The sequence below is a fragment of the Miscanthus floridulus genome, chromosome 5 (assembly GCF_019320115.1).
Source record: "Miscanthus floridulus cultivar M001 chromosome 5, ASM1932011v1, whole genome shotgun sequence".
NCBI lineage: Eukaryota > Viridiplantae > Streptophyta > Magnoliopsida > Poales > Poaceae > Miscanthus > Miscanthus floridulus.
The window spans coordinates 103465358-103532140 of NC_089584.1; the positions used below are offsets into that span (position 1 = coordinate 103465358).

At 43.3% G+C, this 66783-nt stretch overlaps 4 protein-coding genes and 2 pseudogenes across 4 annotated transcripts; 2 read left to right on the forward strand and 4 right to left on the reverse strand.

Annotated features, from left to right (window-relative positions):
• Positions 1-29150: 29150 nt before the first annotated feature.
• On the reverse strand, positions 29151-60317 carry LOC136450366 (uncharacterized). Its single transcript, XM_066450767.1, has 4 exons — positions 60233-60317; positions 59754-60140; positions 58931-59268; positions 29151-29721 (listed from the first exon to the last, which is right to left on the reverse strand). Exons 1-4 carry the CDS (start codon positions 60315-60317, stop codon positions 29506-29508), a joined length of 1026 nt encoding a protein of 341 aa, XP_066306864.1. The 3' UTR covers positions 29151-29505.
• LOC136451195 (uncharacterized) lies at positions 31354-33885 on the reverse strand (annotated as a pseudogene).
• Positions 38752-41994, forward strand: LOC136452839 (uncharacterized). Its single transcript, XM_066453426.1, has 6 exons — positions 38752-38953; positions 40332-40367; positions 40473-40605; positions 40792-40950; positions 41038-41435; positions 41708-41994. The coding sequence occupies exons 3-6, from the start codon at positions 40567-40569 to the stop codon at positions 41715-41717; spliced, it is 606 nt and encodes a 201-aa protein (XP_066309523.1). The 5' UTR covers positions 38752-38953; positions 40332-40367; positions 40473-40566; the 3' UTR covers positions 41718-41994.
• On the reverse strand, positions 42042-44266 carry LOC136452838 (uncharacterized). Its single transcript, XM_066453425.1, has 5 exons — positions 43888-44266; positions 43336-43497; positions 42695-42738; positions 42571-42602; positions 42042-42201 (listed from the first exon to the last, which is right to left on the reverse strand). The coding sequence occupies exons 1-5, from the start codon at positions 44240-44242 to the stop codon at positions 42042-42044; spliced, it is 753 nt and encodes a 250-aa protein (XP_066309522.1). The 5' UTR covers positions 44243-44266.
• On the forward strand, positions 50085-52284 carry LOC136452840 (uncharacterized; annotated as a pseudogene).
• Positions 52329-55833, reverse strand: LOC136451196 (uncharacterized). Its single transcript, XM_066451938.1, has 7 exons — positions 55731-55833; positions 55373-55601; positions 53959-53994; positions 53721-53853; positions 53376-53534; positions 52891-53288; positions 52329-52618 (listed from the first exon to the last, which is right to left on the reverse strand). Exons 1-7 carry the CDS (start codon positions 55831-55833, stop codon positions 52609-52611), a joined length of 1068 nt encoding a protein of 355 aa, XP_066308035.1. The 3' UTR covers positions 52329-52608.
• Positions 60318-66783: the final 6466 nt, after the last annotated feature.

The window sequence follows — 66783 nt, forward strand, 5'->3', positions numbered from 1 at the left end:
GGTGGTCGGCGGTGGTCCCTTGGTCACGCTTATTTCTCCGACACGTGCACGGGCTCCGCGCTCGACATTATGGACTATGGGTTAACTAAGGCCACGGGGGTCAGCAGCGAACCAACTGCTTGGACGCTACTTATACTACGTATAATTGCGTAATGGTTAAAACTACGGTAGATTTTTTTTCGACGAAACACAAGCAGACTGCATGCACATGCACCTTATGACACATATTACACACATAAATGTTTTTTGCGCTTTCGCGCGTTCTAACTACACTATACATAAATTGCAGACGATAATCTCCGAGCAGATCACCGAGCTTCGCCATCGCCGATTATCTCGCCAAATAGGTCTATATCACCGGCTAGCATCTTCGCTGCGTCCTCCACCTCATCTTCCAGCTGCTGGGTCTCTGTCTTGCTCAGCCCTTCGACAAACCCACCACCTATCGATTGGAGATTGATAGTTGGGTAGTGGGATCAAACCACCATAGTTTGGAATTTAGATAGTGGTACTCTTGAGGAAGTTCATGATGTTGAATTTGATGAAACCAAGGGCTCACAAGTAGAGAATTAGAACTTGGAAGATGTTAGAGGCATTCAACTTTCAAATGCCATGAAGAACATGGATATTGGTGAATTCAGGCCTAGGCAAGTGAATGAAGATGAAGATGATCAAGTCAAGTGCTCTCCAACTCAAGTGTGCAAGATGATACAAATCAAGCTAATACAAGTGGCTCTCATGACAATGAACAAGATCAAGTGGCTAGTACATCATCTCAACCCAATGATCAAGCAAGTGCAAGCAATCAAGTTCCAATCCTCCAACCAACCAATGTTGCAAGGGATCATCCATTGGACACTATCATTGGTGATATTTCTAGAGGTGTACAAACAAGATCAAGATTGGCTTTATTTTGTGAGCACTTCTCATTTGTGTCATCTATTGAAGCAAAGAAGATAGATGAAGCATTGAAGGATATTGATTGGGTGAATGCTATGCATGAAGAATTGAATAACTTCACAACAAATCAAGTATGGGAATTGGTAGAGAGACCAAAGGGACACAATGTGATTGGAACCAAATGGATCTTTAGAAACAAGCAAGATCAAGATGGGATAGTAGTAAGGAACAAAGCAAGATTGGTAGCACAAGGCTATACACAAGTTGAAGGTCTTGACTTTGGAGAAACATATGCCCCAGTTGCTAGATTGGAAGCAATTAGAATCTTGCTAGCCTATGCTTATGCCCACAACATCATGCTCTATCAAATGGATGTTAAGAGTGCATTTCTCAATGGGTACATAAATGAAGAAGTATATGTTGAGCAACCTCCCGGTTTTGAAGATGACAAGAAGCCCGACCATGTGTACAAGTTGAAGAAGGCATTATATGGCTTGAAGCAAGCACCTAGAGCATGGTATGAGAGATTGAGGGACTTCCTACTCTCTAAAGGGTTCACAATGGGAAAGGTTGGCACCACTCTTTTCATCAAGAAGATTGGGAAAGACTTGTTTGTGTTGCAAATCTATGTTGATGACATCATATTTGGATCAACCAATCAAGATTTTTGTGATGAGTTTGGAAAGATGATGGCTAATGAGTTTGAAATGTCTATGATTAGAGAGTTGAGTTACTTCCTTGGTCTTCAAATCAAGCAATTGAAGAATGGTACATTTGTGAGTCAAGGCAAGTACATCAAGGACATGGTCAAAAAGTTTGGCATGAGTGATAGCAAATCCATTAGCACACCAATGGGAACAAATGACAACTTAGATAGTGATGCAAGTGGTAATATGGTGGATCAAAAATTGTATCGATCTATGATTGGAAGCCTACTCTATGTGACTACATCAAGGTCAGATGTCATGTTTAGTGTATGCATGTGTGCAAGATTTCAAGTCTCACTAAGAGAAAGTCATTTGAAGGCTACAAATAGAATATTGAGGTACTTGAAGCATACACCAAATGTTGGTTTGTGGTATCCCAAAGGAGCAAAGTTTGAGCTAGTTGGTTACTCTGACTCGGATTATGCGGGATGCAAGATTGAAAGGAAAAGCACCTTGGGCACATGTCAATTGTTGGGAAGATCACTTGTTTCATGGTCATCAAAGAAGCAAAATAGTGTTGCATTATCAACCGCCGAAGCCAAATACATATCCGCTAGTAGTTGTTGTGCACAAATACTTTGGATGAAAGCCACTTTGAGTGACTTTGGAATCAAGTTCAAGAAAGTGCCATTGCTATGTGACAATGAGAGTGTAATTAAGTTGACCAACAATCCGGTTCAACATGCAAGAACAAAGCCCATTGATGTCTGCCACCATTTCATAAGAGATCACCAACAAAAAGGGGACATTAGCATTAAGAGTGTGGGCACCGAAGATCAACTTGCCGATATATTCACCAAGCCATTGGATGAGAAGAGGTTTTGTAAGCTAAGGAATGAGTTGAACATATTGGATTTCTCAAATATGTGTTGATGCACCCCCCCCCCCACTTATATGACATGCCTCTCCTTCGAGCAATCCAAGGTAAAAGTTGATTGGCATGGCATACATCCTTGCTAAAGACATGTTTAGTGCATCTAGTCATTCCTCAATTTTATTAGGCTCATGAAAATCAAATGAATTTGATGATTGTCTGGTACCACTATTGCTTCTATGCTTGACTTGATCTAGTGGTAGCATATGACATGTTTGTGGGCTTGTAAACCTAGTGTTTAATCTAGAAAATGAACCATAAGTGTTTAACTCAACATGGTACAAGATAACCCTTATTTGGAGGTGTGAAGAAGCTTGTCCTTGGATCAAACCAAGTTAAATATCTTTGGTAAATGATCTAGTTTGAACCAAATTTGGAAATATGATCCTCACCCCATTGATTGACATTGATAATCTCGACCCTACAAGTGGTATTATCTACATTTTAAGCCTTTGTGGACATTGATGACAAAGGGGGAGAAAATAGTATACAAAGATAGTGAAGGGAGAGATAAAATAGTGTACAAAGATAGTGAAAAGACAAATGTGGAGAGTTTCACATAAAGGGAGAAATATGACAAAGAAAGGGGATCAATTAAAATTTTGAGCACACAAGTAGGGGGAGCAAGCTCATGAACTTGTATGGTGCATTTGAATGTGCATTTCATATGTTTGCCTGCATGGCACAAGTTTTAAATTTAAATATCCATGCTTGTGTGGTGTATGCTAATTGTAAGATTGAATGATAAATTGAAAATCTAGCATGTATAGGTTAGTTAGTGATTCCAAGCTTTTCAAGTGATATTGTTTCAAGTGGTATTGAGCTAACCATGGTGCTTCCAAGTATTTCCAAGTGGTATCTAGCTAGCCATGGTGCTAAGGATGGTATAATAGTTCACTCCGATTGGTATCACGCTTCAAAGGTCCATCTTTTATACCTTAGCATCATTTGGTAGACATTGACTCCTACATTTCCTATCTAATCATATGTGCAAGCTACAATCCAAACTCTTAGCACATATGTAGGGGGAGCAATTGCTACCATATGGAGTTCATGAAACTTGTCCATATCCTTTTACACATGGTAAATATGCTTGGGCAAGCAACATGGATTAAATTGAATTTTAATTCATATCTTTGTATAAGGGTTGTCATCAATTACCAAAAAGGGGGAGATTGAAAGCTCTAGTTTGGTTTTGGTGAATTGATGAAACCATAAGTGCTAACCTAGTTTATCAAGTGATCATGAGATAGGTAGCACACTCCAAGTCGAGAAGCAAATGAAGATCATAACATAATGATGGTGATGCCATGGTGATGATCAAGTGCTTCGACTTGAAAAGAAGAAAGAGAAAAACAAAAAGCTCAAGGCAAAGGTATAAATTGTAGAAGCTATTTTGTTTTGGTGATCAAGACACTTAGAGAGTGTGATCACATTTAGGTTTGATAGTCGTACTATTAAGAGGGGTGAAACTTGTATCAGAATATGGTTATCAAAGTGTCACTAGATGCTCTAACTCATTGCATATGCATTTAGGATCTAGTGAAATGCTAACACCCTTGAAAATGTTTGTGAAAATATTCTAACACATGTGCACAAGGTGATACACTTGGTGGTTGGCACATTTGAGCAAGGGTGAAGAAGTTAGAGGTGAAAAGGAGTTAGTCTCGCTGGTCACTAAGTGACTGGACATTGGTCTCAGAAGGACCAGCGCGTCCGGTCAAGTGTGGTAGCGTAGACGCCAGCGTCGGTCACTGACCAGACGCTGGAGGCTATGTCCAGTCATGTTGTCGGGCAGCACAATGATCTGACACCGAGCGTCCGGATGCTGGCTATGTCCAGTCAAGGGCGATCAGACGTGTCTGGTCAAAGAAATACGTTTCTAGAACCTTACTGCAAACGACCAGATGCTAGAGGCTCAGCGTCTGGTCAATTTTGCCATAGCATCTGGTCACTTCATAGCCGTTGAGATTGGATGAACGCGGTTGAACGCTGGTGGCACATGGCCATCATCGGGCGACCGGACGCTGAGGTCAGCGTTCGGTCAACATGACCGGAGCATCCGGTCACCGCGAGTTGTGCCCAGTGAAGGGGTACAATGGCTCTATTTCGTGGGGGCTTCTATTTAAGCCCCATGGCCGGTTCAAGCTTACTCTCTTGGCCATTTGCATTGATATAGCAACCTTGTGAGCTTAGCCAAAGCCCTCCCACTCATCTCTATCATTGATTCACCATCTTTGTGAGATTGGTAGTGAATCCAAGTGCATTGCTTGAGTGTTTGTATCTAGAGGCACTTGGTGTTCATGTTTTGCTGTGGGTTTCGCTTGTTACTCTTGGTGGTTGCCGCTACCTAGACAGCTTGGGCAGTGAGGATCGTCAAGCGGAGGGTGGTGATTGTCTCCAGCTCCGATCGTGGTGATTGTGAGGGATTCTTGACCTTTCCCCAGTGGAGAGCCAAAAGGTACTCTAGTGGATTGGTCGTGGCTTATGTGATCCTCATCTTGTGTTGGTTGTGCGGCACCCTATTGAGGGTTTGGCATGTGATGCCAATTAGCGCGTGAACCTCCAAGTGAGTAAATCGCCACAACGAGGACTACCTTGCCGGCAAGCAAGTGAACCTCGGTAAAAAATCATTGTGTTCATCATTTGATTCTGAGGTGATTGGTCTCCATTGTTATTCACTCTTGTGATTGATTGGCTCCTTCCTCGACATGGCGGTATAGCTATCTTGCTCACTCTCTTTACATTACCGCAAACTAGTTGTCAAGCTCTTTAATGTAGCTAGTTGTGAGAGCTTGTTAGTTTGGTTGGTGTGGCTCTTTAGTTAGTTTTTGAGAGCACACTAACTTAGTATAGTGTCATAGCTATTGTGTGGATAGATACTATTTAAACTAGAATTGTGGTAGGTGGCTTGCATTTTGGTAGACTAACGCAACACTCGCTTCATCGTATAATTGTCTAACATATTTGTTAAGTGTTGTTATAGAATTTTTATTAGGCTATTCACCCCCCCTCTAGTCATTAGGACCTTTCACATGGGGACTCACCCACAAACTCAACTATTACATTTTCTACTGCTACTCCAAAATACTACTGCAGCCACTCGACGACATCGCCGGAATGCCGCCGGACATAACCAACTCCACTGGGGCCCTACCCGGTTATGCTCCCTCGACTTCGGCGAGCGCAATGGGTACCTCAAGGGCATAGCACCCATAGATGCTCAGTAGAAGAACATGGAGCTCCTGACTTTCTCATGTAGTCGAGGCAGCTCCTAGTCAGGGATGCTGCAACCAAGGTTTGGCCGCCATGGCTGGAAGAGATCTCATCAAACTTTATGAACTGGCCAACCTAAGCAGCTATAGGCGTGGAACCCTCCACCGGCATGATCCTAAGCAACTTCCCCTCCGACAAAGCTCGCCCGGTGAAGATCCACCGGAAAAAATCCACACATGGCTCCATCCCAAAGAAGGCCTTGCAGATAAATCCAGCACTGCCCTGGTCAGCCTTCAGCTCAACATCACACTCCGGATTCATGAAAGAATCTGTAAGTCCCCCCTCGCTCACCCCCTCTCTCACTTAGGAACCGCCATGGCATATAGGCACTCTCGGTGAGAAAGAAGGAGGAGGAGAGGCAATAGTAGGATAACAGGCAAAAGACTATGACAGAGAGCCCTCTGCCTCCCCCTATTTAAGGAAGAAACATGACAACCAGAGAGGGACAAAAGATCAGGGCAAAAAACTCTCCCCCTTCCCTCATTCAATGCGGATGGGAAACGGTGGGACACACCCTGATCGATGGGACACACGCTGGCCGACGGAACGACGTCGGGTCAGACGAAACACCGCCTGGTGAGACAAAACATGGCCTGGGTATGGCCCACCACTATCGCACTACCAGGCGCGAAAACCAAAGTGTCACCATGCGTAGGCAGCTCTCCACATCCCCAGGTGAGACTTGGAAAAACACAAAGTGGGATCTCCGCCGGGAGAGACCATCGGGCTTCCTAAGTCAATCGAATAGCTTAGAAAGAAACACCGAAACATAGGTAGGAGGCAAAGGGATGCCCCATGTAGGCCATGCCGACTCCATCACAAACGACGAGCATGGGTCCTGGTCGGACATTTCCAACTGAAGCTCTCCGAACCCCGTTACTCAAATCATCAAGGTAAACACTACCAAACCCCCTCTATTTCTTTATAATTATTTCATACATCCATATGCACATTCATTCCATACGCCCATGCCTCCTAGATGATTCGGGCCCTAAACCACCCGAGGGCCCAGGAACTAAGCATCGCACGTGTACCGAAATACACCACAATGCTTCGTGTTGCGTCACGAAGCGGCAGTTGCCTCATTCGATATTAGCAACAAACAGAGCCAGGGGAGAAAAACGCAGATGAGCCCCATGCGGCCCTCGCCCGATCTGGCAAACTGGGTCATCTCAACCTTCTCGTTCGATACTAAATCTCTCGCCAAACCCACAGAATCTCCATCGAGGGGAGGTCGTTAGGCCACCCGGGTTGATCTCCAGAATGACCTAGGCATCTGTCGGGTTGTAGGTAAAGGAGTAGTGAAATGTCACAAGAGGGCTATGCTGACCCCATCACGAACGATGGACCTAGATTCTACTCAATCACACCCGTTAGCGAACTCACCGAGCGTGTCGCCCGAGCCCGAGCGATTGGGACAAGCGACAAAACTCAGCCCCTCCGGTTGTGAGGAACCGAGGATGGGGTAACGCACACAGCTCACACCGACCCCTACTAAGGCCCAACAAGGCTCGGGGGCTCAAGACACAAAAGCCTGGGACTGCAACCCTGATCTCGCCCCTTCCGACTGTGCTCCAAAACACCTGGGTCTACGACCCCGATCTCACCCCATCTGGCTACGCTCTGACTGTGCTTCGAAACACCTAGATCTAGGACCCCGATCTCGCCCCATCTGGCTACGCTACGACTATGCTCCAAACTACCTAGGTCTATGACCTTGATCTCGCCCCATCCGGCTACGCTCTGACTACGCTCCGAAACACCTGGGTCTACGACCCCGATCTCGCCCCATCCGGCTACGCTACAACTATGCTCCAAACTACCTGGGTCTACGACCCTGATCTCGCCCCATCCAGCTACGCTTCGACTACACACCAAGCTCCTGGGACCACAACCTAAACTCGCCTCATCAGAATCCATGAGCTCCAGCTCACCCGAATCCTAAACTAACTACCTCGGCTGCCCGAGCTGCGCCGAGGTCAGGATCCATGACTCCGACTCGCCCAGTCCCACGGCGCGCACCGACACTAGGACCCACGGGCTCCATCTCATCCGATCCCTAAAAAACTAAATGTCTTGATCCATAGCGCACACCGACGCCAGGGTCCATTCACAACTCCGACTCACCCTGTCCCGTGGCGCGCACCGACGCCACGATCCACAAGCTCCATCTCCCCCGATCTCTAAAAAACCAAAAACCATGGCTGCGCAATGACACCTTGGTTAAAACGACTCCATCTCGACTGAGAAACATGCACACACGCCCGCAAATAAAATAGCCCCCCCCAGACGGTTCCACCCGAACCGCCCGGGGGCTCGGGGGCTACACCCATGGGTGCGCTCACGCGCACCCGCCGACAAGATAAAAACCTTCCCCACTAGCAACACGAGAAAACCCCCCGGACGGTTCTACCCGAACTACCCGGGGGCTCGGGGGCTACACCCACGGGTGCGCTCACGCGCACGCGCCGTCAAAGGCAAAAATCCCCCTAACGATTCTGCCTGAATCGCCCAGGGGCTCAGAGGCTCCTGTTGGGTTCATAAACCCGGGGTCCCTCGAGGAATGGCTTCCTAAACAAAGGCTCGGCCCAAAGCTAACAAACACAACTCATGGGCCTACCCAAGTATCGGGACGATAGGCCAGAAGGGCGATCCAATCACTGACCAGAAGGCCTAGCCGAGGAGGAAAGGCGCCAGCTCTCTGACTCTGGCCCACCTCTCCGACCGGAGCGCTCACTTCGGTCTCCAGCCCGCCTTCGGATGCCTCTCTAATCAGAAGGCCTGGCAAAACACTACCTCCGACTCCGACCCCATGTCTCCGACAAGGGACGCAAAGACCCTACTTGCTGCCCTTCTCCGACTGACGCAACCAGAGTCGACCAGGACCAACCGACCGGGGACGCCCGCTCGGTAGGTACCAGTAGACATGCGGAGAAAGGCAGGGCAAGGCTCACAAGTCAAACCACGGCACTAGGGACCATACCCTGTATGGAACAGCACTCCGTAGCTGCCCTGACACAAATAGTATTGTAGGCACCGACATTTCTATCTACAGTGTTGTGGGCTCCTACAAACTCCCATACGGTAAGGCCCCCACATGCCTCTAGGCATCGACAGTGTTGTGGGCACCAGGATTTACCGTACCAAATGCACATGGTGAAACTCCTCACATACCTCCGGTGTGGCAGAACCTCCTAAGGAATCAGGCCCACATGCACCTACCATTGTCTTAACAGACCTCGGATAGCGTACACGAGTTCCCAACAACTCAACAGGTCTGTCGGGTGTCCTCGGGAAACCTGAATCATCCGCATTTCTCTTTTCAAACAGGATCCCAATCACAGTCATTGCAGATTACAACAGTTTATTCAAATATATATCAGAGTAAAAGATAGCGGAAGTCTTAAGATAACATTATTACAAACCAGTTGTTTTCAAAGTTACAATACCATAAGTGTCATACAACCATAGTAGCGAGATAATATTACATTAACTTTATTTATCAAACAAACTAGTGCCTTGTCCAAAGGCCATTCATCACTCCTCATCGTCATTGACTTCAAACACAGACATGCAGCAGGGACCAAAACAAGCCTGCGCATGCGACTCACCTGCAACAAGGGTTAACAAACCCTGAGTACAAAAGTACTCAACAAGACTAACCCGATGTAACGGGGTGTAAGACTTTAGAAATGCAGGGGTTTGGGACAAGGTAAGGATGTAGCAAGATTCAAAAGTTCTTTGCCAAAAGCTTACTATTCTTCATTCTATTTTCGAGTTTTACCACTAAGTACCTTTTGTTCATTATTTCAAACTAAATGTACATTTTTCATATTCTATTCCTTCTCATTCCATTCTTATTCTCATATTTTAGTAATTCACCAGTACTACATTGCTTCTGTAATGAATCGAGTCTCCATATCCGTGGAGCACCGGCAATTCGAATTGATTCAAGTCCCAGCTAGGGATTCCTTATCACACGACATATGTAGAACTTAATCTTGCATATATCAACCTTGCTATCGGATCTTCCTATACTAAGCCGTCTCCACGCCACCCGAGAGTACAGCACACCTCAAATCCGGCCACATTCCAGCCACGAGGGTACACGCTACTCCCGCCATCTCTCCACTCCCAGTGCGCGGGCATTCGTCTTAGTATCGGATTAGCCGAAGTAGGCTTACCGAAGTATGTGACCAGTACTACAAAGTGTCTCGTTCAGAAGATCCACAATGAGTGGCCTTTAAGCGACATAGTCGGCAACATTACCCAACATTCAAGATAAGTTATCCGACTAGTCTCTAGTTCATTCTACATTCTTTCTTTCTTTGGCCAGTATGCCATCTTTGATTGTATCGAAACTTTTACTTTGAAAGCCTACCATAAAGCATACTAAGCATTCTACGCCCACTGTTCGCCTAAACGGCCGTTTAGCCCGTTTACACACCGTTTAAACGCTACACGGTGGTACACCGTTTCCGTTTAATCGGTTGTTTTGACCGTTTAAACGGCCGTTTTTCCCGTTTAAACACCCATTTTGCCCGAATAATAGGCTAAACGGTAGGTGACCGACCGTTTACCGTTTAGCGTTTAGGATAACACTGTCTACGCCTTTGTAAATGAAAACATCTTCAAGGATGGTAAACAATTATCAAGGTAGATAATGCATCAAGTAGGTAACATTTGAATTAAACAACTTAATGCAATAAGTAACATAGGTGATAAACTTTTCAAATTAAACAAGGTAAAGGCTTAATGCATAAACTGGGGCTTGCCTTCGTTGACGATCTCAGATTCCAATTCAGTACCACAATTATCGAATCCCGTGACAACCGGGGATTCTTCCAGAACTTGCTCAACTAGAATCGTTTCGTTCTCGGGTTCTACACGAAATGATAACATATGCTTTAACATGATGATAATGTAAACATGATGCTTTCACGGCACATGAAATGTAAAAACAACACCCGCAAACGATTTTATTTCGCGGTATAGTTGCAAGCCAACAAAACCAACCTGTAACCCTATCATTAAGAATCACACATGTGACTTGACATAATGGATCTTGGAACCCTACTGGTCACAAAACATGACCAAAACAAGATCCAACACTAATCAACACTTAGGGTTTCGACGAGTTAACGTATCAATGACTTTTGTTATCACATGAAATGTCATTAAGATTTACTAATTACAGATTAGATATTAGTTCAAATACTAATTAAGATACTAAGGATCATTATAATTTAATGACCCAAGGTCAACAAACAATTCTAAAGTCAAACAATCTTAATTGATTAAACATTGATTAAATGAATAATTAATTAAATAAGTAAGTCTACATTAGTCATAAAATAAACTTTGTCCAATTAAGCTCAAATTTTTATGTAAGCTTCCTCATGATAAATTAGTGTACCAAAATAAATTTCATAATTTTTGGAGTTATATAGTGACCTACAAAAATCATGGAAATTGCATTTTTCAATTAAAGGACCAAATATTTGAACATTAAAACTATATTCAAATTCTATGTTTCAAATTTTTAAATCATACTAGAACATGTACAAAAGCTACCCACAAATTTTCAGAATTTTTGGATGTGTAAATAAATTCCTACAAAATTGCCAAATTGCTACACTATTCAAAATCAGAAAACAAAAATCAGTACTGTCCTTCTTCCTTAGCTTCACTGACAGCCTGGGCCCGCTGTCAGCGACACAACGAAACCGCACGGTGGCGCGGCCAGTTCTGGCCAGCAAAACGCGCCGGTGGTGACTCTCCGACGATACGGACTGCTCCTACATGATCTACACAAAGTCGCGCATCTTTCCCAAGCCTCAGAACAAAAAAGGGTACACCGGATGGAACTCGACGCCGGCCATGGCGGCTCGGACCCAACGGTGATCGTTGTAACTAAGGCTATGGCGCAGTAGAGTCAAAGGAAGAATGAGCAACACGCTCAGGAGCTCACCGGGATTACGATGATGGGCTTGGTGCAGTCGGAGATAGTCTGGAGTAGCCTGGCCACAGTGAGGTAGTCGCGGCGGAGCTTCGGCCGGCTCCGAAGAAGATGCCTTCGCGCGGTGGTGCCGATCGGCTAGAAGTGAGGCGAGTAGGTCAGGAATGAGCGGCAGGGCAAGGCGGAGCTGCCGGCCAACGCAATTGGCTTGAGGTGGTCCGACGAGGATGAATTGGGCGATCGCAGCAAGGTCACCGGCGGCGAACAGTCGACGGGAAAACTCTGATTGACGACGATGTACTCCTATTTATAGCAAGCTTGAGGGCGTACGGTGATGACAGCACACGGGCGAACTCGCCACGGAGGTTTGGGCGTGTCACTGCGCATGAAAGCGGTGAAAACCGATCGGCGGTGAACTCCGCGTGGCGCCGGCGGCAAGCAGTGAGGTGGAGGTGAAATTTTGAAATAATTACAGAACTGCCACTGCATTCATATCTCAAATTACTCAGAAATTTTCTAAAGAAGTTGAAAATCTCCAAAAATGAAAGTTGCTCAACTTTTCAATTACTACAACTTTGGTTTTAAAAACATTTTCAAATTTTGCCTCCATTTTGAATTTCACATTTGGGGTACATTTAAAGATTTGAATCATTTCAAAATTACTCCAAATTTTGTATGTAAACTTGAAAAACTTTGAATACCAAAGTTGATCCTTATAAATTAATCTCCAACTTTGCTTTTTGCCTCAACCCCAAATTCCTCATGGATTTTGAATTAGTAAAAAGGGGCAAAAAGGACTTTTATAATTTGAATATGAATTCAAATTTGATTTGTCTTCCTTTTACTTAGATTTTGATTTTTGACCAGCAACATGGCCCATTAGGATTATTTGAGTCAAAGGACATATGACCTCACATGATCACATGAAATTTAACCCTTGTGGTCATGATCTGTATTTAGGGTTTTTAAAACGCATCACATGAAATAACAACATTATGAGATAAACCTCATTTAGTGAATGCATTCAAAACTTTATACTATATGAATGCTTTGCAATGCACATGATGACATGTCAAATTTTTGTATTAGGTCAAAACACCTGAGGTGTTACAACCCTTCCCCCTTAAAGAAATCTCATCCCGAGATTTAAAACTTAAGGCTAAGTAATGGAAAAGGAAATGTGTCAAGCTAACACATTAGAACTTTATTCAAAAGGCGAGCGAGGGGGTTTTCCATTCTGCTGACAAACAAGACAAGTTACAATATAGACAAGGTATTGCAACTAGATGGAAGCGAAGAAGTTAGGAAAATTCTCTTCTAAGTAATCCTCGGACTCCCAAGTAGCTTCATCTTCAGTGTGTTGATTCCATTGTACTTTGTAGAACTTGATCGTACGTCTCCGAGTGACTCGATCTTTCTGATCTAAGACTCTAATGGGGTACTCGGCATAAGTCAAATCAGGTTCTAGTTCTACATCACCAAAGTCGATCTCTTGGTCAGGTACTTGAAGACACTTCTTTAACTGAGATACATGAAAGATATCATGCACCGCTGACATGTGATCAGGTAGCTTGACGCGATAGGCGACTGGTCCACATCGTTGTTGGATCTGAAAAGGACTGACATAACAGGGCGCCAACTTTCCCCGAATCCCAAAACGATGAACTCCTTTCATCGGTGATACCTTGAGGTAGACATAATCTCCCACTTTGAATTCTAGCGGTCGTCTCCTCATATCAGCATAGCTTTTCTGTCTGGATTGAGCTACCTTCATATTGGCTTGTATGAGTTTAACTTTCTCTTCAGCTTCCTTGACCACATCCGGTCCAAAGAACCAATGTTCTCCAGCTTCTGACCAATTTAAAGGGGTTTGGCACCTACGGCCATACAGTGCTTCGAAGGGTGCCATTTTAATGCTCTCTTGATGGCTATTGTTATATGAGAATTCAGCTAAGGGAAGGCATTCATCCCATTTAGCACCAAAAGAAAGAACACATGCTCTTAACATATCTTCAAGAATTTGATTTACCCTTTCAGTCTGTCCGTCTGTTTGCGTATGATAAGCAGAACTACGGATAAGTTTAGTTCCTAACGACTCATGTAGACTTTTCCAAAACTTGGATATGAACAATGACCCTCTATCAGAGACAATGGTCTTGGGTGCCCCATGCAGACTGAAAATTCTATCAAGATGAAGCTTTGCATACTGCTCCGCTCGATATTTATCTCTGACTGGCAAGAAATGAGCTATTTTGGTTAGTCGATCAACAATAACCCATATTGAATTGTATCCTGCAGATGTCCTAGGCAACCCTACTATGAAGTCCATACAGATATCTTCCCACTTCCAAGATGGGACTAGCAAGGAATGTAATGGACCTGCAGTCTTCATATGAACCGCCTTGACTCTCTGACAAATATCGCACTTGGCTACATATTGAGCTATTTCTATTTTCATTTTGGTCCACCAATATCTCTTTCTCAGATCATGATACATTTTGTTGCTACCCGGATGAATGGAGTATCTTGTAGAATGAGCTTCATCAAGAATCTGCTTTCGTAGCTCTAGATTTTTGGGTACTACCAACCTATCCTTGAACCATACGACATCTGACTCATCAATCTTGAAACATGTTGGTTTTCCAGATTTGACTTTATCCTTAATATGGACTATGCCCTTACTTTTCTGTTGAGCAGCAATGATCTGATCTTTGATAGTGGACTCAACTACAATATTGGACAGGGAACCTTGTTCTATGATTTGTAAATCCAGATGCTCCATCTCTTGACACAATGTTCGCTGCATAGGTTCTACAATTAGGCAATGACAATGACTCTTGCGACTCAGGGCATCGGCAACCACATTAGCCTTGCCCGGATGATAATGCACTTCTAAGTCATAATCTTTAATAAGTTCTAACCATCTCCTTTGCCTTATATTCAGCTCTGACTGAGTGAAGATGTATTTCAGACTCTTGTGATCCGTATAGATATGACATATATTGCCCAATAAATAATGTTGCCAAATCTTGAGTGAATGGACAACAGCAGCTAATTCAAGATCATGGGTGGGGTAATGTTCTTCATGCTTCTTGAGTTGTCTGGAAGCATATGCTATGACTCTGCCTTCTTGCATAAGAACACAGCCAATACCTATTTCGGATGCATCACAATAGATATCAAATGGCCTTTCGATATCAGGTTGTGCTAATACTGGTGCAGTTGTCAACAACTTCTTCAATGTCTGAAAGGCCTCTTCACATTCTATTGACCATACAAACTTTGTTTGATTTTTCAACAGTCCAGTAATTGGCTTCGCAATTCTGGAGAAGTCAGGGATAAACCGACGGTAATACCCTGCCAACCCTAGGAAACTACGAACTTGATGAATAGTTGTAGGTGCTTTCCAATTAAGGACTTCTTCTACCTTACTCGGATCCACAGCTATACCTTCAGTAGATAGCACATGACCCAGAAATTGTACTTCCTCCAACCAAAATGCACATTTGCTGAATTTGGCATATAGTTGGTGATCTCTTAATCTTTGTAGAATAATACGGAGATGTTCCGCATGTTCCTCTTTGCTCTTAGAGTAGATAAGAATGTCATCAATAAACACCACGACAAACTTATCCAACTCAGGCATGAAAACTGAGTTCATCAGGTACATGAAATGAGCCGGGGCATTGGTCAGCCCAAAAGACATGACTAAATACTCATATAGTCCATATCGGGTAGTAAACGCTGTCTTTGGCACATCTTCATGTCTGATCTTAATCTGGTGGTAGCCTGATCTTAAGTCTATCTTTGAGAATACTTTAGCTCCTGCAAGTTGATCAAAAAGCAAATCAATTCGGGGTAAGGGGTATTTGTTCTTGATGGTGACTTCATTTAATGGCCTATAGTCAACACATAACCTTAAGGTTTGGTCCTTCTTTTTCACGAAAATGGCAGGACATCCCCAAGGTGATGAACTGGGTTGGATGAAACCCTTGTCTAACAACTCTTGTAGTTGCATTTTTAATTCTGCTAATTCTTTTGGTGGCATCCTATATGCTCTTCTAGACACTGGTGCTGTCCCTGGTTTCAGATCAATTCTGAACTCTACGTCTCGATCTGGTGGTAGACTAGGCAAGTCATCGGGAAAGACATCCGTAAACTCACATACCACTGAAATTTCCTCGGCTCCTTCAACAATAGTTGCACAAACTGACCCCACTGTACTCTCAGGAAAAGGAAGTTGGATGAGAAGTTAGGTTTTGCTATCTGGTGCATTTACCCTTATTGTTCTACGCAGGACATCAATGATAGCCCCGTGTTGAGTTAGCCAGTTCATACCAAGGATCACATCTATATCTTGATCTTTTAAAATCAGCATATTGGTAGGGAACTCATAACCTCCCAAATCAATAGGTACATGCTGAACTACCTCCCTTGTACAGATTCGTCCCCCAAGCGACTGTATATGATAGGGTTCTTTTGTTTCCCCAATAGCTATCCCATGCTTCACAACAAATGTACGATTGATGAATGTATGGGATGCACCAGAATCAAATAAGGTAATTGCAGGATGCTTAGCAATGGGAAACATACCCATCATAACTGGTTCTCCTTCTGGAATAGATTCCACTTGCGTATAGAATACCCTTCCAGTTTTCTTCTCAGCCGGACCCTTTTGATGGTTCTGAGCATTGCCCTTGTACTGATTTTGAGCTTGATTAACAGGGGCTTTGGTTGCATCAGGATTGTTCTTCCTAGGATACGGACATTCTCGGGAAAAATGCCCGAGTTTACCACAATTATAGCATGGAAAATTGTGATTCTGGGAAGTAACATTGCGGTTTGCATTATTGGCATTGTTCTGCTGCTGTGGTGCCTGATGTGTATAAGGTGTATTAGTTGCAGGGCGAATGAAGATTTGCTGCCTGCTTTGGCCTTGTTGTGGGCAAAATGGCGTACGGCCATGATTCTGAGGATGGTATACTATCTTCTGACGCTTGCCACTTGATGATCCGGAAGCAAATATTTTCTTCTTCTTCGCCTCCTTGTGTCGGCGGTAATTTTCTTCCGAAGCGATAGCAATGTTGATTGTTTCATGGTAAGTTGCATTACCACAGGCTGCCATCATTGTCTGAAGTTTAGTGTTCAAGCCTCGAAGAAAATGATTCTTTTTCTTCCTGTCTGTATTGACATACTCAATAGCATACTGAGACAGGTGGTTGAAACGCCCAACATAATGCATCACCGGGTGCTCCCCTTGCTTAAGAGCCAAGAACTCTTCCAGCTTTATGGTCATCACACCGTCTGGAATATAATGTGCCCTGAAGGCATCCTTGAACTCCCTCCAGTTGATTTGGTGACCAACGGGTTGTACTGCTACCAAATTTGCCCACCAAGCACCAGCAGCTCCTTAGAGTTGCTATGCTGCAAACCTTGGTTTTTGAACCTCAGTACAGTGGATCAGCTCGAACTTTTGCTCTATTGTCCTAAGCCAATCATCAGCTTCTAAAGGTTCATCTGCCTTTGAGAACACAGGCGGACGTGTGTCAGTAAAATCCACATAGGTTGACTCGTCGTTTCCATTATTACGACGACCACGATTAGGGTATGGTGCCTGCTGGTTCTGCGCCAACTCCCTTAACAGCCTGGCATTCTCTGCCGTTGCGTTGACGAGTGCAGCTATGGCATCTGCCATAGTCGAGGGCATTGGTGGAGGATTTGGACACTCATCATCATCATGCGAGCCACTAGCACCAGTTCGGGTGATAGGACGAGGCATCTGTTAGAGAAACACATTTACTTACATTATTCTTTATTGAAAGCTTTTAAAAGGTTGCATGCTACAAAGGGTTCTTATTTAAATTACATGTCTTGTATCCCACAAGACAACCCTGGTTCTCTAGGAAAGCAGTAAAGGAACTACTACTCCAAGTTTTCAGTCTTCGGCATCCGTGCCCGTATCAGACGAAACCTCATCTTCATCTGAGAAGTACACTAACTCCTCAGGGTCCTCCTCTTCTTCTTCATTCTCGACTTCTCCTAGAGCTACAATCATTTCTTCATCGGTAACTTCACCATCCCCATGAGGAGGATGAAGTTGAGCATACAGCATATGGACATTTTCATGAAGGATGGCATTGTCCATCTCCAGGTCCTCTATGTAGAACTCCAACTCATTAACGCGTTCATTGGCCGCATCTTCTCGTGTCCAGGCTTCATTCCGCAGCTCCATGGTCATGGTGATACCCCTTTGCATTTCTGCCAGCTCTTCTTGGTCTTTGGCATGAGCTCGACGAAGAGTGTTGAGCTCCTTGTTAAGGTTCTCAACGTTGGCGGGGTTGCTTGAAGATCCTTCCTCTTCTGGGTTCTTGGAACTTCCTTCACCAAGCTCGTGATTTCTTGGTGCCAATTGGTGACGAGGGACTCCATGAGGTCCAGTGGACTTGCGTGTGGTTTTCTTGGTCTTTGCCATAGCCTGTAGAATTTAGGGTAGGACTATAAGAATAGCTTGAGGATAACGGAGGTTAGCAAGAATGGGATTGACATTACTTACCCAACCACTATTAAGGGGAATTATAATGCAAGGTGCTCAAGCATGATGCATGAATCGATCTTACGAATCTAAGTACCAAAAGATTAATATAATCATAAGTACTAGATTTTTAATACATAGGACAAACCTAATCATATTATCCGCCACACACTTTTCAAATAAGTCAGGATTGAGCCTAGATCAAAGATAAGAAGAAAGAAATTGAACTTTCAAAATATCATGTTTACTTTCCTTGATCCAAATCATTTTGAAGGTTTTCCAAAATAACCTACAATGATCTTAGATGGGAACTGCTCTGATACCAGCTGTGGCAGAACCTCCTAAGGAATCGGGCCCACATGCACCTACTGTTGTCTTAACAGACCTCGGATAGCGTACACGAGTTCCCAACAACTCAACAGGTCTGTCGGGTGTCCTCAGGAAACCCGAATCATCCATGTTTCTCTTTTCAAACAGGATCCCAATCACAGTCATTGTAGATTACAACAGTTTATTCAAATATATATCAGAGTAAAAGATAGCGGAAGTCTTAAGATAACATTATTACAAACCAGTTGTTTTCAAAGTTACAATACCATAAGTGTCATACAACCATAGTAGCGAGATAATATTACATTAACTTTATTTATCAAACAAACTAGTGCCTTGTCCAAAGGCCATTCATCACTCCTCATCGTCATTGACTTCAAACACAGACATGCAGCAGGGACCAAAACAAGCCTGCGCATGCGACTCACCTGCAACAAGGGTTAACAAACCCTGAGTACAAAAGTACTCAACAAGACTAACCCGACATAACGGGGTGTAAGACTTTAGAAATGCAGGGGTTTGGGACAAGGTAAGGATGTAGCAAGATTCAAAAGTTCTTTGCCAAAAGCTTACTATTCTTCATTCTATTTTCGAGTTTTACCACTAAGTACCTTTTGTTCATTATTTCAAACTAAATGTACATTTTTCATATTCTATTCCTTCTCATTCCATTCTTATTCTCATATTTTAGTAATTTACCAGTACTACATTGCTTCTGTAATGAATCGAGTCTCCATATCCGCGGAGCACCGGCAATTCGAATTGATTCAAGTCCCAGCTGGGGATTCCTTATCACACGACATATGTAGAACTTAATCTTGCATATATCAACCTTGCTATCGGATCTTCCTATACTAAGCCGTCTCCACGCCACCCGAGAGTACAGCACACCTCAAATCCGGCCACATTCCAGCCACGAGGGTACACGCTACTCCCGCCATCTCTCCACTCCCAGTGCGCGGGCATTCGTCTTAGTATCGGATTAGCCGAAGTAGGCTTACCGAAGTATGTGACCAGTACTACAAAGTGTCTCGTTCAGAAGATCCACAATGAGTGGCCTTTAAGCGACATAGCCGGCAACATTACCCAACATTCAAGATAAGTTATCCGACTAGTCTCTAGTTCATTCTACATTCTTTCTTTCTTTGGCCAGTATGCCATCTTTGATTGTATTGAAACTTTTACTTTGAAAGCCTACCATAAAGCATACTAAGCATTCTACGCCTTTGTAAATGAAAACATCTTCAAGGATGGTAAACAATTATCAAGGTAGATAATGCATCAAGTAGGTAACATTTGAATTAAACAACTTAATGCAATAAGTAACATAGATGATAAACTTTTCAAATTAAACAAGGTAAAGGCTTAATGCATAAACCGGGGCTTGCCTTCGTTGACGATCTCAGATTCCGGTTCAGTACCACAATTATCGAATCCCGTGACAACCGGGGATTCTTCTAGAACTTGCTCAACTAGAATCGTTTCGTTCTCGGGTTCTACATGAAATGATAACATATGCTTTAACATGATGATAATGTAAACATGATGCTTTCACGGCACATGAAATGTAAAAACAACACCCGCAAACGATTTTATTTCGCGGTACAGTTGCAAGCCAACAAAACCAACCTGTAACCCTATCATTAAGAATCACACATGTGACTTGACATAATGGATCTTGGAACCCTACTGGTCACAAAACATGACCAAAACAAGATCCAACACTAATCAACACTTAGGGTTTCGACGAGTTAACGTATCAATGACTTTTGTTATCACATGAAATGTCATTAAGATTTACTAATTACAGATTAGATATTAGTTCAAATACTAATTAAGATACTAAGGATCATTATAATTTAATGACCCAAGGTCAACAAACAATTCTAAAGTCAAACAATCTTAATTGATTAAACATTGATTAAATGAATAATTAATTAAATAAGTAAGTCTACATTAGTCATAAAATAAACTTTGTCCAATTAAGCTCAAATTTTTATGTAAGCTTCCTCATGATAAATTAGTGTACCAAAATAAATTTCATAATTTTTGGAGTTATATAGTGACCTACAAAAATCATGGAAATTGCATTTTTCAATTAAAGGACCAAATATTTGAACATTAAAACTATATTCAAATTCTATGTTTCAAATTTTTAAATCATACTAGAACATGTACAGAAGCTACCCACAAATTTTCAGAATTTTTGGATGTGTAAATAAATTCCTACAAAATTGCCAAATTGCTACACTATTCAAAATCAGAAAACAAAAATCAGTACTGTCCTTCTTCCTTAGCTTCACTGACAGCCTGGGCCCGCTGTCAGTGACACAACGAAACCGCACGGTGACGCGGCCAGTTCTGGCCAACAAAACGCACCGGTGGTGACTCTCCGACGATACGGACTGCTCCTACATGATCTACACAAAGTCGCGCATCTTTCCCAAGCCTCAGAACAGAAAAGGGTACACCGGATGGAACTCGACGCCGGCCATGGCGGCTCGGACCCGACGGTGATCGTTGTAACTAAGGCTACGGCGCAGTAGAGTCAAAGGAAGAATGAGCAACACGCTCAGGAGCTCACCGGGATTATGATGATGGGCTTGGTGCAGTCGGAGATAGTCTGGAGTAGCCTAGCCACAGTGAGGCAGTCGCGGCGGAGCTTCGGCTGGCTCCGAAGAAGATGCCTTCGTGCGGTGGTGCCGATCGGCTAGAAGCGAGGCGAGCAGGTCAGGAATGAGCGGCAGGGCAAGGCGGAGCTGCCGGCCAACGCAATTGGCTTGAGGTGGTCCGACGAGGATGAATTGGGCGATCGCAGCAAGGTCACCGGCGGCGAACAGTCGACGGGAAAACTCCGATTGACGCCGATGTACTCCTATTTATAGCAAGCTTGAGGGCGTACGGTGATGACAGCACACGGGCGAACTCGCCACGGAGGTTTGGGCGTGTCACTGCGCGTGAAAGCGGTGAAAACCGATCGGCGGTGAACTCCGCGTGGCGCCGGCGGCAAGCAGTGAGGTGGAGGTGAAATTTTGAAATAATTACAGAACTGCCACTGCATTCATATCTCAAATTACTCAGAAATTTTCTAAAGAAGTTGAAAATCTCCAAAAATGAAAGTTGCTCAACTTTTCAAGTACTACAACTTTGGTTTTAAAAACATTTTCAAATTCTGCCTCCATTTTGAATTTCACATTTGGGGTACATTTAAAGATTTGAATCATTTCAAAATTACTCCAAATTTTGTATGTAAACTTGAAAAACTTTGAATACCAAAGTTGATCCTTATAAATTAATCTCCAACTTTGCTTTTTGCCTCAACCCCAAATTCCTCATGGATTTTGAATTAGTAAAAAGGGGCAAAAAGGACTTTTATAATTTGAATATGAATTCAAATTTGATTTGTCTTCCTTTTACTTAGATTTTGATTTTTGACCAGCAACATGGCCCATTAGGATTATTTGAGTCAAAGGACATATGACCTCACATGATCACATGAAATTTAACCCTTGTGGTCATGATCTGTATTTAGGGTTTTTAAAACGCATCACATGAAATAACAACATTATGAGATAAACCTCATTTAGTGAATGCATTCAAAACTTTATACTATATGAATGCTTTGCAATGCACATGATGACATGTCAAATTTTTGTATTAGGTCAAAACACCTGAGGTGTTACATCCGGGCACCGACAGCATGGGCAGGCACCGACGTCTACCATACCCGAACAAGACGACAGAACCTCTCACGTGCAACCGACATCCTATAGTGTTATGGGCACCTACCATCATCCTGTACCCGATGGCATGGACAATAAGGCTTAGAAGCATTCGTACTCTCTCCCTCTTATTCCCTAGTTCACAACCATAGAACCGCCAGGTTCAGACCTCAAGCACACACTTGAACACCTAGCTCATAGCGGAGTTTCTGTGGCTCTCGGCCCTTCTGACTGGACCTCTCGAACACCCCATCTTCCTCCTTCTCATTTGTAACCCCACTGCAGACTTCGAGCACCTAGGCTTAGGAATAAAGTCATCGACCGACTTAAACTGGACATAGAGCATGTTGCCTGAACCAGTATAAACCCTGTGTCATTGAGTTAGTCATTTTCTGCACCAACACTGCCGCTCCTAGAACCACCTCATCTCGAACGTCGAGTACCGAAAGGAGCTTCCCTAGATTGTTGTCGTATTCTTCTATCGCAGCCAAAAAGGCAAACGCCACTTCGCCAGCGTCACCGGTGAACATCTCTCCTTGTCCTTCTTGCCCTTACCCATTCACGATGTTGTCGTCTCAGATTGCTGCAGTGGCCTTATCCTTTGCTGGTGTTTTGGGTGTCGCTATGTTGTCTGCAATCTGGTGACTAACAAATGGTTGCTACTGCCAGATAACCTCTGTTCTTGTGGTGAGGCTCGCTTGGGGTTCGATCCGATAGTCTCCTCGCACTTCCATGTGTTTGAATATGGGAAGATGAGGGAGGGTGAGTCTATAGGTGTGAGCATCTACTTATCTAAGAGTGCAACTTGGATCTTTAAAGAATCTAAATGGGGCGACGGTATTATAGTATCCACATATGTGAGAAGTGTGTTTCTTAATGGTTTTATGCATTGGCTCGAGTTCTCCTAGATCGTTGCTGTTGATATGGATGAAAAGACATGGATGAAAATATAGAAGCCACATGGTGATGCAATCTCCATCCATGAAGCCTAGGGTCGTTGTGTTTATGTACTGCTGATATTTACACTATGACTCAACTTTTAATCTGGATCCTTGAAGACTATGGTAGTAATAGACTAACATTGAAGCATACGGTGACCACGCTGGAGATATTTGGATAGAACAATATTGAATTTGGTTACGAGGTTTGTGATGTGGAATACAGATTGATTGCAGTTCACCTTGAATGGAATTTGATTTTCCTGGTTGGGGAGGACGGAACACTGCTTGCATATGACATGAACCACAAAAAAGTTCATGTCCTCTCTATACGGGTCATCCGTTGTCCTAGACCTACCTAGAGTCTATGTATCAATGGACCTCACTATCTTCCTTACGTTCCCTTATTCATGGAGTCATTAGCAGAGTAGTAAAGGTGCATTTGTTGTATTTTGTTTGTTCAGGTAGGTAGTTGTTTTGATTCTATATATAGGCCAATTTGGGCTTGGTCTAAAGGAATGGTGTGTTCAATATCATTAATTCTGCTGCTTTGTGCAGGTTGAGTCTGAGTGCTTTTGAACAATTTTCCTGCATTGGCTAAGGGAGGAAGAAGAAGGGTTCCATGGTGCATTGACTGCCAATCCGAAGGATACACTAATTATATTCATTTTTCCTAGCAAGCAGGAGTGGCTACATCGTTTCATTATGTAAGTCTGTACAGATCAGTATCTTTAGTTTGCAATCTATGTACCGCTTGTGTTAGAAAATCAGTTGAGAAACATATTATGGTAAGCGATAATTGTTATTGTAAGAACATGGTTTATGGATGTAATGATTATATCTGTATGTTTTGTGTTCAGTAAGCTATTTTATTGTTTTGTTATCACCACTGTCGTTGGTGGTGCAAACGTCCAATACCGTCGCTATACGTATTATGTGGCAGGGATCAAAAGTGTATCACCACCGAATCATTTAGTAAACCAACACTGACTAAACGATCATCAAAGGCGGATCGTGGTGCAAGGCGGCGGTGACCATGACCTTTGTACTGACGGTTCATATGCTGAAGCGACGGTGATGTTCACCTCTACAGACGTCTCGGCCTTCGAAGCGACAGCGAATGTGCATAGTAGATAGTCGGGTCGAAGTATAAGGCGATGATGTTGTGACCACTACACAGGTGGTTGATGTGCCCACACGACGATGATGATAGCCTCCACACAGGCGGATTATTTACCAATGCGGCGGTGTTAGTGCATACCCACACAGGCGGGTCGTGCTTCAATGCGACGGAAGTAAGGATCTTAGCACGGACGGATCATAATCCAATGCGGCGGTGTTAGTGTACACTGCAGACGATCTCAGATAGCGACAGTGAGGGCTATGATATCACTGCCGACAGCTTACTGCCAAGACCAAAATTGGACTGCGATGGGGGTTACGACGTGGCTGTGAAAGGTGCGAGTGTAGTAGTGCAAGTATAAAAAGGCATATGACCACTTTAGACTGGGGGACCACTTGAGCCCTTGCGAAGTGTCTCCCGATCAACATGGATCCCGCCCTTCGACCTGGTCTTGTCCCTTCGATGAAGCGCCTTCTCTTCGCCTACTTTCATCGCCGAAGCCCTTCGCCTCCTGGCGAAGTCCCATGACATGCAAAAACAATAATGATTGATGTCGAGCAAGACTCGAGGACAGTGTTATGCAAAGGTTGGGGGACCGGGCGAAAAGGGTTGTGCCCAACATACTGCAACACATGCCGCTTTAGAGTCGTGACAACGTGCCAGCTCCTCATGTGAGCATATCGCTAAATCGTCATGGTAATAACAAAAACCCTTCTTTCATAACTGTAAAAAGATCAAATAATAAAGTCTGACTCGAATTTGTCCTATATTGCTAAATATAAGTCAATGATCTACGAACGAATATATTCGATGCATATCTAACTTCATCCACCCACACCAAATCCCACTATTCCAGCCTCCTCCTGAGGTCCTGCTCTAACGTGGAATCCCTGGGCAATTGTTCGCTTGAACTTATCAGCCCGACTTATCAGTCATGGTACAGTATTTTTCTCTCACAACAAATCAATATCAATCGGCTTATCAGCCAGTTGTCTGGCTGATGGTTTCTGTGGCTGATAAGCCGGATAATGCTAATTTGTTGAGAGAGAAAAACATTGTATCTACGACTGGTAAGTCGACTTATGCTGATTCGTACTACTTTCGTCTTATTTAGCAAATATTGTCCAATCGTGGACCAACTAGGCTCAAAAGATTTATCTCGTGATTTTTCAACTAAACTGTGTAATTAGTTATTTTTTTACCTACATTTAATACTCCATGCAAGCGGTTAAAAATTGATGTGCTACAGAGAAAATGAAAAAACTTAGGAATTTGGATGACATCTAAACAAGGCCCTCAGTGCCTATCCGCAAAGCAGGATTGCAGGGAGCCAGGGACCATGCAGATTGCAGAGACAATGACTACTGACGACGGGAAAAATTGTGCCGAGGACTCGATGTTTCCCGGGACGGGAGATGCCGCGTTGCAAAACAAGGACACCTCGTTGACTCCAAGGTATGGCAACCACTTTGGCGGACCAAACCGTAAGTCCCATTTGTGTTCGGACATTGGATCGTACTCCGTCGAAACAATGGATCTCAAAAAATCCGTTTCGTTCGACTTTTTTTTTTTTTTTTCCAGTTGGGACAGTATTTTTCTCTTACAACAATTCAACCAGAATAGTGTTTTGATTTGTTTTTTCAGCCAAATTCAACCAAGCGAACGGGGCCTCTGATGCTATGCTATGCTATGTGTTAATTCGGGATCACTGTTCATGAGTTACCAGGATGAAACTCAGTAAAAAACTGCTGCAAACGGGATGGGTCGGATTTGAAACTTCTCCAAAGAAAGGAGATGGTCACTCAAACGCACCGACACCTGGTAACAATTTACTACAGTAGTAATTTCAGGATAGCAATAATGTAGTACTCGTACAAGGCCCCACAATCACAAGGTGACGAGCCAAGTTGCTGAGACTTTTCTCAGATCAGAATGCAGACAAATTCATAATTTAATGCCAATTGGGGGGCACTGCCCGCTGCCCGGGCTGCCCGCCCGAAACCCTAGCGACCAATCCAGAGAGCAAACCATTACCACAAGGAGAAGATTGGGGGCGCAGGGCAACCTCCCTATAAAATGCAGCACAAGCTCAGAGTTTCATCCATGCCTTCAGGGCGCCGTTCTTTGTATAGCTATAGGACTATAGGAGTAGGGTTTCACTCTGTTCTCTTGTTCTTTTGCAGTGTGTCGGAGTGAGGTTGTGCTTTCTTTTGCAGTGAGCTTGCTTGTTTTCTCAATGGTTTCTTCATGTGATGTTTTGAGCTTCATTTCTTCTCCTTGGGACTGTTTTTTTTTTTTTTGAAACATTTGGGTGTCTACCCTGGTGCAAAAACTTCCAATCCGGCTGCGACGAATCTCGTCTGGGCAGCCCGGCCACCTTTTGCACATAAGGATGGGCTACGTGTGTTGAACATTAGTGGCGAAGCGCCCGATTCACTCTGCTTTGAGGGTTGGAGTTCATCTGCCTCCAATCCTCTCAGTGAAGCGGGCGCACATCATTTTTTTTTTTTTTTTGGTTTTCTTCACCTAGCCCCCTTGTTCCCTGTGCTCTGTGACTTCGAAAGGTCCCCTGCGATGGGGTTCTGTTTTCATGTTCGGACAGAAAGGTCGTCGTCTTTAGGGACTTCAGATCTGCGAGTTTATGATGGTTTATGTGACGTAGTCTATAACTGAAAGGGTGTTCAAGGACGAAAGGATGCCCGTGCGAAATACATCATGAACAGAGTTGAAATGAAATATACTCTAATTGAAACATACGCCTTTTAAAAGAAGTAAACTGATACAGTGAATGTGAACTACTAGAAGCTGCACGCTTGAAAACGTTCCAGTTTCATTCTTTAAGAAAAAGAAACATGCTCTCTTTCTAAGAGATGATCACATAAAGCACAAAATTTTACTCTCCAATAGCAATAGTTAAGCATGTCTGAAGCTGGCATCTTGATAGAGACTGGGATGGAAATGGCTCGTAATCTTGCGGGCTTGTTTGATTAACCCCTTCTGCAAAGGGATTGGTGGATTAAAATAGGGAAAATTGGTCTCATAGCATTGAAAGATCACCGTATCCGAAAAATACCATCAAAACTTTGCCGCTCCGTAAAATACCACTGAAACAGCGCAACGTCACCTGGATATAGCATTCTGTCACGTTTGGAACAAACGCCGTCGTCTCCGTCAAGCTCCTCACTTCGGGCGCTGCTGACGAGCACTCCAGCGCCGACGCCGCGCTCGCGGCTCACCGAAGCCACCTCCGCCGGAGCTGCGCCGCACCAGCTCGCGATTCCGCCCGCAGCAGCCAGACGCCGGAGCTTGCCGCCATGGGCACCAGGGCCTGCCATGCCCGCGGCTGCCACCCTGCTTATACGTAGCACAGTGCCATGCATGCGCGTATGTATACGTTCAAGCTAACAAGTGCACCTCGACGTGCAGGCAAAGGAGCTAGCAAGCTAACAAGTATGTATACGTTCAATCAAAGAAGCTAGCAACCATTTGCACCGGCTTATACGTAGCACAGTGCCATGCATGCGCGTAAATGCGCCTCGACGTGTAAATGGAAAATAGCTAGCAGGTGCCAGTCATGATAAGTATGAAACTGGCTGTAGGACGCGTGCGTACGCCGGTCCATGGTTTGTATATTTCTGCAAAGGCGTACATCAACAGGATGGTGTAGCCTGGCCGCCTGGCGCGACTCGATCGGTACGTGATCTGGCCGGAATATCCTAAAACCCTCGGTATATACGGCTAGCATGTACGGGATTTCCAGGCGACGTATGTCTATCGGCTGCAAATCGTTGAGTCAGATATATGTGCGTATATATCTTGTTCCTTCAAATTATTCAATAGCACTCCATCTTGCTAGGCCCGCATGTCATGCGCTGCATAGGAGAGATGCTAGTTGATCCCGGTGTTTGGATGGAATACAATCGCCATGTACACGTCCACGCAGCCAGCAAATATCTCAACTGGCCTTCTTGAAACTTGATCACGAAGGATAATTATCACGTGGAGATAAGTACGCAAGCTGCCAGCGCCGGATATCTCGCTCTGCTAACGAACTCCGGCGGCGCGTGCGTGTGGCCCAACAGGCCAGCTGCTACCCTAATTGCCTGCCTATATAAAGGAGCCTCAGGACCCCTGGGAGAGGCTAATCGCACTTTCCACCCACAAAGCAACTAGCGCCGCCGGGCTCTCCTGCCGCAAGCGCGTATTCGCAACCCGCCAACACCGACGTCCGGCCGCGAGGGAGCCCATCGGCGATCAGGCGTCTTCATCCAGAAGGCCGCCCGTTCGTGGAAACTGGCAGGCCCTGGTGCCCATGGCGGCAAGCTCCGGCGTCTGGCTGCTGCGGGCGGAATCGCGAGCTGGTGCGGCGCAGCTCCGGCGGAGCTGGCTTCGGTGAGCCGCGAGCGTGGCTCCGGCAGCGTACGGCGTCGGCGCTGGAGTGCTCGTCAGCAGCGTCCGAGGCAAGGACACAGGCGCCGGGCTTTAGCTCCGAGTTCCCTGGTACGAGGCCATACGCCGCCGCCGGCTACACTGTCCTCATCCTCATCAGCTACTATTTCCAAACGTAGGCGACGGCGTTGGTTCCAAATGTGACAGAATGCTATATCCAAGTGACGTTGCGTTGTTTCAGTGGTATTTTACGGAGCGGCAAGGTTTTAATGGTATTTTTCGGATACGGTGATCTTTCAATGCTATGAGACCAATTTTCCCATTAAAATATGTTTTCCGGACGGACAGAGAAGTTTGAATCATCTATCCAGTTCCACGTATCCGCATCAGCAGGGTCTGACCAATTGGCAATGATATACAGGATTGCCATCAACTTGTGAATTGTATTGTGTTCTGCAAGGGCCTTGTGGAGCATTAAATTTAACTAAATCTCGCGTACCATCTTGCAAAACTGATCCACTTGCAAACTGATCCACAAGAGCAGCACGGAAACACCTATGCCTCAGACCTTTTATTTGCTGTTTATTTGATTCCAGTGTCAATTTCTCTCCAATTACTCAGCCGAAGATCGCATCAAGAAGCCCTAAAGAAATGCTAAACCTTGCAAACATGTGAACTGGTTCCGTGTAACTAATTACCAATTTACAATGGGAAGCTATTCCCATGTTCCAAAGTTCTACCAAAACTTCTAGGAATCAGGGATCAGGAATGTCTGAAGAGGGAAGAAACCTCATCAGAAAGCTTGAGAGAGACCAAACACAAATAACGCCAAGAATTTGAAGAACAGTCAGCAATGCTCCTAATGAGTTCATGATAGCCAGAGTTTGATTTGTTGTCTCTGTTCCTCTGACAGAAAATGTGAGTGCCGTCACTAGCTGAGCTGCCCTGTTCAATTGGTGAAGCCTGTATACCTGGAAGGACGGGGAATCACAAGATGAGAACTAAATGAAGCATTTAGTTGGACTGGAGAGCATCATGTAACATTAAAGTGCTTATCCATTCATATAAAACATAAATATGCAATTGCTTGATTGGTTGAAAATTGAAATGAACAAGAGCAGAGTCGGGAAAGCAGCAGTAGTTCTCAAGAACCAAGAAATAATGACTGCAAGCAACCTGGCCCTAGCTTTCTGGTGTACATTATTGAACCATCCTTGGAAAAATTGGATGCACCTATTCCTTAGATGGATATGTCAATCTCCAGTTCTCTTTTGTGTCATTAAATCCTCTATCAGGATATAAACTTTTACATCAACAAAACAATATAATGGCTGATCATCAAATTGCTTCCCATAAGCACCATTTTTTAACCTTTGTGGTCCTAGCATATCCAAAGGACAAACAAGAGAACATCATTTGGCTCTACTCCCTCCATCCCTAAATAAGTGTCCCTATGATATTCGTGCCGGTCAAACTTTCTTAAATTTGACTAGGTTTGTAGAAAATATTAACAATATTTGTATCTCCAAATAAGTTTATTATGAAAATAGATTCAACGACCTATCTAACGATACTAATTATGTACTACAAATATTAATATTTTCTTGTATATATCTGGTCAAAGTTGAAATAGTTTGACTTCTCGGAAAGCGAGAACGACACTTATTTAGGGACAGAGGGAGTACTTTATACAAATAAAAATACCAGAAACTTATTTACTAGACTACTTCACTGGATTATTTTCTTCCACATTTCCAAGACTTGGTTGTTGCCATAGATTCTTCAAAATGCTTCTACCAGAGTCCAGAATTACTTGATGCACTGATAGCCAATCCCAAGTCTCAGATCCCAAATATCAGGTATGATTGATCAGATCACAAACTAAAGAGATGGAATAAAAGTATAAAACTATAAAAGGTTTTCAAACATATGAACTTGAGTATAACTGGAAAGCACAATTAGGCCTTGTTTGGGAGGACTCCTCCCGAGGAGCCGGGGCCGTTTTGAAGGAGCCACAATCTGTGGCTCCTCCAAAATGGCTCCGGCTCTTCCTTTTCCAACAAAAAATGGCTACAAACAGCTCCTACTACTAAACCGTTACCCTAGACCTTAATAACGCTAATAGTTCATGATGCAATCATACCAATGCGAATTTAAGAAAAAAATTACCTTGAAGATAATAGGAATCACCGGCCAAGAAGGTTATTTCCGATGCCGTGTATACTGTTCAAATGCAAACTGTACAACGAATCTATGCAGCACGGATATGGATACGTGTATCGGTATCGAAGAGATACGGATACGCGGATACGCCATTTTTTGAGAAAACCCGATACGTGGATACGTTTTATTATTTTTTATAAAAAATAATAAAGTACATTAAAATTATTGACAGACGATCGGTATGTATGGATGCTCTCTGGAGACTACTCCAATCATTTCACAGCTTCTGGTTGCTACTTCTAACTGTGCTGGCGGTTGGAGGGGCATTTTTGGCATGTAAACGTAAACGTTTAGCACGTCCTCACTAGGGCCATGTTTAGATTGCAAAAAATTGCAACTCGATGAATAGTAGCGTTTTCATCTTATTTGGTAAATATTGTCCAATCGTGGATCAACTAAGCTCAAAAGATTCATCTCGTGATTTCCAACTAAACTGTGTAATTAGTTATTTTTTTTACCTACATTTAATGCTCCATATAAGCGGCTAAAAATTGATGTAATGGAGAGAGAGTGAAAAAACTTGGAATTTGGAGGTGATCTAAACAATGCCTAGATGTGCTTAGCTGGGCCCAAGATTAGATTTTTTAATCTTCTTTCTCTCCCCAACATTCTTCACCACACGGTGCCCCTTCACTCAGCCGTCTGCGTGACTGCGCTCCTGCTGGCCTGCTCCTCGCAGCTCCTCCACCGGTGCCATGCCTTCCTCCTCCCGTGCCGGTGACCAAGGTCCCTCTCGACGCAGGCGGCCGAGCGACCATGGCTGCGCCCCACTCCACCCCACGCGCGTGGCCAGCAGGCAGCCCGCCCGACACGAATGCAGCACGCGGATCTCGTCGGCGCGGAGCTCGCCTAGCGCAGGGTGCGGCGCGGCGCGTGGCCAGCGGACAGCACTCCCGGCGCGAATGCAGCACGGACCTCGCCGGCGTTGGTGCGGCGCGGGGTGCGGCGCAGCGCGTGGCCGGCGAGCAGCCCACCCAGTGCGTGTGGGATAGGCCATAGCATATCGCAGGTCAGTGGTGGGTGGGTGGCCGTATCGCCAAACGCCCAAATGGCTTGGATACGTATCAGTCCACGTATCGGGATTTTGTTTTATTTAATTTTTTACCGATACTTCACGGATACGTATCTGCCGCGTATCCACTGCGTATCCGTATCGGATACGTATCCGGTACGGGATACGTGGCCAACCTCACGTATCCGTGTCGAGTCCAGCCAAATAAGGGGCAAGAGTCGCTAATGCTGCTGGTCCAGTCCAGGGCCATACCATGCCCATTGTTAAAAGAGGTATTATCAAGCTCAGAACCATTGTTGTTACTGAGGAAATACGGAAGAATCTGGATTTTGACCAAATGTAACTCTTTGGTGCCACTTGCTGCAAAGGTCTCCAGACTTTATCAATCAAGAAGACAAAAATTGCAACTCCCCCATAAAACAAAGCCTCGGTAAAGAATAGTATAAGAAAATCTGCAAATAAGAAAAACAAAATCCATCAAGTATTGCATTTTCTTGACAGTGGATCGGGATATTGCTGATTTTTAGAAAAGAAATGAATTATAAAAAATGAATTATGTGAAAGATTGACAGGATAGGTCATTGTGGCAACATACTGTAACACTGGAGGGTAATATTCTAAGTTTACTACTGGAAGTCTGCAATTTGTGAAAAAATGATTGAGAAGCTATAATCATTATGAAACATCCCTAATCTACAAAGGAAACACCAGTCATGAATTAGGTGAAAGATGACAGGATAGGTCATTGAGGCAACATACTGTAACAGGGGGTGGGGGGGTAAGGTAATTATCTAAGTTTAGTACTGGAAGCCTGCAATTTATGGGTAAAAAACTGTAAATCTATAATCATTACTAAACATCCATAATTTAGAAAGGAAACACCAGTCCTGAAACTATCAAAGAAAGCATACCTGTCAACAAGGAATCTTCAAACACGGCTGAGAGTACTTTGCGCAAGTAAAGAGATGGAAGAACCAAGAAAGACACGAGGATAGTAGGGCCAATAAACCAAACTAATCGAGATGCTTCCTTGCCAGGATGTGGCACGCTCTCCACAGTTGTCTTTTGGAAGCTGCTTCCATGAAAAGAGATGAATCCTGGTTTACCGGCACCTCTGCCAGCGAAGTAGGAGTTTTCAGATGCAGGGGAAACTTTAGTACCACTTTCTGTCTCTTGCAAAACCGGCATGTCTGAGGTAAGTGAAACGACTGGCTCCTGCTTGTCGGTAGCAGTGAAGCAAATAGTCCTCTCAATATGAAATGGTCGCCGATGGTGCTTAGAACTTGACCTGCTAGCGCGTAGTAAAACATCAGCACAGTGTTCTACTCTAATTTGACAAAGTTCTTCTGGAAAAGCAGATGGAGAATGTAAAGTACTTACCTTTTAGTGTACCTAAATGCTGCATCGTTCTTCCATTGACTCTACTCTCTGAACTGGAAATGGCCTCGCAAACTGAGATATATAAGCCATGCCAGTGCACTAGTCAATATAACAAAATCAAACAATTTTAAGCATCTCTACGAGCTAATATCGTCCAGACGTGCAGAACTACACTGAGTATATGGAGTATAGATAGGCACTTGTGACTGGGGGCATGTAAAGGAAATTCTGAGCCTAGGCCAGCCAAGTTAAGTCCTTGAGGCGAATTTGGGTGCCTATTCTTCTATGATTAGAAAGACGCCGAGTTACTGCCGAGCTTCTTAAGGCAAATGTTATCTCTCTCTGAACTTTCATGACAAACCCAGGCACATGGCCACCACACCAAGATATGGGGGGGGGGGGGGGGGGGGGGGGGGGGGGGGGGGGGGGGTGAATTACCTTGAAACAGGAGTGATAGAAGGAGCCGAAGCGACAGCGAGGAGGGGCGGAGCCGGAGGGCGGGGCTTGCCACGGCGGCCATCGGCTTCCGCCTCCCGCTGTGTTATCCGCAGTAGTGGCCGACTGGGGCGCAGCAGAGGTTGGGCGGACGGTGGGACGGGCACCGGCGCACCGCAGCCGCAGAGGCGCAGACCACACAGCTGGGGGGCCTGGTCCGTTTGGTGTGATGGGGGGCGGCGGAACTCGGGTCGCCTAGGCCTAGCCTGCCGCACAAGAACACCAGTGCCGCAGCCTCGGTCTGTGGGCCCGCGCTGTCATGGGGTATTTGAACTGGAGGCCGTCACTGGGCTGAGAAAGAGCCTTTAGTGGGCTGTGAGCTGAGTAGGCCCGTTACAGTAGAATTTCCTGTTTGTCGGTTGTGGCTATTAGGGTTTTTTTTTTTGAAAAGGAGAGAGCTCTATTGATTACTCATGAAACAAATTACATTCTTTCGCAATCTCAGGGGGCGCCTAAAATCATGTTATCGTTTGTATACATCGGTCGCCTAAAATCAGTGTCGCTCACAATCAGAGAGCTCTATATGCTTCAGCTGTTGGAAGCTTAATGAGTGCTTATAAGTAAGAACTTACCCTGACATAGTTTATGTATCCGGGATGTTTTGGCAGAAGTCCAGTCCAGATATAGATCACTGGAATGGAGTTGAGAATGTTTTGCAATTGTGCAAAGATTTATAGGCCTCATGGTGAGTAAGAAAGAATAAGTACTCTCAAATAGTTGTTGGTACAAATGTTAAATTTTGGCGAGATATTTAGTGAAACCCACATAGTAGCTAACACTCGTAGTTGGAGTTTTATTATAGAAAAGCTACAAAGAAACAATTGTGGTGTCATCAAAGATGCATACATATAGTATAGCTTGTCATGAGGCTTAAAGGACAGGCGAAATGGTTAAAAGAACTTACACCCGGAATTGATAATGGTATACAACAGCAATAACCATTTAAGTAGTTCGCTCCTATAACAACGGGTCAAGTGTGGTGCCAAACACATTGACGTTAAAGTTATACGTTGTGAAGGAGAAAGTCCAGAATCATACTAAACGTATTAAAGCAATAAGCTAGTGCTTGCGGATCCACGTACAAAAGGCTTACCGCCCAGTGTGTTTAGAGAACACACAGTCGACATGAGTTTATGGTATAGCCTATGATTTCCGGACAATAAAGGGCCCAAAAGTTAAAGAATCTGTTTCAGAACAGAGATGTGTATTGTAGCTGTTAAGTCTATCGGCGATTGACCGTGACGATGAAGCGTGCTCTATGCACTAATCTATGATGGAACAAATAAAAGTGAAAGGGATTAAAGTCAAAGTTTAAAGTTAAAGTATGAGTTGAAATCAAGGAGGGAATGTTGGTTTGATCTCCCAACCACAGTGGCCCAATGGCCACTTGGGCCTTGACCTCGCGCCCTGATCGGGGGCGCCCAGTCCATCTATGGCTGGCGGGCCCCCGTCACACTAGGCATTAAATAAAGGTGGGGGCCGACGGCTCTCAGTACGAGGTTGGCCTGAGCCGTACGCCCCACCGGAAAACCCTACTCCAATCTAACAAAGGGGAGCAGCCAGTGACGGGAAGCACCACCGCCGCCACGGCACTGCGCCAACACCACTTCACTGCGCCACTCCTTCTTCATTGCCCGTCGCTGCCCTAGCGCAGATCTTCACCGACGAACCTGTGATGACCGGATCCGCCTCCTCAATGCCTATCAATGGTCTGTGCCTAACCCTAACTCTCCCTCTCCCTCTCTGTCCCTCTCCGTACACACCATTTCTACGAGAAACACAAGTAAACACTCACTGGATCCACTCCTAGATGATCCAAAGTTACTAACATAGATAGGCACTTGTGACTAGGGGCATGTAAAGGAAATTCTGAGCCTAGGCCAGCCAAGTTAAGTCCTTGAGGCGAATTTGGGTGCCTATTCTTCTATGATTAGAAAGACGCCTAGTTACTGCCGAGCTTCTTAAGGCAAATTCTGAATGTTATCTCTCTCTGAACTTTCATGACAAACCCAGGCACATGGCCACCACACCAAGAGAGATTCGAGTCTTCCATTCGGCTAGATCATGTGTACGGGGAAGAGGGATTGGGAAATCAAGTAAACAAAACCTACCAAATTCCCAGCAAAACAAAATATTATACTAGTACTAAACAAGCAACATTTAAAGGAAAATTTATAGGTGTATATAGGGTGGGGATTACCTTGAAACAGGAGTGAGAGAAGGAGCCGGAGGGCGGGGCTTGCCACGGCGGCCATCGGCTTCCGCCTCCTGCTCTGTTATCCGCAGTAGTGGGCGACTGGGGCGCAGCAGAGGTTGGGCGGACCACACAGCTGGGGGGCCTGGGCCGTGTTTAGTTCATCAGCCGATTCGGCGCTGCTACAGTACTATTTTTGTTTTTATTTGGTAATAATTGTCCAATCGTTGACTAATTAGGCTCAAAACGTTCGTCTCGCAAAGTACAACCAAACTGTGCAATTAGTTTTTGATTTCGTCAACATTTAGTACTCCATACATGTACCGCAAGTTTGATGTGACGGGGAATCTTCTTTTTGTATAGTGTCAAAGTTGGGAGTTTTGTGGAACTAAACATGGCCCAGGGCCCCCATACATGTACCAATCAAGCAATTGCATATTTATGTTTTATATGAATGGATAAGCACTTTAATGTTACATGATGCTCTCCAGTCCAACTAAATGCTTCATTTAGTTCTCATCTTGTGATTCCCCGTCCTTCCAGGTATACATGCTTCACCAATTGAACAGGGCAGCTCAGCTAGTGACGGCACTCACATTTTCTGTCAGAGGAACAGAGACAACAAATCAAACTCTGGCTATCATGAACTCATTAGGAGCATTGCTGACTGTTCTTCAAATTCTTGGCGTTATTTGTGTTTGGTCTCTCTCAAGCTTTCTGATGAGGTTTCTTCCCTCTTCAGACATTCCTGATCCCTGATTCCTAGAAGTTTTGGTAGAACTTTGGAACATGGGAATAGCTTCCCATTGTAAATTGGTAATTGGTTACACGGAACCAGTTCACATGTTTGCAAGGTTTAGCATTTCTTTAGTGCTTCTTGATGCGATCTTCGGCTGAGTAATTGGAGAGAAATTGACACTGGAATCAAATAAACAGCAAATAAAAGGTCTGAGGCATAGGTGTTTCCGTGCTGCTCTTGTGGATCAAATTCTGAGTTTGCAAGTGGATCAGTTTTGCAAGAAGGTACGCGAGATTTAGTTAAATGTAATGCTCCACAAGGCCCTTGCAGAACACAATACAATTCACAAGTTGATGGCAATCCTGTATATCATTGCCAATTGGTCAGACCCTGCTGATGCGGATACGTGGAACTGGATAGATGATTCAAACTTCTCTCTCCGTTTTCCTTCGGAAAACATATTTCATGTTTGCTACTGAATTCAGTTTCCTTTAATTGGGTGCAGCATGAATCACTTTTTTGTGACGATTTCATTTTGCTCTCTCTCTCTCTCTGCTAGCATTCTAGACACGTGTTTTATATCATTTACAATAAAAGCGATTTGTGCTTCACACATGAACGACAAGCAGCTAGAACAACCGATAAGCAATCAGACTCAATAATGGTTTTACTCCGTGACCATTCCAAAGCCAGTCGCACCCTTCTAGGCAAGCTAAGGCTTCAACCTGACTATTAGTTAAATGATGAACTAAAAATTAGCTCATAAAAAATCCTCAAATTCTCAAGGTCACTAACCACTAAGGATGAAAACGGAACGGAAATATCCCGAACCGAACCGCATCGTTTTTTTATATTTAATCCGATCGAATCCGCATTTTCTTGTCCGACTTTACCGTTTTCGCTTTCGCATTTCAGATGTTTCGTATTTCAAATGTAAAAGTAGAAAACGGTTTAGACATTTTTCCGACCGTTTTCTACTTTTCTACTTTTAATTTGAAATATTCCGAATTGAAAATTTGGTTTAAATCGAATTTGGCCAACTGCACAGGTCATACAGTCCAATTACAGGTTGTTCACCACGCAGCTGTGTTCTTTCTACTGGTGGCCAGCTGCCCTCTCTTATAGACGGCGCTCAGCCTCGTCTCTCTTCACCTCATGAGATGGTGCTAAATGTCAGGAAACCGGCAGCATCTATACGAAAGCCCACCTAGGCCATAGTCCATCAAGCTCATCGGTTTAACCCCCACCTGCAAAGTCAATCATTTGATAGTTTTTGCATCAGCCGAATAAATCTTTGTTACTCAAAAGAAAAATCTGAATAAATCTTTAAAATAAAATAATACATCTATTCTAAAAAGATTAATAAAATTATTCTGACTCAGTTCGAGTTCATGTTTCTATAATATGCACTTGTTAATTATTATATGCACTTGAACTTGATCATGTATGCACTTAGTCATACACTTGGTCTACGGGTCGGTATTCCGTATTGAGTTTTCGTATACCGACCGTGTTCGATATAATTCCGCTCGAATTGTTTCGTTTTCGAAATTCTCAATATTCCGTAAGTTTGTGTTCGTTTTCGTGTTTGGTTTGTCCGCTTTCGTTTTTGTTTTCGTATTCAAATATAAAAGTAGAAAACGGTTGAGGAGTTCTCCGTTCGATTCCGTCCGTTTTCATCCTTAGCTTACTAACCACCATGAGAAAAACAAAAAACATGTTATCGTTTGTATACATCGGTCGCCTAAAATCAGTGTCGCTCACAATTCTGGTGGTGAGCTGCATATTGTGGAGGGCTGGAGGTGAACGGCGGGCCGTTGGATGGTGATCCAACGCACCAGATACGTTGAGAGGAGAACAGCTCCATCTCAGGGGACTGGAAGCTAATAAATTCCATTTTTGTATAAATAAAAAATACATTTTGGGTTCAGGCCGTTGTTCCCTCCCTCCAGGTCGGAGTTCGCGGCGCCTGCAACCATGGACATCTCTCTCGCTCCCCCATTTTTTCTCCTCCCTCGCCTTCTCCCCTTGCTCCCCGTTCGCGCACCACCACGGAGCGCTGGAGGCGCGCTTCTCGGCGACCCTTCGCCTTGCACCGCCGGCCGCGCTCTCCAACGGCCGCGGCGTCGCCGCTCGCTGCCCGGGTCTGCTGCAGACGAGGTGATTAAGCGCTCTGCCTCTCCCTGTCTCCCCTCCCTCCTCTGAACTGGGGTCGGGGTTGGTTCTTTTCGATCACCGCACCGTGGTTCCTCAGCGCATCATCTTGTGGTTCTTGGTGCTAGTGATGTGAAATTGGGGAATGCTGGCGACTACTTCCGTTCGGGATGGAGTCGATTTGTCGGTCTGATTGAGGCCCTTCGGTATCTGAAACTCTTGCGAGATTTTACCCCCAAGTTGGCTCTCTTGTTGTTTTTGCGTTCTGTGTCCGCTGTTGGTGGTGGTTTCTTCTAAGAGGCGCGGCGGCTGAGCACCGATTCTCCATAGTGTGATCTCTCATTCTCTCTTCGCCTTTCCTGTTTCCTTTCAAACCTGTACGGTCTTTGTCTCATCATCCGATTATTGATGCCTCTTCTTGCTACTACTAGCGTGCGTCATACTCAGGATAACTCTGTTCGTTTCTGTTGCTTTCTCTTTTTACCCCCTATACTTGATTGGAGATGTAATCATCAGGTGTTGTTCTCGTCAGATATGTGCGTGCGGTAGAGATGGTCTCCGCCCGTCTACCGTCCCTGTTTATTTGCTTTATTTCCTGTTTTGGATCTGTTCCGTTTCTGGATTTTGAATTGCTCAACGGTGTCTGATTGGTTCTTCTTATTGTTGGGTGCGCATGTACTGCAAACTGCCTTACTGTCTTTCTGTTTGGGTATATGTTCGAGTATATATGTTCGAGAGGATGACATTGCTTAATTTGGGTTACTTCTTCCTGACGAAGTAAATTAGCATCGCAAGATTGGTTTGGTGTACTCTTATCTAAATCTATTTTTTATTGACAAGGGTGCCGTGCAGTGTCACATTGCAATTTTAGTTCCTAAGCCTCCTGACAGAGATGTTTGTACTTCGTAAGGCATCATTACATCGTTGTATAAATTCTCTTTCCTGAAGGAAATGTTTGTACTTCGTAAGTCATCATTACATCATTGTATGAATTCGCTTTCCTGAAAGAAATGTTTGTACTTCGTAAAGCAACATTAAATCATTGTATGAAGTTGAAATTGACCTAAGTTGAACGCCTTCTGTCACATGGGCACAAGTCAAACACCTTCTGACTTCTGTCACCTTAATTCAGATTCAGAAAGTACCAGCACTTAAATAATTTGCTAGTTGGCATGTAGATGTACCAATTCTCTTTCTGTCACATTGAAATATTCCATTCTGAATTTATGATTTGCCTTTGTGAAATTTGTTTGCATTTTGTTGCCTGAAAATCTTTGTTTATTTAGAGTTAATTTTGTTGTATATTTTAGGTTCAAAATTTTAGATGCAGTACTATGATTTTGCTACTGAACCTTACCATTTGTATTTCATCCTTACCGAACAGGAACCACAGATTTAGGCTATGGGTCAAGTGTTTCTGGTATTTGCATGAGCTGTAATCTGATGTCAATTTGTTTTTTCGTAACATTCTCTGGATGCAGATTTTTAGGATAGTTACTCATAGTCTCATTCTATTATGTTTCAGTATATCAAATTCTGCTGTCAATTCTTGTGCTCAGCCTTTGACGCTAAAGTCTACTAAGACTGGTTCGACTGGAGGACCGTATGCAGTGTCGGTTATGCAAGGGTACCAATACCATGAACATATGCAAGATCCTGTGAGTTAACCTACCAGCCATTTTGTAGGATCATCGGTAGCACATTCTGTGAAATATGCATGATCATTTGGAGCTCAGTTCTTATTATATGTGTTCTTGCTCCATGGGCATTTATCTTTGCTTGCAATCCATTCCTATAAGACAGCACAACATGTAAACCTAACCGACCAACACATTATCTTACAGGACAAGAACAAGATGATGACTTATTCGAAGGTGGAGAAGAATGCCAAGAGCACAGTAAAGATCAAGAGTGTGCATTCTGGTTTTCTTCCAAGTGTGGCAAGGAAAGAATGCGCTGCTAATCATGGCAGATCAAGAGATTTTTGCAACATCACTTTACAGGTGAAAATCGAAACACAGTTCTGAGTAACATCATCTATATCTGACCTTCACCCTTGATCCAATCTTTGTTATTGCTCATTCTGGTAGGGGTGTGTTTGGGGTGCCACTTTTTGTGCCAATTTATCACATCAGAGGGTTGCAAATGCACCCCGTGCAATGGCTGGGGACTGCAATGAATGTGACATAGTGAAAGGAGAAGATCAGAGTCAAAGCGAAGACAACTCAAAGTGTTCTCCTCAGAAAAAAGCCACAGCAAAAGGCAACATGATGCCTCTTAGTGCAATCCTATTTCTTGCCTTGATATTGGGTGCCAGACACCAGATCATAGTAATAATGAAGTCAAAGGGCCTTGACACCAAGCGTTCAATCATTCTGTTATCTTCATGCCTGTGCGTGGTCAAATCAGTCTATGGTGCACTAAAAGAGGCTAAGGATGCTGGCGAACTAGTCATGTTCTATCTGGATGTAACAAAGAAAGGACCGAGGTGGTTTCTTGTACTGTATCAGTTCTAGCAACCATTGACTACTGGTAGCATTTAGGACCTGTCTACATGACCAGAATTGACTTCCACGTGTCAAAGCTTCTATAATAGACACAATCTATAGAGATAATAAATCAATATATACAGATAATAAAATTTGTTCATGTGGCTGCTAGTTTTCCCGTCCCTGTTTCTTTCTGAACTTTTATGTTTATGCATACTCCAGGCATTTGTGAAACAGCTACTTACGTTCATGACCACCTTTTTTTTGGCAGAGACAAATGATCTTCAGTGCTGACTGGCTGCGGCGCTTTTTTCTGAGAGAAGTGATCTTCAGTAGCTGGCGTGCATGTGGTCGCAAGAATATTGAGTTAGGACATCAGCTCTTGTGCTTGTCGTTAATTCAAACACCTGAGATGAAGCTTACTTTTGTTTGTTTTGTAGTCTAGATAACACGCATGTATATCTTGAGATAGTGGTACATTGACAGAAGTGCAAGAAAGGTTCACGAAATCTTTAGGAGATACTTCACTGAAACATATGTTCTCGTTAATGAAGTACAAGTGTGCATACAAAAATTACTTCTTGTCTTGAGAAAGTGAATACTCTCTAATTTATCAACTCCCAGTACAAACGCTTCAGCACCTTTATCAAACCACCTTTGGTTGTTACAATAGTCTTGAACATTGCTTCCAGATGATGTCTTGGATGCTTGAGGCCAATGTATTCATAGAACACCGTGCATGAATACACAAGGGTAGTAATGCCCCTGCAGAGCATGATAAAAACTAAATACAGATAGTAGGGGAAATGCATAGAGAAATCTATAAGTTCGATGCTGGTATACACATGGTGCTGATTTAATGAATGATGCATGAAACAGAAGAACTTACAGGCCTTTAGGATTGTAAATCCAAACACAAATGCCTTAAGAGCAAACAACAAAGAGTTTACAGAGAATAGTGTTATTTTCTTTAGCTTTTTATCACAATCTATTACATTGATTAGAGTTTGACATTGAAATTATATGTTACATTCTACTAGAAGAAGGTATCGTGCAATAATGTGATATATCTATAGCAAATGTATGATAGAGAAAAGAGAAAGGAAGAAAAGAAAAAATAACCCAACTACTAACCAGATAAACTCAGTGAAGTGGTAGTAAGAGTCCTACAAGAAAAAGAAAGCAAATAAAATAATAAGGTTCGTCAATCTATAAAAATAAAAGACAATCCTTATCAAGAGGAGGGAAGAAATTGTACCTTGGTAGGATTGTTATATTTGTAGAACAAAATAACCATGAGAACTGAAATGGAAAGAAAGCAATGTGAGATCAGCTAGTTGCATAACTTGCCACACCAAAAATATATATATTTTTTAATTAAAGCTAAAAGAATTCGCAGACATGGAATTCCACAACCAAAATTGAAGTGTGTATTCTGTATGGACTATGGAGCAGCCACTTTTTTAACAGTTGTTGAACTCATGCGTACAAAAGAACAGTGAACTGTAGTAATTGGGAGGAGAATCGGGAAATAAAATGCTGAAATCAGAACTGGAAAGTGAATTCTGAGCAGTTCGATGATACTAGATAGGTAGCCATTTCCTTCAGAAAGAAAACTAGATAAAACATGCTTTAGCATTTTTTTAGCAGTTCCATGATACTACAAAACTAATTGATCTGTATCGAAGGTAATTTTTCAATTTTGGTTCCTACTCATTAATTTTATTGGATTAATATACACAGTTTTCTATGTTTTATTGTATGGTCCCATGTACCAACAAGACTAAGGGCATGTCGTTTGGATTTGCCGTCACAGGTAGCGATTGATATTGGAGAACGGTTCTTTGTGCTGAAACTTTCTTTGTCAGCAAATATATGGTAATGACTTCTTGAACTCACCACACTGAATCCGAGCACATATGTTGTTAGCTTTCCCGTTTCTTTTCAGCTCTGCTGCTAAAACGCTCAATTTGTAGAACATATATGCAAGAACGATGTCCATGAAAAGGTTTGGAGCCACTTTGTAGAGCTGACAAATACCGGCCACAAGAAGCAAGGTACCTGCTCAGAAACACACAATCTCTTCAGCAAATTACGTGTCATAATGCATCAGCAGTTACTTTCAGAAAAGAAAGGAAGATATTGCCCCGGTGGTGAGTAACATGCATGTTTGGTGACAGTCCATACAGAAGTAAGAGCTGCAGGTAGTAAGGTGTACTATCGTAATATCACAAGACTTTGTCCAGGCAAGATGAGTTTTGCTTCTGAACCAGAAAGAAAGATAAGATATATATCTGAACAAGATATATCCTAGAAACCACAGAAGTGTTCAGACAGGTTAAACGAGACACGCGTACATATTAACAACGCAGCCGAGGAAATTCTTCAACTACAATTTAAAGAAAATTGATCGATAAGAAGATATAGGGGACGAAAGGTTGAGCCGGTAACCTGACATTACGCCGGCGTGGAAGCAGAGGCAGCGGAAGATGTTTCCGCCGGTGGCCGCGATCTCCTGGAAGGCGAGCCAGATGGGCCGGAGAGGGTCCCTGACTAGAGCGTCCCGTATAGCGATCACCTCCTCCGCGCCCTGCCCCGTCGGCTCCACCAGATCTTCGGGCCGCACCGGCGTCGCCCACCACTCGTCGTCCTCCGGAGCACAGCACAATCGCAGCTTCCTTGCTCTCCTGCAAGAGCCATCCGGGACGAAGCGGAGGGCACTGGCGGCGCTCCTACGCGTGGTGGGTCGGGAAATCACGCCGGCGGCAGCAGGGGAGAGGCGGATGGTCGCTGGTCGCAACGCCATGTTTGCTTGGGGCTTTGGCGATCGTGGGAGGGTCGGTTGGACGGGGTGCGGCGGGTTGGAACTTGGAATCGACGATCGATCCCGCGTCCGTTTAAAAAGTGGCGCCCTAGGATGAAAACGGACTGCATACGGACGGACTGATATTATATTTCTTTTTATATTGCTGGTCGGATTTAGATTCGAATGTCAGATAGTATCGGATACGGACAGGTGTGAACCTCTCTAGATAGATTTAGACTCGAATACGGTCGAAAAATATCCGTATCGTTTTCACCTCTGCCGTTTACCCGCAATGGCCCATACACGGCGACCATTTGGGCCCATGTTTGCTTTGGGCCATCCCCATTCACGGACCGAATCAACAAGTGATCCATGATAGTCTCGCCTTGTTCATGAGCTTCTCTCGACAACCAAACAAAATCATCACACAAGTACCGATCAAAAAAAAATCATCACACCAGTAGTTTCCCAAATCCTACCTTCCATTAACTGTCAAAAGAGGAAGCTGCATGATATCGCAAGAATGCGAGATCATGCAGGCAAGCGTTCAATGAGCTTCAGTTTAAGACTTCTCGTAGACTTGGCTCAGGAAAACGAAACCTCACCCGCTAAGGGTTTGTTCGTTTCGACCGGGAACGTCATGGAATGGCTTGGAATCGTTCTAGCTAGGAAGCAATTCATGCCTACGTGGGAATGAGCGTTCGGTTAAGTCCACCATGGTTTGAAACCCAGTCCATCTCGGTCTTTCCTACCCAATTTAGGCAGGGAATCAATCCATGAGTCGAGAGGTGTGGAACCAATCCTGATCTTTTGTTGAGTCTATTTTATTGCAATTAACTTAGCTAATGGATTGATTCCATACCTACTGAACAAGACTTTTGGTGGAAAGGGAATAAAACCTTGCAGAAATAAAACCAGCCCATGGACCAGTGACGGGCATGGATTTACTCGATCCATGCCGGAAATCATTCCTAGTCGGGAATGAATGATATGCAACCGAACAAGGCCTAAACCAGTTGCCGATCGTATCTATGGCCTCGTTTGGTAGGGCTTTTCCAGCGGTTTCAGAAGCCGTTTTGAGCCGTTTTCTGCCAAATAGGATAAAATAAAATAGCTCCACCGATGAAACTCCTAAAAACGTGCTCTTACAGAGCTTTGGGGTGGGAAGAAGCCAAAAATAGTAGTTTCTCCCGGCTTCACCTCATCGTACATGGCGTTCTGTGATAGCCTATTTTAAGAAACTATATGCGGAGCCATTTTGGTAAAAATAGTGGTTCCTCCCAGCTTCACCTCATCATACATGACGTTATGTGATAGCATATTTTAAGGAACTCTATACGTAGAGCTGTTTTGCTAAATGATTTATCAAAATAGCTCTAGCTCTACCGATAGAGCTATTCAAGGAGCTGAAGCCCCAAAAACTGGCTTTACGGGTAAAGTGAAGCCGTGCCAAACGGGACCTGTATCAAGCCACATACAACTTTGTTGGCGCCACGTGGAGCTCGGTGATGGGACCGACCATGCATGGCAGCCGTGACCTCGTGCTTGCGCCCGTGGTTGGCTGAAGATATGCCTTGCCTCTTGCCTACTCGTCGACGAGTGGCCGCGTTGGTTGCGCGCCCCCGCTGCCCAAATTTTTTACATTTTAGCTCTTTTTTGAAAGTTTCTCACAAATAGACCCTCTGACGGAAAGAATTCAGAAAAATGGACCCTTAACTCGGTGCCATTGATGCTGGCGCCGATCTTCTGGGCACGGTGGATGACATGCCAGGGAGCACGGACTGTGCCAAGAAAGCGACCCCGGTCTCGATCGATCCAGGCCTTGTTTAGATACCATCCAAATTCCAAGTTTTTTCACTCTCTCTCCATCACATCAATTTTTAGCCGCTTGCATGGAGTATTAAATGTAGGTAAAAAAATAACTAATTACACAGTTTAGTTGAAAATCACGAGATGAATCTTTTGAGTCTAGTTGGTCCACGATTAGACAATATTTGCCAAATAAGACGAAAATGGTACTATTCATCAGGATGAAAAAAGTTACAATCTAAACATGGCCCAGTACTAGCCCTCCCTTGTCGAGTCAACAGTCTCTGCTTTGTCCGTTCCTGTACTCTGATAAAGCTGCCGTCGGGACCAGATTTGACCCCCTACAGTTCTAGGAGTACGTTTCAAACGTACTGTGTGCATGCTGCTCTGAATCTCAAGCCAACCATCGGATCACCTAACGTAATTACTGGTTTCTTATCTAGAGTAGCACTGAAGCCGTGTGGGCAGTTTTAGAGCTTGTTTGGTTTCCGCTTCTAAATTTTATAGCCTATCACATCGAATGTTTAGACAAGTATTAACTATAGACTAAAAAAATAATTAATTATATAGTCTGCGACTAATTTACGAGACGAATTTTTAAGCCTAATTAGTTCATAATTTGACAATAAATTGCTACAGTAACACATGTGCTAATAATGGATTGATTAAGCTTAATAAATTGGCCTCGCGATTTACCGATGGATTCTGTAATTTATTTTTTTATTAAGCTTAACACATGTGCTTACCAATTCAAAGCTTCAAGGCAGAACTTCTTCATCGGCAGGTGAAGTCTGCAACAATGAATGAGTGACAATTACTTGCAAGCCGTAAAAACCAAACACCAATAGCTGAAGGCTCGCAACAATAACAGTGTCCTAATTCCTAAGTCCATAAGTACTGCTACTCGATCCACATATACCCAAGCTGAAGAAAAGCGAGACAAATGCATTTACAGACGATTTGGTAGGAGCGGCTGACCAAACCGTCTCTACAAATGGTCTTGAGCCGCCCCTACAAACCCATTCTGATGTAGTGATGCTCAATCTACAGCCGTTCATGAAGTAGTGAACTCCTGGACAATCAAGCATGCTCAACAAAACAGCAATCGACAACCAATGTACAGACTTAGAAGACAGTAATTTGCCAATAAAAAAATACAAAAAATCAGCAAACGACCTAACACTATGAGAGTATAAATGTATTGTCGAAACCTGAACTGAAATTCAGTAATCACTACTTCTGACGAGCAGACTAGCATGTAGCAGAGGAAGCAGTAGCAGTGTAGCACTAAAACACGAATTTGAATATTGAAGCATATTATTCCCATTACCTATTATTACATGGCAAAGTCAAGTCTGAATTTTCTTTACAAAAAAATATTACTCATCATAAGCATTGTAGTTTATGTAAGACAAACAAATGAGTTCAGCTCTATATAGCAGAAAAGGATGAATGGTCAAATACATTGTAGAAGTGATCATTTAAAATCTCATTTCTGCCCTTTATTTACAGTAAAAACACCATTAATGAAATATATGCACCAGTGACTTTTTTTTTCTTATTTTCAGCATTAAGGACAGTACATAAAATTGGCATGATATACCACCACCAGTAACTATCGAATCCTTGATATCCAATTATAGTCAGTAATGGAGAGATTCGTCAACATCTCAAGCGGCAGCATATGGAGGACCTCGGGGCGCTCCCATATCTAAAACTTCCATATAGTTAATTATAGTTAATTACAGTAAATTACAGTAATTATAGTAAATTAGGCTTAAAAGATTTGTCTCGTAAATTAGTCGCAGACTATATAATTAATTATTTTTTTAATCTATAGTTAATACTTGTCCAAACAATCGATGTAACAGGCTGTAAAATTTTGGAGCGGAAACTAAAAAAGGTCTAAAACTGCCCACACGGCTTCAGTGCTACTCTAGATAAGAAGCCAGTAATTACGTTAGGTGATCCGATGGTTGGCTTGAGATTCAGAGCAGCATGCACACATTACGTTTGAAACGTACTCCTAGAACTGTAGGGGGTCAAATATGGTCCCGGCGGCAGCTTTATCAGACTACAGGAACGGACAAAGCAGAGACTGTTGACTCGACAAGGGAGGGCTAGTACTGGATCGATCGAGACCGGGGGTCGCTTTCCTGTCACAGTGACATGCCAGTGAGCTCGGCGCCAGTCATTCTGGCGTCGAGCTCGGCACCATTGATACTAGCGCCGAGCTTGGCGCCATCTTCCTGGCATGTCATCCACCGTGCTCAGGAGTTCGGCGTTAGAGCCGCTGGCGCCAGCATCAATGGCCCCGAGCTAAGAGTCTATTTTCTAAATTCTTTCCGTCAGAGATCTATTTATGAGAAACTTTAAAAAAAAAACTAAAATGTAAAAAATTCGCACAGCAGGGGCGCGCAACCAACGCGGCCACTCGTCGACGAGTAGGCAAGAGGCAAGGCATATCTTCAGCCAACCACGGGCGCAAGCACGAGGTCACGGCTGCCATGCATGGTGGGTCCCATCGCCGAGCTCCACGTGACACCAACAAAGTTGCATGTGGCTTGGTATAGGTCCCGTTTGGCATGGCTTCACTTTACCCGTAAAGCCGGTTTTTGGGGCTTCAGCTCCCTGAACAGCTCTATCGATAGAGCTAGAGCTGTTTTGGTAAATCATTTAGCAAAACAGCTCTACGTATAGAGTTCCTTAAAATATGCTATCACAGAACGTCATGTATGATGAGGTGAAGCTGGGAGGAACCACTATTTTTACCAAAATGGCTCCACATATAGTTTCTTAAAATAGGCTATCACAGAACGCCATGTACGATGAGGTGAAGCCGGGAGAAACTACTATTTTTGGCTTCTTCCCACCCCAAAGCTCTGTAAGAGCACGTTTTTAGGAGTTTCATCGGTGGAGCTATTTTATTTTACCCTATTTGGCAGAAAACGGCTCAAAACGGCTTCTGAAACCGCTGGAAAAGCCCTACCAAACGAGGCCATAGATATGATCGGCAACTGGTTTAGGCCTTGTTCGGTTGCATATCATTCATTCCCGACTAGGAATGATTTCCGGCGTGGATCGAGTAAATCCATGCCCGTCACTGGTCCATAGGCTGGTTTTATTTCTGCAAGGTTTTATTCCCTTTCCACCAAAAGTCTTGTTCAGTAGGTATGGAATCAATCCATTAGCTAAGCTAATTGCAATAAAATAGACTCAACAAAAGATCAGGATTGGTTCCACACCTCTCGACTCATGGATTGATTCCCTGCCTAAATTGGGTAGGAAAGACCGAGATGGACTGGGTTTCAAACCATGGTGGACTTAACCGAACGCTCATTCCCACGTAGGCATGAATTGCTTCCTAGCTAGAACGATTCCAAGCCATTCCATGACGTTCCCGGTCGAAACGAACAAACCCTTAGCGGGTGAGGTTTCGTTTTCCTGAGCCAAGTCTACGAGAAGTCTTAAACTGAAGCTCATTGAACGCTTGCCTGCATGATCTCGCATTCTTGCGATATCATGCAGCTTCCTCTTTTGACAGTTAATGGAAGGTAGGATTTGGGAAACTACTGGTGTGATGATTTTTTTTTGATCGGTACTTGTGTGATGATTTTGTTTGGTTGTCGAGAGAAGCTCATGAACAAGGCGAGACTATCATGGATCACTTGTTGATTCGGTCCGTGAATGGGGATGGCCCAAAGCAAACATGGGCCCAAATGGTCGCCGTGTATGGGCCATTGCGGGTAAACGGCAGAGGTGAAAACGATACGGATATTTTTCGACCGTATTCGAGTCTAAATCTATCTAGAGAGGTTCACACCTGTCCGTATCCGATACTATCTGACATTCGAATCTAAATCCGACCAGCAATATAAAAAGAAATATAATATCAGTCCGTCCGTATGCAGTCCGTTTTCATCCTAGGGCGCCACTTTTTAAACGGACGCGGGATCGATCGTCGATTCCAAGTTCCAACCCGCCGCACCCCGTCCGACCGACCCTCCCACGATCGCCAAAGCCCCAAGCAAACATGGCGTTGCGACCAGCGACCATCCGCCTCTCCCCTGCTGCCGCCGGCGTGATTTCCCGACCCACCACGCGTAGAGCGCCGCCAGTGCCCTCCGCTTCGTCCCGGATGGCTCTTGCAGGAGAGCAAGGAAGCTGCGATTGTGCTGTGCTCCGGAGGACGACGAGTGGTGGGCGACGCCGGTGCGGCCCGAAGATCTGGTGGAGCCGACGGGGCAGGGCGCGGAGGAGGTGATCGCTATACGGGACGCTCTAGTCAGGGACCCTCTCCGGCCCATCTGGCTCGCCTTCCAGGAGATCGCGGCCACCGGCGGAAACATCTTCCGCTGCCGCTGCTTCCACGCCGGCGTAATGTCAGGTTACCGGCTCAACCTTTCGTCCCCTATATCTTCTTATCGATCAATTTTCTTTAAATTGTAGTTGAAGAATTTCCTCGGCTGCGTTGTTAATATGTACGCGTGTCTCGTTTAACCTGTCTGAACACTTCTGTGGTTTCTAGGATATATCTTGTTCAGATATATATCTTATCTTTCTTTCTGGTTCAGAAGCAAAACTCATCTTGCCTGGACAAAGTCTTGTGATATTACGATAGTACACCTTACTACCTGCAGCTCTTACTTCTGTATGGACTGTCACCAAACATGCATGTTACTCACCACCGGGGCAATATCTTCCTTTCTTTTCTGAAAGTAACTGCTGATGCATTATGACACGTAATTTGCTGAAGAGATTGTGTGTTTCTGAGCAGGTACCTTGCTTCTTGTGGCCGGTATTTGTCAGCTCTACAAAGTGGCTCCAAACCTTTTCATGGACATCGTTCTTGCATATATGTTCTACAAATTGAGCGTTTTAGCAGCAGAGCTGAAAAGAAACGGGAAAGCTAACAACATATGTGCTCGGATTCAGTGTGGTGAGTTCAAGAAGTCATTACCATATATTTGCTGACAAAGAAAGTTTCAGCACAAAGAACCGTTCTCCAATATCAATCGCTACCTGTGACGGCAAATCCAAACGACATGCCCTTAGTCTTGTTGGTACATGGGACCATACAATAAAACATAGAAAACTGTGTATATTAATCCAATAAAATTAATGAGTAGGAACCAAAATTGAAAAATTACCTTCGATACAGATCAATTAGTTTTGTAGTATCATGGAACTGCTAAAAAAATGCTAAAGCATGTTTTATCTAGTTTTCTTTCTGAAGGAAATGGCTACCTATCTAGTATCATCGAACTGCTCAGAATTCACTTTCCAGTTCTGATTTCAGCATTTTATTTCCCGATTCTCCTCCCAATTACTACAGTTCACTGTTCTTTTGTACGCATGAGTTCAACAACTGTTAAAAAAGTGGCTGCTCCATAGTCCATACAGAATACACACTTCAATTTTGGTTGTGGAATTCCATGTCTGCGAATTCTTTTAGCTTTAATTAAAAAATATATATATTTTTGGTGTGGCAAGTTATGCAACTAGCTGATCTCACATTGCTTTCTTTCCATTTCAGTTCTCATGGTTATTTTGTTCTACAAATATAACAATCCTACCAAGGTACAATTTCTTCCCTCCTCTTGATAAGGATTGTCTTTTATTTTTATAGATTGACGAACCTTATTATTTTATTTGCTTTCTTTTTCTTGTAGGACTCTTACTACCACTTCACTGAGTTTATCTGGTTAGTAGTTGGGTTATTTTTTCTTTTCTTCCTTTCTCTTTTCTCTATCATACATTTGCTATAGATATATCACATTATTGCACGATACCTTCTTCTAGTAGAATGTAACATATAATTTCAATGTCAAACTCTAATCAATGTAATAGATTGTGATAAAAAGCTAAAGAAAATAACACTATTCTCTGTAAACTCTTTGTTGTTTGCTCTTAAGGCATTTGTGTTTGGATTTACAATCCTAAAGGCCTGTAAGTTCTTCTGTTTCATGCATCATTCATTAAATCAGCACCATGTGTATACCAGCATCGAACTTATAGATTTCTCTATGCATTTCCCCTACTATCTGTATTTAGTTTTTATCATGCTCTGCAGGGGCATTACTACCCTTGTGTATTCATGCACGGTGTTCTATGAATACATTGGCCTCAAGCATCCAAGACATCATCTGGAAGCAATGTTCAAGACTATTGTAACAACCAAAGGTGGTTTGATAAAGGTGCTGAAGCGTTTGTACTGGGAGTTGATAAATTAGAGAGTATTCACTTTCTCAAGACAAGAAGTAATTTTTGTATGCACACTTGTACTTCATTAACGAGAACATATGTTTCAGTGAAGTATCTCCTAAAGATTTCGTGAACCTTTCTTGCACTTCTGTCAATGTACCACTATCTCAAGATATACATGCGTGTTATCTAGACTACAAAACAAACAAAAGTAAGCTTCATCTCAGGTGTTTGAATTAACGACAAGCACAAGAGCTGATGTCCTAACTCAATATTCTTGCGACCACATGCACGCCAGCTACTGAAGATCACTTCTCTCAGAAAAAAGCGCCGCAGCCAGTCAGCACTGAAGATCATTTGTCTCTGCCAAAAAAAAGGTGGTCATGAACGTAAGTAGCTGTTTCACAAATGCCTGGAGTATGCATAAACATAAAAGTTCAGAAAGAAACAGGGACGGGAAAACTAGCAGCCACATGAACAAATTTTATTATCTGTATATATTGATTTATTATCTCTATAGATTGTGTCTATTATAGAAGCTTTGACACGTGGAAGTCAATTCTGGTCATGTAGACAGGTCCTAAATGCTACCAGTAGTCAATGGTTGCTAGAACTGATACAGTACAAGAAACCACCTCGGTCCTTTCTTTGTTACATCCAGATAGAACATGACTAGTTCGCCAGCATCCTTAGCCTCTTTTAGTGCACCATAGACTGATTTGACCACGCACAGGCATGAAGATAACAGAATGATTGAACGCTTGGTGTCAAGGCCCTTTGACTTCATTATTACTATGATCTGGTGTCTGGCACCCAATATCAAGGCAAGAAATAGGATTGCACTAAGAGGCATCATGTTGCCTTTTGCTGTGGCTTTTTTCTGAGGAGAACACTTTGAGTTGTCTTCGCTTTGACTCTGATCTTCTCCTTTCACTATGTCACATTCATTGCAGTCCCCAGCCATTGCACGGGGTGCATTTGCAACCCTCTGATGTGATAAATTGGCACAAAAAGTGGCACCCCAAACACACCCCTACCAGAATGAGCAATAACAAAGATTGGATCAAGGGTGAAGGTCAGATATAGATGATGTTACTCAGAACTGTGTTTCGATTTTCACCTGTAAAGTGATGTTGCAAAAATCTCTTGATCTGCCATGATTAGCAGCGCATTCTTTCCTTGCCACACTTGGAAGAAAACCAGAATGCACACTCTTGATCTTTACTGTGCTCTTGGCATTCTTCTCCACCTTCGAATAAGTCATCATCTTGTTCTTGTCCTGTAAGATAATGTGTTGGTCGGTTAGGTTTACATGTTGTGCTGTCTTATAGGAATGGATTGCAAGCAAAGATAAATGCCCATGGAGCAAGAACACATATAATAAGAACTGAGCTCCAAATGATCATGCATATTTCACAGAATGTGCTACCGATGATCCTACAAAATGGCTGGTAGGTTAACTCACAGGATCTTGCATATGTTCATGGTATTGGTACCCTTGCATAACCGACACTGCATACGGTCCTCCAGTCGAACCAGTCTTAGTAGACTTTAGCGTCAAAGGCTGAGCACAAGAATTGACAGCAGAATTTGATATACTGAAACATAATAGAATGAGACTATGAGTAACTATCCTAAAAATCTGCATCCAGAGAATGTTACGAAAAAACAAATTGACATCAGATTACAGCTCATGCAAATACCAGAAACACTTGACCCATAGCCTAAATCTGTGGTTCCTGTTCGGTAAGGATGAAATACAAATGGTAAGGTTCAGTAGCAAAATCATAGTACTGCATCTAAAATTTTGAACCTAAAATATACAACAAAATTAACTCTAAATAAACAAAGATTTTCAGGCAACAAAATGCAAACAAATTTCACAAAGGCAAATCATAAATTCAGAATGGAATATTTCAATGTGACAGAAAGAGAATTGGTACATCTACATGCCAACTAGCAAATTATTTAAGTGCTGGTACTTTCTGAATCTGAATTAAGGTGACAGAAGTCAGAAGGTGTTTGACTTGTGCCCATGTGACAGAAGGCGTTCAACTTAGGTCAATTTCAACTTCATACAATGATTTAATGTTGCTTTACGAAGTACAAACATTTCTTTCAGGAAAGCGAATTCATACAATGATGTAATGATGACTTACGAGGTACAAACATTTCCTTCAGGAAAGAGAATTTATACAACGATGTAATGATGCCTTACGAAGTACAAACATCTCTGTCAGGAGGCTTAGGAACTAAAATTGCAATGTGACACTGCACGGCACCCTTGTCAATAAAAAATAGATTTAGATAAGAGTACACCAAACCAATCTTGCGATGCTAATTTACTTCGTCAGGAAGAAGTAACCCAAATTAAGCAATGTCATCCTCTCGAACATATATACTCGAACATATACCCAAACAGAAAGACAGTAAGGCAGTTTGCAGTACATGCGCACCCAACAATAAGAAGAACCAATCAGACACCGTTGAGCAATTCAAAATCCAGAAACGGAACAGATCCAAAACAGGAAATAAAGCAAATAAACAGGGACGGTAGACGGGCGGAGACCATCTCTACCGCACGCACATATCTGACGAGAACAACACCTGATGATAACATCTCCAATCAAGTATAGGGGGTAAAAAGAGAAAGCAACAGAAACGAACAGAGTTATCCTGAGTATGACGCACGCTAGTAGTAGCAAGAAGAGGCATCAATAATCGGATGATGAGACAAAGACCGTACAGGTTTGAAAGGAAACAGGAAAGGCGAAGAGAGAATGAGAGATCACACTATGGAGAATCGGTGCTCAGCCGCCGCGCCTCTTAGAAGAAACCACCACCAACAGCGGACACAGAACGCAAAAACAACAAGAGAGCCAACTTGGGGGTAAAATCTCGCAAGAGTTTCAGATACCGAAGGGCCTCAATCAGACCGACAAATCGACTCCATCCCGAACGGAAGTAGTCGCCAGCATTCCCCAATTTCACATCACTAGCACCAAGAACCACAAGATGATGCGCTGAGGAACCACGGTGCGGTGATCGAAAAGAACCAACCCCGACCCCAGTTCAGAGGAGGGAGGGGAGAGAGGGAGAGGCAGAGCGCTTAATCACCTCGTCTGCAGCAGACCCGGGCAGCGAGCGGCGACGCCGCGGCCGTTGGAGAGCGCGGCCGGCGGTGCAAGGCGAAGGGTCGCCGAGAAGCGCGCCTCCAGCGCTCCGTGGTGGTGCGCGAACGGGGAGCAAGGGGAGAAGGCGAGGGAGGAGAAAAAATGGGGGAGCGAGAGAGATGTCCATGGTTGCAGGCGCCGCGAACTCCGACCTGGAGGGAGGGAACAACGGCCTGAACCCAAAATGTATTTTTTATTTATACAAAAATGGAATTTATTAGCTTCCAGTCCCCTGAGATGGAGCTGTTCTCCTCTCAACGTATCTGGTGCGTTGGATCACCATCCAACGGCCCGCCGTTCACCTCCAGCCCTCCACAATATGCAGCTCACCACCAGAATTGTGAGCGACACTGATTTTAGGCGACCGATGTATACAAACGATAACATGTTTTTTGTTTTTCTCATGGTGGTTAGTAAGCTAAGGATGAAAACGGACGGAATCGAACGGAGAACTCCTCAACCGTTTTCTACTTTTATATTTGAATACGAAAACGAAAACGAAAGCGGACAAACCAAACACGAAAACGAACACAAACTTACGGAATATCGAGAATTTCGAAAACGAAACAATTCGAGCGGAATTATATCGAACACGGTCGGTATACGAAAACTCAATACGGAATACCGACCCGTAGACCAAGTGTATGACTAAGTGCATACATGATCAAGTTCAAGTGCATATAATAATTAACAAGTGCATATTATAGAAACATGAACTCGAACTGAGTCAGAATAATTTTATTAATCTTTTTAGAATAGATGTATTATTTTATTTTAAAGATTTATTCAGATTTTTCTTTTGAGTAACAAAGATTTATTCGGCTGATGCAAAAACTATCAAATGATTGACTTTGCAGGTGGGGGTTAAACCGATGAGCTTGATGGACTATGGCCTAGGTGGGCTTTCGTGTAGATGCTGCCGGTTTCCTGACATTTAGCACCATCTCATGAGGTGAAGAGAGACGAGGCTGAGCGCCGTCTATAAGAGAGGGCAGCTGGCCACCAGTAGAAAGAACACAGCTGCGTGGTGAACAACCTGTAATTGGACTGTATGACCTGTGCAGTTGGCCAAATTCGATTTAAACCAAATTTTCAATTCGGAATATTTCAAATTAAAAGTAGAAAAGTAGAAAACGGTCGGAAAAATGTCTAAACCGTTTTCTACTTTTACATTTGAAATACGAAACATCTGAAATGCGAAAGCGAAAACGGTAAAGTCGGACAAGAAAATGCGGATTCGATCGGATTAAATATAAAAAAAACGATGCGGTTCGGTTCAGGATATTTCCGTTCCGTTTTCATCCTTAGTGGTTAGTGACCTTGAGAATTTGAGGATTTTTTATGAGCTAATTTTTAGTTCATCATTTAACTAATAGTCAGGTTGAAGCCTTAGCTTGCCTAGAAGGGTGCGACTGGCTTTGGAATGGTCACGGAGTAAAACCATTATTGAGTCTGATTGCTTATCGGTTGTTCTAGCTGCTTGTCGTTCATGTGTGAAGCACAAATCGCTTTTATTGTAAATGATATAAAACACGTGTCTAGAATGCTAGCAGAGAGAGAGAGAGAGCAAAATGAAATCGTCACAAAAAAGTGATTCATGCTGCACCCAATTAAAGGAAACTGAATTCAGTAGCAAACATGAAATATGTTTTCCGAAGGAAAACGGAGAGAGAAGTTTGAATCATCTATCCAGTTCCACGTATCCGCATCAGCAGGGTCTGACCAATTGGCAATGATATACAGGATTGCCATCAACTTGTGAATTGTATTGTGTTCTGCAAGGGCCTTGTGGAGCATTACATTTAACTAAATCTCGCGTACCTTCTTGCAAAACTGATCCACTTGCAAACTCAGAATTTGATCCACAAGAGCAGCACGGAAACACCTATGCCTCAGACCTTTTATTTGCTGTTTATTTGATTCCAGTGTCAATTTCTCTCCAATTACTCAGCCGAAGATCGCATCAAGAAGCACTAAAGAAATGCTAAACCTTGCAAACATGTGAACTGGTTCCGTGTAACCAATTACCAATTTACAATGGGAAGCTATTCCCATGTTCCAAAGTTCTACCAAAACTTCTAGGAATCAGGGATCAGGAATGTCTGAAGAGGGAAGAAACCTCATCAGAAAGCTTGAGAGAGACCAAACACAAATAACGCCAAGAATTTGAAGAACAGTCAGCAATGCTCCTAATGAGTTCATGATAGCCAGAGTTTGATTTGTTGTCTCTGTTCCTCTGACAGAAAATGTGAGTGCCGTCACTAGCTGAGCTGCCCTGTTCAATTGGTGAAGCATGTATACCTGGAAGGACGGGGAATCACAAGATGAGAACTAAATGAAGCATTTAGTTGGACAGGAGAGCATCATGTAACATTAAAGTGCTTATCCATTCATATAAAACATAAATATGCAATTGCTTGATTGGTCGAAAATTGAAATGAACAAGAGCAGAGTCGGGAAAGCAGCAGTAGTTCTCAAGAACCAAGAAATAATGACTGCAAGCAACCTGGCCCTAGCTTTCTAGTGTACATTATTGAACCATCCTTGGAAAAATTCGATGCACCTATTCCTTAGATGGATATGTCAATCTCAAGTTCTCTTTTGTGTCATTAAATCCACTATCAGGATATAAACTTTTACATCAACAAAACAATATAATGGCTGATCATCAAATTGCTTCCCATAAGCACCATTTTTTAACCTTTGTGGTCCTAGCATATCCAAAGGACAAACAAGAGAACATCATTTGGCTCTACTCCCTCCGTCCCTAAAAAAGTGTCCCTATGGTATTCGTGCCGGTCAAACTTTATTAAATTTGACTAGGTTTATAGAAAATATTAACAACATTTGTATCTCCAAATAAGTTTATTATGAAAATAGATTCAACGATCTATCTAACGATACTAATTATGTACTACAAATAATAATATTTTCTTATATATATTTGGTCAAAGTTGAAATAGTTTGACTTCTCGTAAAGCGAGAACGATACTTATTTAGGGACAGAGGGAGTACTTTATACAAATAAAAATACCAGAAACTTATTTACTAGACTACTTCACTGGATTATTTTCTTCCACATTTCCAAGACTTGGTTGTTGCCATAGATTCTTCAAAATGCTTCTACCAGAGTCCAGAATTACTTGATGCACTGATAGCCAATCCCAAGTCTCAGATCCCAAATATCAGGTATGATTGATCAGATCACAAATTAAAGAGATGGAATAAAAGTATAAAACTATAAAAGGTTTCCAAACATATGAACTCGAGTATAACTGGAAAGCACAATTAGGCCTGGTTTGGGAGGGCTCCTCCTGAGGAGCCGGGGCTGTTTTGAAGGAGCCACAATTTATGGCTCCTTCAAAATGGCTCCGGCTCTTTCTTTTCCAACAAAAAAACGGCTACAAACAGCTCCTACTGCTAAACCGTTACCCTAGACCTTAATAACGCTAATAGTTCATGATGCAATCATACCAATACGAATTTAAGAAAAAAACATTACCTTGAAGATAATAGGAATCACCGGCCAAGAAGGTGATTTTCGATGCCGTGCATACTGTTCAAATGCAAACTGTACAACGAGTCCAACCAAATAAGGGGCAAGAGTCGCTGATGCTGCTGGTCCAGTCCAGGGCCATACCATGCCCATTGTTAAAAGAGGTATTATCAAGCTCAGAACCATTGTTGTTACTGAGGAAATACGGAAGAATCTGGATTTTGACCAAATGTAACTCTTCGGTGCCACTTGCTGCAAAGGTCTCCAGACTTTATCAATCAAGAAGACAAAAATTGCAACTCCCCCATAAAACAAAGCCACGGTAAAGAATAGTATAAGAAAATCTGCAAATAAGAAAAACAAAATCCATCAAGTATTGCATTTTCTTGACGGTGGAGGATATTGCTGATTTTTTAGAAAAGAAATGAATTGTAAAAAATGAATTATGTGAAAGATTGACAGGATAGGTCATTGTGGCAACATACTGTAACACTGGAGGGTAATATCTAAGTTTACTACTGGAAGTCTGCAATTTGTGAAAAAAATGATTGAGAAGCTATAATCATTATGAAACATCCCTAATCTACAAAGAAAACACCAGAGTCATGAATTAGGTGAAAGATGACAGGATAGGTCATTGAGGCAACACACTGTAACGGGGGGGGGGGGGGGGGGGGTGGGGGGGGGGGGGGTAGGTTAAGGTAATTATCTAAGTTTAGTACTGGAAGCCTGCAATTTATGGGTAAAAAACTGTAAATCTATAATCATTACTAAACATCCATAATCTAGAAAGGAAACACCAGTCCTGAAACTATCAAAGAAAGCATACCTGTCAACAAGGAATCTTCAAACACGGCTGAGAGTACTTTGCGCAAGTAAAGAGATGGAAGAAACAAGAAAGACATGAGGATAGTAGGGCCAATAAACCAAACTAATCGAGATGCTTCCTTGCCAGGATGTGGCACGCTCTCCACAGTTGTCTTTTGGAAGCTGCTTCCATGAAAAGAGATGAATCCTGGTTTACCAGCACCTCTGCCAGCGAAGTAGGAGTTTTCAGATGCAGGGGTAACTTTAGTACCACTTTCTGTCTCTTGCAAAACCGGCATATCTGAGGTAAGTGAAACGACTGGCTCCTGCTTGTCGGTAGCAGTAAAGCAAATAGTCCTCTCAATATGAAATCGTCCATCATGGTCGCCGATGGTGCTTAGAACTTGACCTGCTAGCGCGTAGTAAAAGATCAGCACAGAGTTCTACTCTAATTTGACAAAGTTCTTCTGGAAAAGCAGATGGAGAATGTAAAGTACTTACCTTTTAGTGTACCTAAATGCTGCATCGTTCTTCCATTGACTCTCTGAACTGGAAATGGCCTCGCAAACTGAGATATATAAGCCATGCCAGTGCACTAGTCAATATAACAAAATCAAACAATTTTAAGTATCTCTACGAGCTAATATCGTCCAGAAGTGCAGAACTACACTGAGTATATGGAGTATAGATTGTTGGTTTGATCTCCCAACCGCAGTGGCCCAACGGTCACTTGGGCCTTGACCTCGCGCCCTGATCGGGGGCGCCCAGTCCATCTATGGCTGGCAGGCCCCCGTCACACTGCGCATTAAATAAAGGTGGAGGCCGGCGGCTCTCAGTACAAGGTTGGCCTGAGCCGTACGCCCCACCGGAAAACCATACTCCGATCTAACAGAGGGGCGCAGCCAGTGACGGAAAGCACCGCCGCCGCCACGGCACTACGCCAACACCACTTCATTGCGCCACTCCTTCATCGCCCGTCGCTGCCCTAGCGCAGATCTTCACCGTCGAACCTGTGATGGCCAGATCCGTCTCCTCAATGCCTATCTTTTCTTTTCTAATCGGTTTCTAGCCCCTGACAAGATCCACGCCTAGGGAAACCTGGCTCTGATACCATTGTTAGTAACTTTGGATCATCTAGGAGTGGATCCAGTGGGTGTTTACTTGTATTTCTCGTAGAAATTGTGTGTACGGAGAGGGACAGAGAGGGAGAGGGAGAGTTAGGGTTAGGCACAGACCATCGGTAGGCATTGAGGAGGCGGATCTGGCCATTACAGGTTCGCCGGTGAAGATCTGCGCTAGGGCAGCGACGGGCGATGAAGGAGTGGCGCAATGAAGTGGTGTTGGCGTAGTGCCGTGGCGACGGCGGTGCTTTCCGTCACTGGCTGCGCCCCTCTGTTAGATCGGAGTATGGTTTTCCGGTGGGGCGTACGGCTCAGGCCAACCTCGTACTGAGAGCCGCCGGCCCCCATCTTTATTTAATGCGCAGTGTGACGGGGGCCCGCCAGCCATGGACTGGGCGCCCCCGATCAGGGCACGAGGTCAAGGCCCAAGTGACCGTTGGGCCACTGTGGTTGGGAGATCAAACCAACAATCTATACTCCATATACTCAGTGTAGTTCTACACTTCTGGACGATATTAGCTCGTAGAAATACTTAAAATTGTTTGATTTTGTTATATTGACTAGTGCACTGGCATGGCTTATATATCTCAGTTTGCGAGGCCATTTCCAGTTCAGAGAGTCAATGGAAGAACGATGCAGCATTTAGGTACACTAAAAGGTAAGTACTTTACATTCTCCATCTGCTTTTCCAGATGAACTTTGTCAAATTAGAGTAGAACTCTGTGCTGATCTTTTACTACGCGCTAGCAGGTCAAGTTCTAAGCACCATCGGCGACCATGATGGACGATTTCATATTGAGAGGACTATTTGCTTTACTGCTACCGACAAGTAGGAGCCAGTCGTTTCACTTACCTCAGATATGCCGGTTTTGCAAGAGACAGAAAGTGGTACTAAAGTTACCCTCCAACCCTAAAGAAATTGGACGGTCCAGGGATGGTTTCCCCACCGCCGTCACTATCGCCTCACGCGGGATGGAGCACGCACCGCCGTTTTGCTGACGCGCGGGAAGAGAATCAAAGAATAGAAAAGAAAAGAAAAGAAAAGAACGGATTAGATCCTTCGGATCTGAGCACACAGAAGGGGTTTCTTAACCCTAACCCTAACTGGGTGAAGATAGAAGGGGCTCAGCCTCAAGACCGCTTGATCCGAACCCTAAACCTGTGACTCGAACTCGGGGAAGAAGAAGAACAGGGTGAATCCCTAACCCGAAACCCTAACCCTAACACGATCCCCATCCCAATCGGTCAAAACCGAGAAGAGAAGTAAGATCCAAACAAGCAGAAACGCAGAAGGGGAAAGGGAAAAGCAAGGCCGGTGGCTTACCTCACCGCTGCCATCTCCGCCGTCGTGCAGGAAAGACTGGACCGCGCCGGTGTTTGTCGCCGAGATGCATCCGCGCGGGTACGGGTACAGGGCGCCGACACGGAGCCGCTTCACGGCAGCGCGCTCTCCCGATGGGGAGCGCGCTCGCAGGCAAGAGGGCCCGCGGTGGCGCCGTCTTCGTCTTCTCCTCCGGCGCGGCTTGCTGTCGCTTGGGTGCGCCGCGCGGCTGAGAGAGGGAAGGGAGAAGAGGAAATGAAGCTAGGGTTTCTGCCCGCGGCCGGCCCGGCGGTTTTGTTCGCCCTAGATGCGCGCTCGGCCGTCGGATGCGCGCCCAAGCGAGACGCGTGGCCGCGGCGCTTTGCCGGCCCAGGCCCACGTTGCGGCCTGGGTGGCAAAGCGCGCGCGCGAGGGAGCAAGGCCGGGCTGGGTGCCATTTTGGGCCGGGGCATTTTGATGGTTGGGCCACAGCGTAGTAAAAGTTTAAGCCATTTTCTTTTTCTAATTTTTTCAGTGATAAATGGCTCAAAGAAAATTGGAAAAGAGAATTTTCCTGTGGGTAAAATTCAACAATTATGTTCATAGTTTCGCTGCAAAGTTAAATGTTTATTGTCTTCTAATTTGAAGAGCAGTTATAGTTATTCAGTAAATGATGAAAAGTTTATCCTCCAGTTAAAATTGGAACCAACTGGAATTTTTTTTAATTGGAGGAATAGTTGGTTGATAGTTAAGATAAATTATAATATTGTTATTTTCTGACCAACGTTGATGATAACAATATTATAAGTTTATTTATGAGTTTAAGTTTAAAGTTAAATTATGATATTGTTATTTTCTGACCAACGTTGATGATAACAATATTATAATTTTATGAGTTTTATGATTAAAGTTTAAATCTCTGATGAATTTTGCATCAAAGTGACCAATTTTCAGAGAATAGATAAAGATCAAGGAATGCTCTTAAACTAGAGAAATATATTTTCGTGTTTCCGCTGCAATGAAGTTGATTGTCTTCTAATTAAATTCGAACCAACGGGAGAATTTAATTTTGAGGAGCAGTTCTATGTTTTCAAGTTTATTGAATTTCTATATGTTAATTCCATTTCTGCCCAACGGTGATGTGGAATTAATGTAGAAGAATGATGTTTTATTCTATTTCTGCCCAACGGTGATATAGAATAGAACATAAAGATTTCAAAGTTTAATGAGCATTATTGTTGAATATTTTTTCAGACAAAAGACTTCCATGTTTTCATTCTTAAAGGCAGTAAGAGAAATAAGTTGGGTACTTGTGACTCAGATGATGAAATGCCTAAGGGCAAGTTATGTATGAAAGAATGCCATTGCTTAAGGGACTGTGTTCTCTTTAAAGAATGGCTTCAAAAGAAAAGAATTCTAAAATATTGATCCACGAAAAGAGATAGATCAATGAGAGTCTTCATTGAGAAATGTCTTTTATGTACTCTCTGTGAAGAAGAATTTATTTTTAGTTTCACTTATAAGAGTTGTAAAAGTCATATACATGTTTAATTTGACTAACATTGGATTAAACATGTGTGTTAAAAAAATATTCGGATTTATTTCTGAATTTGATGATTGAACACGAGCCAATCCTAGCAATTATATCCGTTCAAGGGAATTATCTCGCATGGCGAGAAAAGTTTGTGATAGTACCCGCATGGCGGGAAAAGTTTGAGAAAATACCCGCATGGCGGGGTAAAGTTGGCATAGTACATATGTTAACCAATCCTGCATAGCGGGAGAGTTTGGCATAGTACTTATCCCGCATGGCAGGAGAAGGATATGATGACTCATGTGCTCTAAGTGTATTCCGCACATGGAGAGAAGTTTAGGGTAGCTCTTATGCTATCCTAGAATTGACCGTACACTCTGATTGAGTCATGGTCATTAAGTACTCAATGAGTTTAAGAACAAAAGAAAGTTGCATGTGAACCAAAAGATAAGAATGATATGCAAGCGTGACTTGCAGAAGTATTGAAAATAATAGACTATGTTGAGTTTTGAAGTGAAATGAGGAAAATGTGCTCCCATACGAATTTTGTTTGCATGATGTAATCATGTGGATGAAGTAAGTAATCAAAGTTTCCTCATTCACAAGAGTTCAGAATATTTCAAAATTGTGGTAGAAAAGTTCATACCACATTTCGAGGGGGAGAAATGTAAGATTAATTAAGAAAGTCAATTAAGAAAGATACTTCCCCATACTTCAGATAATGCAATGCATACTATGCATTGAAGGTAAAAATGATCTATAAAAGATGAATGTGATCGTTGAGGGAGTAAGACGGTCATAATAACGATACCCCTAAAGTAAAGAAATAGCTAAATTCCTAGACCTTTTACAGTTCCGATAGGAAGATAGCATAGTCAGCTAGTATTCATACTGGATGACGCCATATGAGGTTTTAGCAGATTAAACCCAAAATAAGAAATTTAAAGATACACTATCTTTACAGAAGATAGAGTAATCTGGGGGAGCATGGTATGTAGGTACCTAAGGCTTGAATAGAAGTGGGATTACATATCCACTACAGTGTTTTAGAGCAACAAATTGCTTAATATATGTTGATGTTGTATGACATATACAACACCTGATGTTAGCTCTTAAAGAAAATGAATAAGTAAATAAGGATCTTGTGATACAGGAGGATATAGAACAATTGCCTTTTGACAATGAAGAGTAACAATAGCCCCATATGAAAGAAGTCAATGTTAAGAAAGAAATTCAAATAGAGGGTAATTCCACCTCATTTGAAAAAGCCATGAGAGGCGTTCACTCGTCTAAATGGCAAGAAGCAAAGGAAGATGAAATAAAATCGATAAATACTAAGGATGTTTGGGACTTAGAAGAAATTCTCAATAGAGCCAAAACAGTAGGCTGTAATGGGTCTACAAGACAAAGGTGACTCCAAAGAGAATATAGAAAGATATCTAAAGGGAATATTGAAAGCTATAAAGCGCCACTTGTGGTGAAATAATTTACACAAAGAGAAGGAATAGATTATAATGAGAATGCAAGGATTCTTTTAGAATTATAATGGTGTTAGTGGCACATTACGATTTACAGTTACATCAGAAAGGTGTAAAGACACATTCCTCAACGGAGATTTATATGGAAAAGTTTACATGACATAACTCAAAAGGTTTTGTCATGGAAGGAAAAGAATGTAAGGGATGTTGCCTGAAGAAATCCATTTATAGATTAAAGCAAGCTTCAAGACAGTGGTACTTGAAGTTTGACGGTACAATAAGAAAGTTTGGGTTTTAAAGAGAATGTAGAGGACAATTGCATTTATGCAAAGTTTAAACATGGGAAATTCATTTTCCTAATCCTGCATGTGGGTAGCACCTTGCTCGCTAGTAGTGGTGTTAATCTACTGTTGGAGAAGAAGCAGTTCTTGTCCTCAAGTTTCAATGAGAATGGTCTTGGTAAAGCGTCATTCGTTCCAGGAATTGGAACTTACCGAGACAAAAGAAAAATGGGTATTAGAACTATCTCAAGTGTATACTTAGAGAAGATCCTAAAGAAATAAAGTATATATATGCATATACCTGCGCCTATTCCTATAGTCAAGGGTAATAGTTTTCAAAACTTTCAGTGTTCCAAGAACGAATGTGAGATCGATCGAAAGGACGTCCTATATGCTTCAGCTGTTGGAAGCTTAATGAGTGCTTATAAGTAAGAACTTACCCTGACATAGTTTATGTATCCGGGATGTTTTGGCAGAAGTCCAGTCCAGATATAGATCACTGGAATGGAGTTGAGAATGTTTTGCAATTGTGCAAAGATTTATAGGCCTCATGGTGAGTAAGAAAGAATAAGTACTCTCAAATAGTTGTTGGTACAAATGTTAAATTTTGGCGAGATATTTAGTGAAACCCACATAGTAGCTAACACTCGTAGTTGGAGTTTTATTATAGAAAAGCTACAAAGAAACAATTGTGGTGTCATCAAAGATGCTACATATAGTATAGCTTGTCATGAGGCTTAAAGGACAGGCGAAATGGTTAAAAGAACTTACACCCGGAATTGATAATGGTATACAACAGCAATAACCATTTAAGTAGTTCGCTCCTATAACAACGGGTCAAGTGTGGTGCCAAACACATTGACGTTAAAGTTATACGTTGTGAAGGAGAAAGTCCAGAATCATACTAAACGTATTAAAGCAATAAGCTAGTGCTTGCGGATCCACGTACAAAAGGCTTACCGTCCAGTGTGTTTAGAGAACACACAGTCGACATGGGTTTATGGTATAGCCTATGATTTCCGGACAATAAAGGGCCCAAAAGTTAAAGAATCTGTTTCAGAACAGAGATGTGTATTGTAGCTGTTAAGTCTATCGGTGATTGACCGTGACGATTGAAGCGTGCTCTATGCACTAATCTATGATGGAACAAATAAAAGTGAAAGGGATTAAAGTCAAAGTTTTAAGTTAAAGTATGAGTTGAAATCAAGGAGGGAATGTTGGTTTGATCTTCCAACCACAGTGGCCCAATGGCCACTTGGGCCTTGACCTCGCGCCCTGATCGGGGGCGCCCAGTCCATCTATGGCTGGCGGGGCCCCCGTCACCTAGGCATTAAATAA

What these genes read in the sequence shown, in the direction of transcription:
- LOC136451196 (XM_066451938.1), bottom strand. Translation starts at nt 55,833, where the DNA reads ATGAGAAAAACAAAAAACATGTTATCGTTTGTATACATCGGTCGCCTA. An exon ending in CATATTGTGGAGGGCTGGAG is followed by an intron (nt 55,602 to 55,730) that starts GTGAACGGCGGG and finishes TTTTGGGTTCAG; the next exon opens with GCCGTTGTTCCCTCCCTCCA. An exon ending in ATGAACATATGCAAGATCCT is followed by an intron (nt 53,535 to 53,720) that starts GTGAGTTAACCT and finishes ATTATCTTACAG; the next exon opens with GACAAGAACAAGATGATGAC.
- LOC136452839 (XM_066453426.1), top strand. Translation starts at nt 40,567, where the DNA reads ATGCAAGGGTACCAATACCATGAACATATGCAAGATCCT. An exon ending in ATGAACATATGCAAGATCCT is followed by an intron (nt 40,606 to 40,791) that starts GTGAGTTAACCT and finishes ATTATCTTACAG; the next exon opens with GACAAGAACAAGATGATGAC. An exon ending in TTTGCAACATCACTTTACAG is followed by an intron (nt 40,951 to 41,037) that starts GTGAAAATCGAA and finishes TCATTCTGGTAG; the next exon opens with GGGTGTGTTTGGGGTGCCAC.
- LOC136452838 (XM_066453425.1), bottom strand. Translation starts at nt 44,242, where the DNA reads ATGGCGTTGCGACCAGCGACCATCCGCCTCTCCCCTGCTGCCGCCGGC. An exon ending in AATATAACAATCCTACCAAG is followed by an intron (nt 42,603 to 42,694) that starts GTACAATTTCTT and finishes TTTTTCTTGTAG; the next exon opens with GACTCTTACTACCACTTCAC. An exon ending in CACTTCACTGAGTTTATCTG is followed by an intron (nt 42,202 to 42,570) that starts GTTAGTAGTTGG and finishes CATGCTCTGCAG; the next exon opens with GGGCATTACTACCCTTGTGT.
- LOC136450366 (XM_066450767.1), bottom strand. Translation starts at nt 60,317, where the DNA reads ATGGCTTATATATCTCAGTTTGCGAGGCCATTTCCAGTTCAGAGAGTC. An exon ending in GCATTTAGGTACACTAAAAG is followed by an intron (nt 60,141 to 60,232) that starts GTAAGTACTTTA and finishes ACGCGCTAGCAG; the next exon opens with GTCAAGTTCTAAGCACCATC. An exon ending in TGAAGATTCCTTGTTGACAG is followed by an intron (nt 59,269 to 59,753) that starts GTATGCTTTCTT and finishes TCTTATTTGCAG; the next exon opens with ATTTTCTTATACTATTCTTT.